We start from the raw sequence: 72089 nt of genomic DNA on the forward strand, positions 1-72089 counted from the left end.
ACAAGTTCATGTGTTAAAGGTCAACAATGAAAAATATCATGAGGTCATCTTAAAGCTATTGTTTGAATTGATTAAGGTTATGTACAAAGTGGATTGTCTGATTCTTAGTGCTGAATGATACAATAAAATACAAAGTGCTGGATGTCTATGTGGTGCCAAGAATAATCTTGATTTTGTGGAAAATGGTTATGTTTCATGGGCACAAACACACGGATTATGGAGGAATCTTTGCCTATGACTTCTATGATCAGTATTTCTTAAAGACAAGACCTATTCCCATATGTCATCACTATGGTGAACTTGGTCATATTCGACCTAGGTTCTGAAAACGTTCCTTAAAATGAAGAATGCCTTGAAGAATCAAGTTGATCGACTAGCCATTAAAGTTAATAGAGTTGCCTTACTTGTTTAGTAATCCAGTTCATGAAGTGCTCTCAGAATGCTTTAATCAATTGTCTGACTATTCTTAACATATCTTTCATAACCAAACTAAATATATGGCATCTTGACAATGGGTGTTCTAGTCATATGAACGTAGACAATGATGCTTTCTTGTCTCTTACTCCCTTTAATGGTGGTGACATTATGTTTAATTGTAGGGACGAGTCTCAAATAGCTAAAAAGGGTGTTGCCAATTTTCCTGGTCTTCTTCAGCTTGAAAACATTGGTTATGTAGATGGTTTCAAGACTAGCCTCATTTGCATTAACCAATTATGTGGTGAAGTGGCTAATGATCTTTGCTTCTCAAAAGGGGGTTGCAGAATTGTATACAAATATAGGAAGTAAACTATGGAGTCTCACACAATTTGGGAAAGCAAATTGTGTTACATGTATGAGTCATACAACTTTGGAAAGCAAATTCTGGAGTTTCACAAATGAGTGTCTTACACCGGGATCTCCAAAGCTATTCGACTAATGAAACAGGACTTTGTTGATCAAACTCAAATGTTATTCCTTGGCTAGATGAAGTCTATTTTATTTGCTGGATACAATGACAAACAAAGGTATGTTCCTCTCTTAACTGTGAATGCAAAATTTATTATTATTAGAGTAATTGTGCCTTAATGTTATGGTTGTTTGAAATGCTAAATAACTTCAGAATCTTTCATTTCGTCATTCATGTTCATTTTGATCATATGTGGAAATTAAGTCTTGGAAGAACCATGTCCGACATTTAACAATCAAATATTTGGCCACACAACGTTATTTCATTGGAGATTTTATGGAAAGTAAAATTTCCTATTTTAATCTTAGTGACAACTAAAAAACAACCAGCTAACAGTTTCACAAATGCTTTCTACAATCGAAGGCATAAAATTCTTCGACGGTCTATTGGCCTCTGTGCTATTAATTGAATAGGTTGAACAACCATGCTTCCAAGTTTTTTCTAGCATGTTCCGTCTTTGTGATTGTGTCTGTCTTGTCTATCATCTCATCAGATAATATTGTTTTGCTCTTTGTATGCATCTTTTTGATTTTCATACATTGCTAGCAATTTGTGGATAAACCTTGTAGAATTGGTCACTATGATGTTAAAGGTTATCCCTTTTTGTTTCAGATAGCCTCTGAAAAATCATTTTTCTTACCTCACAAAAGCTTGAGTTGATTTGAGGGTTAAGTTCACTTCGATCTTTATTGAGTTGTAGTGATTTTACTTACTTATAATCTGGACCATGTGCAATTATTTTGATAAAAACTTGTATTTCACTTTAAGTCTGGTTGAATATGAGCCCGTTTAAGAGACTATTTCACTACACAGAAATAGAAAGACCCATCCCTTGGCACTTGATCAAATAGCTCCGGGAGGTTTACTTTCTCAATTCGACCTTGGAAGATAGATCTTGCCAAAACCTATCTCTCTTCTTATTTTGGTCCTCTCCCCAAATCAAAATAAAAAATTTCAAATGGGAAAATGTTGTATGAGAGAGGTGTCTTGGAAAAGAAATCATATATCATCAGAAATGGGGAAATCCTATCAAATTGCCCATCCATGCAATGCCATGAGGCTGTGCTTCTAGATTGGTGCCCTACTTAAAGTTCCACATCAAAGTTCAGTTCTCTTTCAAGGTTTGTGTCTTGCTGTTTGCGAGTCTTGTCCTTTGTTCATTTTATGTAGGAAGTGTTGTTTCTTAAGCTTAATAGATTATTAAAAGTTTGGTTAGTCTTTGAATTAACTTTGGGCCTAGTGGCATGGAGCTATGATATCAAGAAGGCTATCATATGTCCCTCTTCCTATACCTTCACACATCATTGTTGCATCATGAACAAGTGTTAATCTTAGTATTATTATCCATGTATGATCTTGAAGATTTGTCTTTTGAGAGTTGCATTGCATGTTTCTAATTCAAGTATTTTTTTTACTCTTTCTTGGAAGCATAGATGTTGAAGCTAATTCTTCATTCCCTTTGTGGTTTGTCTTGTTAGCTGTAGTTTATTAGTGCTAAGGTTATGATTGTCTTCTATGGTCTTTTTTTTTTTTTTTTTTTTTTTTTTTTGTTTTGCTTCTGTGTGGTGTCCCAATTGGTTGGATACTTTGATTTGAGCTCTTGCAGAAAACTATTTTTAAGTGGACAATTTTCTCTTCTATCGAGTCACTAGTTCTCGTTAGAAAAGTGAAGATAATGGAGGGTATTTCTGTCAATGATCTTTGGGTTTTAATCTCCTTATCTCAATTGTCATATCCCTTTAATGGTTCAGATCTCTTCACAGTATCATAAGCATTTACCTTCTCTAACATTTATAGGGTTTCACTTTCACCTCCGCTGCTAGCATGCACCCTTCTGAGCTGTTCACTTTTCACAATGACATAAAAGCCTACCACTGTCAAGCCTGTTAGAACCCCATTGTTCCTTTGTCCAAAGATCAAGCTCCAAGTCATATCTATTAGGACCCCACTGCCAAAAGTTTTGCATGTTATGCTTTCTCCCTCTAATGTGCCTTTTAGATATTTGATTTTTCGGTCCATATTTTCCGAAAGGGTCTTAAACTACTTTTTCTTATTCCCTTCAAAGCTTATGGTTTTGTTGTTGTTGTTTATTGGTGAAATGATTACAACTGCCCTCTCGTTGTCCATCTTTTCATGTGGTTGAATAAACATGTTTAGGTACATTGTTTCATGCATTTGCTCAAATCTAGTTGTAAATGGACATCTCTCTTTTCTGCTGAGTCATTATCCTTCGTCAGAAAAGTGAAATCTTTTAAGGTTATCTTTGTTAGTGCATGTTTCAAGCCGTGGTCTTGGTTTCTAAGGGAGTTTGTTTGTATGTAAAGCATCATTTTTAGGGGAGTTCATTTATATGACATGCATCCTTTGTGGCGGACTTGGTTCACTTACCTCTGCTTAATTATTGCTACACTGTGCTTGGGTGTACTCATATGATGTATTACTATTTGTTATCCGATGTGCTTTTGCTATTCATGCATTGTGTATTTGCTACAAATTTGGATATTTCTGATCTGATGCAACCACTTAGTCTGTAGACTTCTAGGTTTATGAGAGAGTTTGTGTCTAAGAGAGTACAAATTATGGGGGAGTTCAAATTTTTATAAGCAAACCTGGCCTATTTTGGCTTTGTTGTTTTTGAACCTCTCTTCTGTTGAACTTTGTTTGTGCTAATCTCAGGTTAGTTTAGGTTGGGTGACTATATCTCTGACGACGAGTTCTATTATGAGGAGTTCTAGCTTGGGAAGCGTAGTTTGTGAGTGTAGGCTTTTAGGAGAGCACATTTTATGGGGGAGTTCAATTTCTTTTGCTACATTATTAGACATTTGTGCTTAAATTGTTATTTGAAACTCCATGTTTTTTGTATATGTGGTTGTGCTACTCTTGGTGTTGTTGACAAATGGGTGATTTGAACTGATTGCATTGACATGCTCTGATGCTTTTAATATTTTGGTACCGAGAATTGTACCTTGTGCTTAAACTTCTTTATGATGTTATGTTTTTGTTGTTGGTTCTTATTGGCTTTTCATTTGTGGTTGGACATTTCTTTCATGAGCTCAATTGACATATCATTTATTTTGTTTAACTAAATTGGCACATCATTCATTTTAAATCCTTTGTCTTTGCCATGACAAAATGAGGGAGAAAAAATCGTGTTGCAATCAATTTACATTCCTTGCAATTACTTTAACCATGATAACTTTTCACTTATTCTTGTTAAGAGTACTTCTTTACAGGATTCGTCCTTTGTGTTCTCTGGAGTGTGGGGGAGTGAATTTAGTTATAAGTTTGGGTTATTTTGACAAGAAAAGTCAAAAGGGGGAGATTGTGAAGTTTAGATTTATTGTTTGGATGTCAAAGGTTATGAATCGTACTACACATGCTCTAGTTAGATTTAGGCTTTAAATGCTACTTTGGGATCATGTTGCTGGAAATACCATTGTTATATCCAATCAAAACTTTTCGCTACTTTCAAGCTAGCTGGGCACACACTTTAAGACAATCCATATAGGCTTTCTGACAGCTTTTTCTCGAAAATAGATTTTTAGCCCAAGATCTTTGCAGATTGATGTTGCACTTGACAAGTGGCTTTTATGGTCCCCTTTTTGTCTGAACATCAAGCCTTCTTTAAAAGCTAATATGGGGTTCATTTAGTTTTAGGGTTTTGAGATTGGAAAAGTTTTTGAAAGCTTTATTTTCATCTCCATCTCAGATCTCCTTAGGAGTATCAATCATATTTTATGGGTAATGTTTTTATTGAATATTTCTAAACCTATCTTTGAAATTGCTTACTCATTTGTTTTTGGCTAGGAGTTTTACATTTCAGAAAAGAGTTGATTTTAGCTTTGAGCTATCTCTTGTGTTATTCATTGAAACCCTAGCTACAAAACCATGCTCATGCAACAAACACCCAATCACTGCATATTAGGGTAGCATTGTCTTCATGGTTTTATTTTAATTTGGTGTCAAGTTCTTCAAGTTTCAAATCTTTAAACTGACCCCATTTTCGGATTCTGCTTAGTTTCTTATTTCAACTGTTTGAATGAAGAAGCTGACTAGTCATTGAATCTAGATTACACATTATCATCATTTCATATAAAGTGCATTTGTTAGTGTTGGTCTCGGTGCCACAAGGTGAAAAGTTCAGGAAGAGCTACCATCTTGTGAAGACTAGAGACAACATCTTTTCGATGCCACAAGGTAAAGAGCTCAAGAGGAGTTGCCACTTCGTGAAGACCAAAAGAGTTCATCTCGTGTAAGGCAAGGTTGCACAAAGGTAAAGCTGCTCTATAGATAGGAATCTTGGAATTGAGCTTGTTTAGTCTTTGTAAGAATCTTATTTACATTAGTGGATTGGATTCAATGGAGAGTCCCCAATTTTTTAACCCAGATGTGGGTTTTTTCCGACCAAAAACTTCTTACGTTCTTTGTCTCTTAAGCTTGTCCACATATCTTATTTACTTGCATACATTTCATGCATCCTATGATTTGTTATTTGATATGCGTTAAAAACTAAGTTTACAATGTATATGATGAGCAATGAACTGAACTGTTATTGACTAAGATAACTTATAGTGAACTAAGTTTGATTCGTAGATTTGTATTTGATTAACTAACGAATATGTATTTAGTTGACTGGTGAACTTGACTAGTCAATCCAGCATACTTTAATTTATAATTGCTTTATCAATGTTGTTTGCATAATTTAATGTGAAACTAATATGGGCAGACTCTGATTAGTTAAACGTATTGGTTAATTAGGTTTTGTTCTTGCAACTGCACTTTATATCACTGACTAACTTGTAACTAGTTGACTAGCTTATTTGACTAGTCTACTGTGCAAAGTTAATTTTTATTTGCTGGATATTCCGCCTAGTACCCAATTTTATTTATGACAAAAAAATTAAGAAAAGTTAAGATAATTAATACATATCAATCACTTATTGGGGTCACAAAGAAGTCGCATCCATTATGGAATAGAAGATTTGGTCTCTCTTTCAAAGGGTGTGTTGAAATTATGTCTTTCACATTTACAAAACAAATTTGAGACAAATCATGTTTAAAAAATTTTAAATAAAAAAAGGGATGGGAGAGTGTGCTAACAAATGATAGTATCTACACTAAGGGATGGGAGAGTGTGCTAAGTCTTCATATGAGTTTGCCATAATATGTGGTTCAACTTTGCCTTTGGAGAATTAGATTGAAGACCTCTCACTTACAAGTGAAGAGGAATACCACCAAAATGTAGTACTAAGTGGCCTAAAATTTGGACTATATTAAAATACTATCATTTTTGGGAAGTGTTATTGGCACTCCAAAAATCTCATTCTACACTCCTTTCAAGTGTATTTTTCTTTCTAAATATAGAAAGTTTGGAGTGTAAAATAAGAAATTTGGAATGCTAATAACAATATTTAACAAAATTTTAGTTTGTAATTAAACTCTTAGTTTTGTGTGTTAGTGGATTACACGTGGCATGAGTAAAAGTGAGAAGTTCCAAATAAGCAGGCAAGTGAAAAAGTTACTAGCACTCTCGTAATTGTATATCTATTTATTTTCTAGCAGCATGCCTATATCCATACCTAATGAATTCAATAGGAGTGCGCTTGAGCTTTGCCTTTGTACTTTTGAAGCTGCAATGTTTATTTTCGCGAACGTAAAAATGAAGAATTTGGAGATGGAAATACTTTGTTTCCTTACTTCTTTTTAATTAGCATGGAGGAAAAGTTTAAACTTAAGACATCTTGAAAGAAAAAAAAATCATTAAAGTAATTGATGGTAAATATTTCGAATAAGTTAAATATTGTCTGCTTTTATGATTAGCACCAAAACTCGTCTAAACACAAAGTTAAATCTAATACTAAGGAAACTCCACAAAAAAAATAGCAAAATTTTTCATGACCACCTTCCAAATGAGTGTAAATTTCAAGGCTTCTAAGTGGTAAAATACTTATTTTCTCAATACTCAAGAGTTAAATTTTTGTAGTTGTTAAAAATAAAAAAGAGTTAAATTTTGGTTTATGCGTATAATAACTCATAATTTGCATTCAAGATATTGAAATTCTATTTTCTTTTTTCACATTTATTATAACCTCATGTTTGATTTTCTTCTCGTAAAGTTGTAAAATTACTTTTAGAAAAAAGTACAATAAAAATTAGAGTAATGATAGCGAGATTAAATTTTAAAAATCAAATTTGCAAATCAAATAATATGGTTGTAGATGATTCAATTATTCATTAAGTGTTATTAACGTGCTTATTTTTATTGGTGACACATTAATAATGCTTTAAAAATTGGTCTCCAACATTACTCTTAAAATTTTAGTTTTTGTAGCATTATTCAGAAAGTTTATGTTCATATTTTATTTTGATTTTTTTATTAACACTTTACAAACTGTTAAATACACCCAACTCAATATTTAATAATAAATGACTCTTATAAAATGACTATTTCAACCCTAAAAATTAAAAAAAAAAGCAATAATTTATTTCCTACACCCCAAATCATAAAGAAAAAAAAAATCCTAAAACTACCCATAAGTTTATTTATTATTTAATATACACCTGCACAGTGCACTCACAATGTCTTGTCATTATTTTTTTCAATCAAATGTCAAATATTCTACAGCATAACAGATAAAGAAATATTATGAAATATTCAAATCTTCTTTGTGATACTGTAGTAGTGTTTTTTTTTTCCTTTCGCTATTTTTTTTTTAAGCATGCTTTCTGTTTATTTCTTAGGCTAGGTGGGGGTGCAATTTCATTCAAGCATGACTGCAGAACCGAATTTTTAACCTACGAACAGCAGGGTATAAATGATCTCTGGTAAAAAATGATCTCCATGTCTAAATTGGTTGTAGCCATTGAACTTCTCGGATTTAACATTCATAGCTCAATCAGTATTTAAAAAAGGCAAGTGAATACCATCATTCCCAACCAAGATGCCAACAGTCCCCTGCGTTAACAGGAGTCACCGAGAGGAGGTAGTTCAACATGTTAAATGGACTGTTGGACAAACACCAAACGAAAGATCATTCCACGGAGAATAATGAAAACCACAAAAGCAAGAATATAAGCTTATATCATTTTTTTTATATTATTTTTTTAAGATAACAGATGCATCGTCTAACAGAATATTAATATAATAAAATTTGAAGAATGTGAGGTGTATGTGAAAATGTAAGATGTATAAGGGTAATATAGGGAAGTACATGAGGTGTGTTAAAATAATTTTTAGTTGAAAAATAAATGTGACGTGTATTAAGTATATGATGATTTTTTTCAATAAAATGTGGAATGTTAATATAATAATTTTTTTTTTTTAATACAACAATATATATTACAAAAAAGGAAGGGAGAAGTTCAGCTAACTTAACTCCCACAATGCTAGAATTCACTATTTATGGAATTCAAATTTAAAATTTATTATTTAAAAATAAAGGTAAATACCAATAGACCGTAAAACGCGGCAAATTTGGATTCACATTGAAAACTGAAAAAAAGGAAACAATGTGCCTACTTGTCATAAAGTTATGGAGGACTGGGAGTGATAAGGTCTATTATTTTATCATACACCCGACCCGAGGGGAAAACTCAAAACTTTCCTACGCATTCTACAGCGGTCTCCTCGTTTGCATTTCATCACACCTTCTTCAAAATCTCCAGCTCTTCTTCTTCGTCTTCTTCTTTTTCTTCTTCCTCCTCCTCTCGCTTGCGATCACACCGAGACCGACCCACCACCCTCTCTCCATCCTCCCTCCTCCCTCCGCCGCTCTTTCTCTCTCTAAGCAGCCTCGTGATTCGGGCTCTGACACCAGCTTCGCTCTTTCGAAACCCTAAACGAGTCCTAATTTGAACCCAACCCTAACGCACTGGTTCGGCGCCTCCCAACGTCTTCTCCTCCAGCTTGGAAGCAGCCTCGGAGTAATTATAGGCTTGATTAAGCTTATTAAGGTAAGGATCGTATTTCCTAATTTCGCATCGCAAATAGCTTTTTCGTTGTTGTGTTTTACATTGTGTTTGGGTGCCGAGAAAACGGAGGAAAATGGAAGAAAATGAGAGAAAATGTCTTGCATTACGACTTTATTATGTTTTGTTACAGTAAATTTTGGGTTTTTGCTCGATGAAAATTCTAAGATTAGAGCTTGTTGTATTGCCTGCCATGTTCTTACTATCTCTACACTCAATGATATAGCTAATGAATCAAATTATTGATGCGTTGCGTTGCTTCAAATCTATTCTTTTGTTGTGCCAAAAATTTGAAAACATAGAAAGACACATACTTCTATTTGCGCTCCGGATAAGTAATTGCATTTGTTTCTGCATTGCCCCCTTCTCCCCGAAAACCCTTTCCAATCTTACTTCTTGCGTCTAATTTGCATCGTTTTTTTACTCTTTCCCCCCTCATGGAAACTTAAATATGAAATGGCTTTGTTCTGTCTATATTTTCAGTTTTCTCTTCAAGTTCATTTGCATTTGTATGCATGATTTATCAAGATATTGATTTGTTTATTTTTTTTCAAAAATTCCTGTTTAGTGTTACGAAGTGTTTGTGTTGTTGGAACATAGTTTTGCCCGGAAAGTTAGAGATTGTTGCCAGTAGTTTGCAGATAGCGTTTTGTTTATAAAAATGTGCTCAAGTTGATACTTTTCTGAGATATATTTGTACTGGTGATTTGTTCAATTTAATGCTGCATACTTGGTGTGCATTAGTTTAAAGAAAAATATATGCGTGTGTGCTTTAGTTTATTTGGTTGTTGATTTTATGCTGCGTTCCTGTGACTCTGTGCATGTGCATGCACATCTCTGTACTTTTGTGGTCTCTTGTGCGTTTGAGTTATAACATAGATTTTCGTTTCATTTTCCACGAAGAGCAATGCACATGGGATCATTTTTAGTTGCTGTACTTTGATAGAGTTTACCTGAATTCCGGAGCCATTGGGATCATGTTTGTCTGTAATCTGTTTTTGTTTCCATTATAAGATATCCAAATTTCCATTGTTATATTTGTGCACTAATCTTCATTAGCATCCTTGCTTCTTGCTTACTGTATTTTGATATCCATTAGTATAATAATACGACTTAACCGGCTTTTGAGCTTTTTTAATAGGTCAGAGGCTGCTACTGAGGATGAATACACAACAAGCTTTCCATCCTAAATCTTCTGCTAACGGTTTTGGCCGTCGAAGAGGTGCAAGGGAAGGGGTTCCTAGGGTCGAGAATAAGTCAAAGTCTGGAACAGCAAACCACAGCAGATTAACAAGTACTGGTGAAATTTGTAGATATAAATTCTCCTTCATATTATGTTAACTTGCCTATTAACTTTATATGGTCTGAAACAGGCAGAAAATCTGGAAACTCTGAGAGTCCTTCACGTGATCGATTAGTATACATGACCACATGTCTTATTGGGCATAATGTGGAAGTGCAGGTGGAAAATGGATCTGTATACTCTGGAATATTTTATACAACAAACGCTGACAGGGACTTTGGTATGCTCGTTTGATTTTGGTTTTTATATATGGTTTTTGTTTGTCTTCCTTTTTGTATTGATTGCGGTTGTCTTATGAGACTGTCATTTACATTAACATCTGTTTTGGATCGTTTGGAGATCATGAATTTGACACTTGTGCTCTAAATTGGTGTGTTTTTTATATGCAATTAAGTGCATTCATCAACGTTCACTTCTGGTCACGTTGAGCAATTATTTTTAAAATGACGTTATTATTTTTATTTTTATTTTTGTGTGTGTCAGTTTTTTGGTTTTCTTAAAGAGACAGCCTTTTACACTAGCATAAGTATTGATTTGGTGAGAGGTCATGTCTTCTTCATCAGTGTTATAATTAGACTTTGTATAACGTCAATAGTGTTGCCAATTGCCATTTATTTTTCCCAGCTCCATGCAGTTTTATATGTGGTTATTTGCATTTTCCAACATTATTTTACTTGTCACTTTCAGGAATCATCTTGAAAATGGCACGAATGATAAAGGATGGTTCTGTATGTGGACAAAAGTCTATGACAGAGTCAGTTAGCAAGGCTCCTTCAAAAACTTTAATTATACCTGCCAAGGAACTTGTCCAAGTTATTGCAAAGGTTCTGCTTCATTTCTTACTACTATTTGCTGACCCAAGTAAAATTATTCTTAATAGCATTCAGAATCTCAGATTACCATCATTTGTTCTGCTGAGTTTTCAAGGATTGGATTTTTCCTTTTCTTTTTGGTGGTTTTGGGAGAAAAGGTTGGGGGGGGGGGGGGGGGTGGCAGGTATATGATGGCCAACTTTTTCTTCATAATTTGATTTGCTTGCTCTGGCATGTAGTTGTAGTCTATGAAAGTAAACAAGTAGAAAGATATTGTGGTAGAGTAAGCAGCTATTTATATATTTTGTTATGCTGGTATCTCTTGATCTAATTGTATAATAAATGATAACAGGATGTCTCAATAACGAGGGATGGATTGTTAAATGAGGTTCAGCATGAAAAACATCAGGACCTTATGATAGATTCCTTCATATCACAATCCCACCGTGGTGAGATGGACAGAGAGCTGGAACCGTGGGTACCTGATGAAGATGATCCATGTGTCCTGAATTGGAAAATATATTTGATGGACAATGGAATAGGTTGTTATAGTAATTTTCTTTCCCCAAATCTCTTGGTAATTGTTCTACTGGTCAGATAGCCTCTACTTGAATATGTGCCATCTGGAACTATTATTTACACTAGGGACCTGAATTTTATTTTTTAAACATTACTATTTCAGGTTTCGTGTCAAACTGTCTTGGTCTGCTTAACCATCTAAGACGATAATTCTATGAATCCTATCTGGCTTATTCTTGTTAAGTTTTCTTGTCAAGGTGCTTTGAGTAACATTGTGGTCTTATGAGTTGTCATTTCTTTGGAGCTATTACTAGTGAATGAACCTTAAAAAGTTCTCAACTTAATTTATAGGCAGGTGCACTTGTTGAGTGATTAAAATTTCTGTGGTTGATTCCAGTCATTGGAGATAAGAACCTAAGTGAGGTATAGCATTATTTGCAATCTAGGCCTTTCATTATACATGTTCTGAAGTGATGCATGTTCTCTGCCTGCATGATGTTGAAATTCTTTGACAGGGTGGGTCCTTAAGCGGGCATATCCCGCTGCTTTTATATGTTACCAAAATTCTTCATACGAGGTAGTTTCCTGAAAAAAGTGGACGATGTAGGAGAAAGGTGGACAAAGATTCCAATCAATTCACTAGTTAGAGTTAGCTATATGGTTCTATAGATGCCTTAATGGTATCAAACTATAGCTTGAGGTGATGCAAGTTAGACATGGACTTGGGGAATGTACTGGCCTTAAGAGTAATATGGTATTAGGGGATTTTTTTTAGCCAAATTTCAGTGGTTGCCTTGTGGCTTATTGGTTGTTTCTGAACTTTAATTGACCTGTGCTCAACTCTCAGAGAATTCCTGTTAATTGTTACAAAAATGCAAAAGATGTTTGTACGTGTATAGAAATATTATGATTGCTCAATATTTTCCTCATATTCTTTTCATTTCAGGAACTGGGATCAGTTTGAAACAAATGAAACATTATTTGGGGTAAAAAGCACATTTGATGCGGACCTTTACACCACTAAACTTGAGAAAGGCCCTCAAACAAGAGAGTTGGAAAGGGAAGCTTTAAGAATAGCAAGGGAAATTGAGGGTGAGGATACACCTGATCTACATATGGCAGAGGTGAGGCTTTGTTGTCTAATTTTGTGCTTCTAAAAATTCATTTGATGTTGAGGTCCCTTATGTTTTGCATATTGATTTGTTGTTACAGGAAAGAGGCATTCACCTTCGTGGGGATATTGATGAGGAGACAAGATTCTCCTCTGTTTATCGGGGGGAAGTAGTTGATGATAGTGGATATCAAGAAGATGAGGATATTTTGTTGGATACACTTAATACTGAAACCTTTGGAGATTCTACTGGTTCTTTAAGGAAGAGTTCAATTGACTGGACCACTGGGAAAAGAAACGATGGGGCGCCATCAAGCTCTTCATTTGTTGTAGTTCTCTCACTTATCTTATGTATAATATAGCCAGCATAGTTAGCCCAGGGGGGGATTAGTTTCTGACCTATTTACGGATTGTTATGTTGAACTTGCTGTGCCATCAAATAGGAATTTTACACATGTGCCGTAAATAAAGTGTTTTGTTACTGAAGTAGGGCATCAACTCATTTTCTCTCTCATTCGATTTTTCTTTACTTCCAATTGTGATGAGAAAGTAGGTATATTTTTATTATTACCTGCTCATAAATGGAGACCAAATGTTTTTCCCCACTAGTTCTTCTTTGGTTATTGTAAAATCTGGCTGAACAAAATCATTGTTTTGAGGCATTCTTAGTTCCATTTGTTAGCAACTGAGAATCTAGTTTGACAAGCATGAGAAAGCTCTCCCTGATTATTATCCCATTTACTTTTAAGACATTAGTTTGGTCCAAAGTTTAAGACAACTTTGGGGATTGTGAATTGATTTTCTCCTGTGCTTATATGTGAATGTTTTTAACATGCTTTGATAACAAGTTCCTGATTAAATGTTGATGATATATGTGTATTACTTTTTATGCAGGATTACACACAATGTTCTGAGTCAAATGGTGCCCCAGATTTAGGTTGCTCTGGATCTTATGACCATGCTAGACAGCTGGCATCAGAAACACCTTTCAAGAGCTTCCCCTGTACAGCTGGTGAAAGAAGGTCGTTATTTCTTTTCCAACTTTAATAATATATATTGCAAGTAAGACACGTTTTAGGGTAGTGCTATCCACACACCCATTTTTACTTCTCACATACCCTCAATTTCCGCCCATCGGTTCGAATAAATTGAAGAAAATCAAGGGCCAGAAACTGACAAAGGTGTGTGTGAGGTAAAAATGGGTGTGTGAATAGCACTATCCAAGTTTTAATGTGATTACACAACTTTTTTTACTAAACAATCTTCTATATTATTCAGTGAAACTAGAGAGGTAGACAGTGCCGGTGAGTCTGTAGTAAAGCCGAAGGTGAGTGAGACTTCTGTATTTGTGATGTTCACAATCTTGTGTAATTATTTGTGATTCACTGACACTGGCTTCTAAAGTTATTGCTTCTGTTTTATGTTCTTGTCAATGTAGCTAGCTGAAGACAATCAAACGTCAGAACCAGATGGTGAGTTCCAATTTTTTTTTCCTGCTTACTTTCACCCAAAATTATGCGTTTCTTGGTTCCTTGGACTTAATATGGTGGTTACTATTAGATGTGGTTTAGTATTTACGGTGAAGCTTGTCCTATCTTGTTCCCTCACTCCCATATGAATGAGAAGCTTGTTTTAGTGCCATTTTTAGTTTTAGTTTAGTTTATATTTGTCATTACGGTAGTTGTGAAGTTATCTTGTTGATTATGGAATGTAGATTCACAGCCATCATTGATTGGGAAGGAAGATGCGTTTGATAAAGGGGGATTATCCTCCAGTGCCACCTCTTATGCTTCTGCTCAGACTTCATCAAAAGGTCATGAGAAGACGGCTTCTAGTGACCTAGTAACTGGCAAATCACATGTTCAAACACAGACAGTAAATTCACATGGACGACCTGGTAGTTCTGCATCTTCCAATTCGGAATTCCCAGCTGCTGTCTCTTCTTCTGGTGGACCTGGTTTATCACCGAGCTCATCTATGGGTTCGTTGTCCTCTGAGAAGTCAACATTGAATCCCCATGCGAAGGTGTGATTGATATACCTTTATGTTTCTGTGATCACACATTTAACACAAACTCAGACATAAATGCAATCTTATTGATCTTATGCCTGAAGTTCCGACAATTATCATTATTACAGATAAGCTTTCTTGCTAAGTTAGGCACTTTTATCTAGCGTATAGCTCTGATGCATCCAGCTCTTCTTTTTTCTTTCTCCTCAATTTAAATTTTTTTTATCAGGAATTCAAATTCAATCCGCATGCAAAGAGTTTTGTTCCATCTCAAGCGCCTGTTAGGCCTCTATCCCCTGTGTCTGATGGCTCCTTCTATTATCCAACTAACGCACCTGCTGTACCACATATGCCGGGCATGCCTGTTGGCATTGGAGTAAGTACTTCAACACATTCATTGACCTTTTCTCACCCTGATTTTTGTAGGTTCTCTCATTGACGTTGGCCCAAAAGTGGCAACTGTCAATTTAACTGTTTATTTTTCATCTTTCCAGAAAGAAATGTTTGTTGTGATGCTGGTGTAGACTGAAATCTTAGTTATCATGATTGAAGACACTGTTGTTCACGTAAACCTTTATATGAAATGCAAATACCATCTACTATCAGCTCAAAAATTAGACTGCATTTTCTAATCTAATGAATCAAGTTATTAAAAGTTATAGTTAGATTCCAATGTTATTGTTTTTCCTTATCCAAACCTGTACTCTTTTGAAAAGAAAAACGTAAATAGATTGATTACATTAATTTTTTGTTACATTGGAGGGAAATGAACTCTGGACCTATCTTAATCCTAACCCATTACCCCACCCTCCCTCATCACTTGGGTTAACATAATGATTAGCTATGACTATCGGTTAAAATTTACTTTTCTATGGTACCAGATTATATATAAGTTTCCCTTTCGTTTTTAAAATTATGATTTAGGGTTTGAACCTAAGAAAAGGATAAGAATAAAGTCAAGGGAATTGCAGTACACGTTATTGATTTTTCACTTAGGATTCACCTTGATGTTTTATTTTTACTTTTTAATAAATGATTTCATCTTCTATTTTATTAACGGCCTTTATATTTGCAGGGTGGGCCCTCTTTCGGACACCAACCTGTTATGTTTAATCCACAGACAATGCAAGCGCCCCAAGCCTTTTTTCATCCAAATGGGCCTCACCCTCAGGTGTGATTCTTTTAATTCCTTTGTTGAGGTCATGTGAGAGAGCATGATGCTAATTCATGACATTAATTACGTATCTTCGTCTAATTGCAGTATGGGCAACAGATGCTTCTTGGCCATCCTAGGCAAGTCTTATACATGCCAAACTACCAACCTGTAAGCAATTTCATGTTGTCCTGAAATTATGTATCGCGATTGATCGAGAACTTCCTTTTTTAATTATAATTCAGTCACTCCTATTACACACACACACACACATATATATGAACAAAAGAAAAGAAGTTATAATTTTAGTTATATGTGCGGAAGTTAGTCCTATAACTTTTCTTTCGAGTCCACTGGAGGCATATTTGGTCGTCGAGAGTATCATTTATTCCTTTTTGCGACAGAACAGTTTTTAACCAGTTGTTTTGGATTCATCTTTACAGGAAATGCCTTACAAAGGACGAGATTATTAACCAGTTGTTGGAAGAAGGCATTCTGGTTGTTCTGGTCCGAGGCTCTACAGAATAACTCCTTGGAGACTTCTTGGAACTATTTTTTGAAGGAGCACAACCCTCTAGTCCAAAAAAGGTCCTCTATAGTTGAATCTTTTGTGTGTCAGGGAAAGTTTAATCGTTCCTGGATTTACCGTCATGAACCTAAGCATTAATGGGTACAATTTGAATTTGGATTTTCTCAAACTTGATACATTACATCCATGTTGTCACTTTTTAATTTATGGAAACATTTATATTTGTTGGAGCTTAATTTCTGTGATAAGCACTCTTTGGTTCCTTCATTTGCCAAACTTGTGATGTTACTGCATGCCACGTCCATAATATATTATGCATCAAATAATTGGCATGGATGATTAGATTTTTTTCTTCTTTCTTTTTTTTTTTTTTTTTTGGTTTTTTGTAAACGATAGATTTTGTTATAGATTTTGTTTGGGATTGGGACAATATTTGCAAGTGGTTGATTTGTGTTTGATTCCTTGATGTGGGTGGAAAAATGATAACTCTTTCATTTCTGGATGTTCTTTGTCTAATCATCCTGCTTCTTTTTAAACTTGTGCGTGGAAATCGGCATACTAGGAATGTTAGTCTAGTCTGAAACTGATTTTCACACCCTTTTTAGTCTCTCACTTTTGTTTATGTTTAAATTAAACAAAAAATGACGGACATGATTAAACATAGCTGTGGGTTTATCATTTTCTTAACCAATTTTATGACATGAAAATTGAGGGAAGAGTCGGAGTACGAACCCAACCTTTAATAGATGTGGGTGTGCGTCTCTTTGCACCCTTAGTTTGAATACCCTGGTAGATTAAAGTCAAACATAAAATTGACTTTTTAGTTAAAATGGTCTCTGAGATTTGCGTAACTCTTCATTTTGGTCATTGAGATTTAAAATCGATAGAATTAGTTCTTAAATTTGTCCACAATCAATTATTTTGGTCATTTTGTGAAAAATCTTCAAAGAATAAAGATAAAATGACAAAAATACCCTCAATTTTGGTCAAATTATTTTGGCCTATTGCTTATTAAATTGAGGGTAATTTTGTCATTTTGATCCTTATTTAACATAATTTTTCACTTAAGGACCAAAATGATTAATGGTGGACAATTTCAGGATCACTTTTATGGATTTCAAATTTCAGGGACCAAAGTGAGGAGTTATACTAATCTCAGGGACCATTTTAGCTAAAAACCCCACAAATTTATGTTGTCGATTCCTAACTTTTTAGTTCATTGTTTTCCACATCCAAACACAATGTAAAGATTTGTCTTTACAAGTGGAGAGGAAAATAACATAATACCATTTGCAGTGATTGAAACTAGCTGTTTTTAACAACTTGAACTAAAGGCTACGGTGATGGATGTACATTGGAACCAAGGTGGTCCTAAGACCACTTGGAGTCTAGGAGATATACAAGTGAAGGTCTTTCAAGGACTCTTTGAATGTTTGGTATGGGTCCTTTTTGTGCCCATCAAGTATGATGTAAAGCCTGCTAGACATATCTTGGTAGGTCAAGTTGAGAGCATTCGACAAATTTTCTCAATAGCACTTGAAAGATTGTTTCGGCATATGTCGATATCTGTTGACGTATTTGAAACATAGTTTAGCTGCTAATAGCACCAAGTATTCGACGAAATGCCTCAATGAATAAACTTCGACCCTTAACGCTAGGACTCTCGAATGTTCGAATACCACTGGAAAGGTGGGCAAACGGTCTCCACTAGCAAGGAAGGTGTTTCTTCCTTTCTACTAGCACTCCTATTCCTACTCCAATTTCAATTAGTTTAGTTGTAAACAGTTTCAATGGAAATTTGGATTTCGACTCCTTAACAAAACTTCATCTTAGTTCAACTTCTTGACGCTCGCTTATGAAGTAAACAACCATTATAGTATGTTTATATCATTTTAATATCTGATACCTAGATGAATGGTTCACACAATATTAAATATTAAATTATTTATTTTGAGATGAAGGCTCGCTACAATAGCTACTTCGAGCCTCGCCCAAGCGTTGCACTATTGCTTGGGTCTGGCGCACCTCACATCCTAAAAAATAAAATTTTGCCAACATAGTCTTGGGCATTTAAGATTATAAAACTAAATAAAAAATGAAAAAAATACTTGGAGGATACATGATCAATTTTAAAAAGTACCCTTTCTTTTCCTAATACATATGCCTTATAGGTTATGTGAACACCTCCAACGAACTCTGTTAGCCCATCCCCCTATTCCTAGCTTCCAACAAAGTTTATCCCACCATGTTTCTTGCTTTCTGGTGCTGTCTTTTCTTTGTGATGTTTTTCCTATGGTTCTACAACTTGCAGGGTTTAGTTTGTCTGTATTAATCTTCATGTTTGTAAGATGTGAGTTTCATGGCTGATCAATTATATTGTGGTTTTGATGATTTTATAAGGATTAAGTATGAATAATTACCCAATCTTTTAGGCTGATTCTAAATTAGTTTCAAATTTCAACATTTTAAAACATTTCTAATAATTACCTCTAACATTTTGAAAATTAGACATCTGTTAAGTCAACTTAAGTGATAACTCCACCAACATTAAGGGATGACGTTACTAGCATTAAATGATGAAGTGGACAAATACTAAAGTTGGTTTTCACTAATAGCCGTCTTCGGAGTTCTAATCCTCCAAATCGACATTATAGGCAAGTTAAATCGTAAATTTGCTTAGCTAAAATGGATCAATTGGTGTTAAAAAAAAACGAGGGTTGATTTGGAGATTTAAGGCTCCATATACAACTTGAGAGTTAAAACAAGCTTTACTATTTGTCCAAGCTATCCATTAAAGCTAGTGAACATAATAGGTGTCATTTTTCAAAAATTTAAGTAGTTATTTGAAATGTTTTAAAAGGTTAGAGCTAATTTAGAATTGTCTTTAAAGGGTGAATAGTTAACAAGACTTAGCTAAATTTTTAATTATGAAATTGTGATTTTTTAGTGTGCGTGTGACCTTTTTATTACATTTAACATGCATGTCCCGTCCTATATAGGTCATAATCGTTCCTTAATAATTTTTTATTACCTAAAAAAAAGGTTTTTTGTCTACTAAAACCTAAGAAAGTGAACAAAAATAAGTGATATATTTGGCTGACATTGATGGGAGCATATTTGTGCAACTTATTTAGCTTGTTTTCTTGCATTTACATAGTTAGTTTCCATTTATTATAGTGTGTTTAAGCTATTTTCGTATGTTTGTAGGTCTTAATGGCAAAAGAGGCAAGAAAGTGCATTTTGGAGCTATTTGGAGCAGTTTTGGGCTTGGAATGGATAGCTTGCATATGGAGCAAGGTGGATGGATGAATTTGAAGTTAAAAGAGGCTAGGAACATGCTACAAATTTGGAGAAAAAAGTTTAAGACAAAGAAGATAAGGAAAGAGCAAGAAACATGGAACATTATCCAAACAACCTTATCTTATCCAAACCTTATCTTATCTTATCCTAACCTAATCTTGTTCCACCTTAATTCCAGCTGTAAAGAGGACTCATTTTCACATTAAATCACCTAAATATCTGATCCTAGAAGCCTTATTTTCGTGCCTTAAGTTTATGCCACATATCTTATCCCTTGTCCTTCTAGAACCCTGTCACAATACCCGATTCTAGAAGACCTAAGGATCTGCCGCACCCTCTCCTTATTCTCCGTGGTTTCTGCCATGTAACTAATCCTTTTTCTAATACAAATCTGCCATGAAACCCTAGCCCTATATATGTATCCTCTCAAGACAAGGAGTCCCTTGACGAAAAATTACATTGTATCGATCATTCCAGATCTGCCAACAGATGGTGAGAACTTTACTTAAATCACTTAACTCATTCCTATCTGAGTAAGATAGGCTATCTAACAACTCGTTAAAACTAATTCCCGCATTTGAACTAATATTTGAGGCTTGGAAAAAGATTCCAAACTAAACATGCATGGTTACACAAAAGAAATAAGTGAGTTTGATCCTCAACAGCAGTTCTGCAGATATATATAGGGATATCCTTATTGAATTTGTTCATCTGCTTCCTAGTATTAAGCCTACATGATTAGCAGCCAAACAAACATCTTGACTTCAGAAGTAATAGCTAGCTTCCACATTTTATTCAGGACCTTTTGTTTGACGTAGTTGCGTAGATTGTCGTTTTGAATCCACATTGCATTCTTAACAGAAAAATCACCATTATGAGATAGACCTCAAACCATTTTATCATCCGTGCTACTATGGGGAATAGTTACATTGTAGGTTTTCTTAACAACCTTATCACCGAGGACCTGCCTAAGCTTGTTTTGATCCCAACACTTGTTATCAATAAAATCACTTACTTTAGATTCCAGTCAATAAACTTTCTCTGGTTTTCAAGGATAAGATGGTAGAGGGGATAAAAACCCAATGATGCGTCCAAAACTTAATATCTCTACCATTACCCACCACCCACCTAGTACCCTTAAGATAACATCTCTACCATGAAGGATCCCTTTCCAGGCCATAGAGTGATTTTGTTTAACAGAACTGCTCAAAAATCTGCTCTCCTTTGATACTTTCTACTTACCAATTGTACCCACCAGTTATTTGGCTGCGATAAAACTTTCCACCTTAATTTAGCCAAGCAAGCCCGGTTGAAATGATTGAGTCTTCTAATCCTTAAGCCCCCAACATTCTTTGGGGTACAAATTTTATTCCTAGCCATGGGGTATAACTTTTTCTCTTTACCCCAAAAGAAGTCTCTGCACTCTTTGTTCAAATTGTTCAAAACCCTTTCAAGGCACTTGAAACAGGACATGATATGATTAGGCATACCTGTAAGATTAGAATTAATCAAAGTCAGCCAACCAGCCTTAGAGAGACTGTTAGCCTTCCATCCCGCCAGTTTTTGTTTACCTCTTTTGATAAGCTCCGCTGCATTCATCGGGTCTTTCCAAAACACAATGTCGTGGATACAAAGATATTTTTCAATAGTTGTTTTATGTTGAATTTGAAAAATATTAACTATATCATTTCTAATATGGGCAGAGCTATTAGAAGAGAAATATAAGGAAGACTTATGGAAGTTAATTTGTTGCCCAGCAACTTTGGAAAATTTATAAAGCATATTAAGAATACTTCTAGCTCCCCTAGTTGTGGCCCTTGCAAACAGAAGACAATCGTCCGCAAAAACAAGGTTAGAAACTTTAAAACCTCTAGGGGAAGATTACCAACGTGGTTTGAAGAATTCTCAGCCATCATGTTGAGATGTCTAATTAACGACTCTATACACAAAATAAAAATATAAGGATAGAAATAACCAGGAGCTTCACCATTGATAATGATAGAGAAAGACACATACGTAATACATTGCAGAATAAGACTAATCCAACTATGATTGAAACCAAATTTAGTCAAAACATATCTTACGTAGTCCCAATTCAAAAATCATTGGCCTTGTCAAGTTCTAGCTTTACTCCCATGGCACCAACTCTACCTTTTTTTCTTGTTGAACCTTGCAAACATTTCATGAGCAATTAAATGTTATCTTGGATGGAGCGGCCTGGTGCAAAAGCCCCTTGGTTCTTGGATATACACTTATCTAAGAGAGGTTTAAGCCTATTAATGATTATCTTAGTAATTATCTTATAAATTACATTACACAAACTTATAGGCCTAAAATTGCTCACCACCTCTAGGCCTTCTACCTTTGGAATTAAAGTAATATTAGTATGATTAAACTAACTAACCAAAGCATGATAAATGAAGATTTCCTTAACCAAACTAATAACCAAATCCTTTACAATATACTAGTAGTCGTGGAAGAATCCAGCACTAAGACCATTAGAGCTAGGAGCACTTAGATCCCTAATACTTTTAGTAGCTAACCAAATCTCTTTGTCAGTTATAGGGTTCAAATGAGCAGCATTATGGACCAATGATATCCCCAATGTTTTGAAGATCACTCAAGGTTAAAATCTTGAACAAAAATTTGTTCCATTCCTTCATTAGCAGCCCACCAATTACCTTCCACATCCCTAATCTTGGAGATCTAATTTCTTTTCTTACGTATTGTGGCAGTCGTTTGGAAAAATCTAGTGTTTCTATCACCCATCTTTAGCCAATTAATCTTTGCCTTTTGAGCCCAAATCACCTGTTCAGTTCTTAGAACGTTACTCAGCTATTTTCTTAAGCATTTCGCAGCATTCAATACTGTAGAGTCATCTTGATGTTCGTTACACCGGGTAAAGGAACACAAGTAGCATTTAAAGAAATTAAGTTGCCTTTATTCAGGAAACTAATAAACTTATTTATATCCCTAGAGACATTGGAGGATCCCCCAAACTTTTCAGACAAACTTGCAATGTTGTTAAAGTCTCCAATAAGACACCAAGGTTGAGAAATAGGGTTAAGAGTCAGAAGTAGATCCCAAAGTGAGTGCTGCAAATACTTCTGAGAGAAGACATAAACAAAAGTGCAGTAGTACTCATAATTTAAGGGTTGTTTAGATATAGACCCTTACAACTCTTATTTTCTAGACAAAAACCCACCTAGTTATAAACATGTAAACAAAACCCAAATTTAAAAATGACTACCAAGTATAGAAGTAATTGACCTATTATTACAAAATATTTACAATTTGTACCACAATATTCAAAATAAAATCAATAAATGTTATTACTCACCTTAATTACAATAAAAAATACAATTATTGCACATATTATTACCCCTAACACACACACATATATACTTCAAATGTATATATTACTACCATAAGCTTAATATATATATATATATGTACACATATATAGTTTACCTATATGAACGTATAGTATTAGTATTATATATATATATATATACACACACACACACGCGCACACACACATATACATGCATAGTACTACATATATGATCAAACATATTAAACTAATTAATCTACCTATATTTAAATTTATGATGAGCAAATAACATATATTTTGTAGGTAATTTATTTTTCATGTATTATACATATATTTGGCACATTTTATTGTTATAAGATATATGTACAAATAATAGGTAAATTAATCTTGAATAAAATACAATTGCTTTATTTTGCAAGTAAATTAATTTTGAATCAAATAACATTTCTTCATTATGTAGGTATGTTATTTTGTATGTATCATCATATATATTGAGCACATTTTATTATTATATGTACAAGTAATAGATAAACTAGTATTGAATAAAATAATAACATTTTTTTTTTATGTAGGTATATTATTCTGCATATATTTCGGTTTGCTTTTATTATGTAGGTAAATTATTTTGCATGAATTTTTATGTATATCATGCACGTTTTTTGTTGTTGTTATATATATGTGTGTGTGTGTGAAATAATTTACCTACATTTATATGTAAAATATAATTTTTATTGACTTAACTAAGCATGTATTACTACATTTATTAGGCATGTTTTATTGTTATTATATATTATGCAATGAATTTATTATTTTTTTAGTTTTTTAAAATCATTAATTCTCCCTTACAATTTGTATGGAATTAATTGTGTAAATCAAACATTCAAATAGGGGTGTTTTGGGCATTGAAATTTTTTAAATGTGTAAAGTCAAATATAATTAATGAATTTGTTGATGTGGAATCTAATCAATGGGTTTTATTCCAGTAAAAAACTTATGTCGGGTTTTATGTGGAGAAAAATAAGTTTCATGGACTCAAGTCATATTTTCAGTAATTTGAATAGCAATCTTTCACAAGGCATGCACATGTCTAGAAGAAGTATTAACAATACTTAAAGGCACATACCACCTGACCTACCATCAGGATCACAACCATACACTTGATCAAAATACTTGACATAAACATTCCTAGGGACCTTGTCAAAAGAAGTCTTTGTTTCCAAAACACAAAAAAGGTCCACCATCATTAAACCACACACATAATTAAAATTACTACTAAACTATTATTTCCTACTCCTCTGCAATTCCATGACCCAATATTCATCAATCTAGTTCTTTAAGATAACTAGTCTCAACCTCATTCGCAAACCCCTTTCGGATTCTCTTTCTTGGACTCGTTATACCCATCTTGGACCTCGGGGAAGCCTACTGGCTTCAGCAGCCATAGACACAGAGACCACATCCATATTCATCTCCCTCTTATCCCCCGAAGCTCTATCACTCACCCCAGAACCTACATCCTCCTGCACACAATTCACCTTACTGTCAGATTTCCTCCAATCCTGGACCGAATCAACTCTCGGGACCCATTTATACTTGGCGACTTTTCCAACATATTTTTCAGCAACTCTTGGTAACTCAGAAACAACATCCTTTTAGGATTTCCCTCCCTCAACTTGACCAGAACCGTAGCGCCTCTCAGCTTTCTTTTTTTATTTCGGGACCACCGTGGTCCAACCATCCTCCTTGTATGGTTCAACAGCCATTCTTTGCCCGACATCATTCGTCTCAGTAAAATCCTCCTCAGGTAGCAAAGCAACAAGGAAACAAAGCATTATCATGTAATGCATCTTTTATGTCAGTATCGACATTTGTGTACTTTGGGAAAATCACAAGTTTATCCTCGAAAAATCTCTTAATGAGGAAGCATCCATCATCCACTTCATACTTCGAACAAACATGGCCATCAGACCTAATACGGCCTCAATTAAAACAAATTTCGAATAGCTTCTCATAGCTTACCAGAATAGGGCGATTATCATCATCATTGATAATTAAAACTCTTTTAAGAGGGACCCTCAAATCCACCTCCACAAGAACCTTGACAAAAACTTCATTAAAATTGAGAGTAACATCGTCAACTTTAAGGACATTACCTAGCGCTTGAGATATGACCTTGATGATCCTATCTTCTTTATACTAGAAGGGGACACAAACTTCTTTGTTGTTGTTGCATGCTCATCACTATCTTAGCTCACCCCATAATTAGACCTATCTTTAGGTGGAGCTTACCCAATCGAGCTTTTACTACAAGTGATTTTGTTTTATGTTTTATTTAGAAATAATATTATTCATTTTAAGTTATTGTTGCGACTTAGTACTACGGTCTAGGTGGTATTCCTCTTCACTAGTAAGTGAGATGTTTTAAATTCGATTCTCTCCAAAGACAAATCTGAACTACATTATTGTGGATAGGCATTCAAGAAAAAAAAAAGTTATCGTTAATTTGTTTTTTAAAAGTATTGGAATTGCAATTTAAGTTTGTATTTGACGCTATGATTTCATTTGGCATTGTCGTAGATTATTATCATTTTAGTATAACAAATTATTATTATCATTTTCTATGAAAAAGAATTGTAAAATAAAACATGGTAAATCTTGCAAAATACCATAGTGTCGAGTTGAGTTCAACTCAGGTGAGTTGGTTGATTGGGGAGAGGAGGGTAGTGGTATCTGTAGGATTTTTGGGATGTAGGTTATCTCATGTTGGTCTCTGAGTAGGTCTATTCAGAAAATAAAACTTCAATCATAAAATTTCTTTAAGCCTAAATGAGCATTTCATATAGAGGTATACAAGTCATTTAGTATTAAATTTTTAAAGAGATGTCAATAAAACTACTATTTTCTGTTGTGGCCGATAATTAAATGAGGGAAAGAGAGAGGGTGAAGTCTAGACTTTTATGTTTGGCTTTCCTTGTCAATAGTGTAATATGTACCACACATGCTCAAATTAGTGTTAGGACATACTTTACAAAAAGGGCTTCTATTGTTGGACATAGTCACTCAAAGGTTTAGTTTGTCACTTCGAAGGTTTGTTCATGCATATGCATTTCACGTTTAACTTACTGTTGCATTTCACCTAGTGACCTTGTCTCGTCAGAATTGCTTGTTGTTTTCCAGCAAGTTGGGCACGTAAATTAAGGCAGCCCACATGGGCTGACTAACACCTTTTATACGGGATTCAACTTTTCACCATTGATATGCTTAGATTGCTTTTACATTTGACAAGTGTCTCTTTGTACCTTGTTTGCAATAATCAAAGGTTTTGTTTTTAATAGGGGTTAGAGGATTTCATTTCCTATTTGGAGAGAAAGTTTATAATTTTTAGAGGGTTTGTGTTCTTTATTAAAAACCCTATCCACAAAATCATGTTCATGAACTAAACACCCAATTATTGAATAATAGGCTTGCATTATTCTTCATGGTTTTGCATTAAATTCGTGGTCAAGTTTTTAAGTTTCAAACTTGCTTATTGACCAATTTTTGGATTCTCGTCAGTTTCTTCTTTCAACTGTTTGGCTGAAGAAATTGAATAGTCATTGAATCCAAATTGCACACTATCATCATTATCATATGCATTTGTTGGTGTTGGTCTCAGTGCCACAAGGTGAAAAGCTCAGGAAGAGTTGACATCTTGTGAAGACTAAAGACGACTCCATTTCAATGCCACAAGGTGAAGAACTCAAGAAGAGCTGCCATTTCATGAAGACCAAATGAATCCTCAATTCATGCATAGTAAGGTTGCACAAAGGTAAAGCTACTCCGTAGATTAGATCTATAAATTGAGTTTTATGTGGATCTTTGTAATAACCTTATTTGCATTAGCATATTGGACTCAGTGGAGAGTCCTTGGTTTTTTAACCCAGAGGTGGGTTTTTTCGACCATAAAACTTATTGCATTCTTTGTTTATTAAACTTGTTCACATATCTTATTTACTAGTATATTTTCATCCTATGAATTGTTAATTTATTTGTGTTTGTGATTAAGTTTACACTACATATTATGAGTTATCAACTGAATTGTTATTGAGTAGGATTGCTTGTAGTGAACTAAGTTTGTTTCGTAGATTTGCGTTTGGTTAACTAACGAATCTATACTTAGTTGACTGATAAGCTTGACTAGTCAATTCAGCGTACTTTAATTCATAATTGCTTTTTACTGCTGTTTCCATAATGAACTGATATGTAAATGTGGTCAAGTTTAGGATTTGGTGTTGTGAAACGGATCTGGGCAGACTCTGACTAGTTGGACGTAATAGTCAACCAGGATCTATTCTTGCAACTGCACTTTCTATCACTAACTAACTTGTAACTAATTGACCAACTCATTTGGCTAGTCTACTATGCAAAGTTAAATTTTTATTTGCAAGATATTCCGCATGGTACCAATTTTAGAGGGGTGTGGCATGGAGAGAAAGAGAGATGGAGAAAAGAGCTGGAGGAATTCTGTGTTTTATTCACCAATCCTTGTTCTTTTATTTATAGTAAACCAAGGAGGATTTCTTACCTTGCAAGTAATACAACTCTAAGAGAAAGGACCTTCTAGTATCCTAAATGCAACCTACTAATGATTTACACAATCACACATGTACTTAAACTTTATCCATAACACTCCCCCTTGAGGTTGTAAATACGCCAGTAGATGGCGCATCAAATCTTCATGCAAATGTAGAAGCAGTTGATGAAGTCATCTCGTCTAGTTGGCACAAGTAGCAAATACGAGTCTCAAAACAAATGAAAGAATGAATAGGTGATAAGACTCACAAAACTTCGCTATGGTAAAATTCAAGATAGGATAAGAACCCATAGTCTAAGGAGAAAAGTAAGAAGTTGCATTACGTAAAAACTAAACATCTTCAGGACAAAAGCAGACTGCTCACAAACGTATGACAAACTCAGGATGGGTGCCTCTTTAAAACCTAGTTAGGTAGCAAAAACTAAGTGGGAAAAATGCTTTTAATCGTAGGGAAAAAGAGTACATTAAGGTCTAGTGAGTATACTTTTTGATACTTTCCCTGAGTTTGACAAAACTTCTAAATGAGAAATACAAGCATTTCTAATGAGAAAGTTATGCATACCAATTCCTCAGACAAGCTTCTAGACTTCAGCCATGACATCGTGTAGAGGTCGGCAAGGTTGTCTTCGGATAGGATTGCTTGACTTCAATCATTTGATGCTCATGCTAATATAATGTAGACACAATATGCTTGGCGTTGATTTGTAGGATGTATGATGATCAAATCTTTGTTAGGACTCAATGATGAATGAAAATCACAGGTACTTTGAATATGCTCAACAAGAGCTCTCAACCATATCTCTCACGTGTGGCGTAATGAGGTACAGTGAGTCTTGGAACGATTCGGAGATTTCACAACTAATGTCTATTTGGTTGACATCCAAGATATTGCAGTGCTCCTTAATTGTAAAGATATAACCATTTGGGAGCGTACCTTGTGCAAGTCAAATAGATAGTCTGAGTCGCATATCCCACAAGGTAGGCATCCTTTCGAGAACCAAGGGTTGTGATTCATTCTAAGATGCATAAGGATAGAGTATGCCCAAATCTATGGTAAGAGAAAAACGTCTTTAACACCTAATTTGGTGGTGGCTTTATGCCAAATGATTATCAATACTTGAGATGTCTGATCTAGTGCATTTAGCTAAGTACAATAAACGCAAATTGCACTCAGATAGAGAACTATTAGCTCCATAACCTTCTTGAATGTCTCATTTGCATCTAGCGTACATACAATCAAGGATATACTCAATAGTAACACCTTTTGGGTGTAGTTGGACTAGTGGACAAGAATACCATCAGAATTTATGCTCAAAACTTCAAGTTGAGTTGTAATCCTTTTTGGAAGTGTTATTAGCACTCCAAGAATCTCATTCTACACTCCTCACAAGTGTATTTTTCTTTCCTATTATGGAAAGTTTGGAGTGTAGAATGAGATTTTTGGAGTACTAATAATAATTCCCTCCTTTTTTCTATCAATAAAATTATTATTGTTCTCTTTCAAAAAAATAAAAAAAACTAATTAGCGGATAGATTTGACTTCTACTACAAATAATTGACTTTTTAATAAATATCATTAAATGGTGGATCAAATTTTAATCAATATCTTAGACCTAAATGATGTAAAACAAAACATATGTTATGCACATGTGCATGCAATTTTACCTTTGCAATTAAACTATTGGCCACTCCAAAATAGTCATCATGCATTTCTTAATTTTTTTAGTTTATTTCACAAAATAGATTGAACACTGGATAAATAAAGAGAGTAAAAAAGAAGAGTAAGAAGTATATCAAAGTGCATGATGACAATTTTAGTGTCAGGAACATCTCTTATATTTATTGAATTACACTTCATGTACAAGATGGAAATAGTTTGGTTTTTCTTTATCTCATTCTCTGATCAAGATGAGACAAGTTCATTCTCCTGTCAAGCATAGAATGACAACTACGGTTAGACGTGCAATGTTGGGGGTTTGTGTCACATCCCAATCTTGGCTCCGCCGTAGCATGATATTGTCCGCTTTGGGCCCTAGCCATGCCCTCATGGTTTTGTTTCTGGGAACTCATACACTAAAACTTCCTAATGGGTCACTCATCCTGGGAATGCTCTCGCCTGAACTCGTTTAACTTTGGAGTTCCAATGGAATATGAAGTCAATGAATTCTCAAAAGGCCTCGTGCTATATGAAGGTGGGCATGTACATATAAGGCACATCACCCCTTCTCCGTTGGTCGATGTGGGATGTTACAATCCACCCCCCTTAGGGGCTAGACGTCCTCGTCAGGACACTCGCACCACACGACAGAGTGGCTCTGATACCATTATGTCACATCCCAGTCTCAACTTTACCGTAGCACGACATTGTCCGTTTTGGGCCCTAGCCACGCCCTCACGGTTTTGTTTCGAGGAACTCACACACGAAAACTTCCTAGTGGGTCACCAATCCTAGGAATGCTCTCGCCCAAACTCGTTCAACTTCGAAGTTCCAATGGAATCTAAAGCTAGTGAGTTCCCAAAAGGTCTTATGCTATATGGGGGTGGGCATGTACATATAAGGCACATCACCCCCTTTTCGTTGGTTGATGTGGGATGTTACAGTTTGGCTCCATTCGGTTCAGGTTTTAGTCTTGTTTGCTTCCTAATGAACAAAAATCGAACCTAAAAAAACCGACAAAAAATCAAACTGAACTGAATTTACTGTTTGATTCGGTTCAGTTTGATTTTTTGTCGGTTTTTTCCGGTTCGATTTTTGTTCATTAGGATTACAAGCAAACAAGATTGAAACGCACCGTTTTGAAGCAGAGGTATTATAACTTCAGTTTGGTTTCGGTTTCCAAACCTCAAAAAAACCGAAACCGAGCCAACAAATTTGATTTGGTTCGATTTGATTGCTTCACTTCAATATTTTTTTTGCCTCGGTTTGGTTTTCGGTCCAGCTTTTTCGATTTTCGATTTTCGACATTTCAATCCACCCTAGCGCAATGCATGACATACAACCACCTAGTGTAGAGAAACTCCAGTACTCCAATATAATTAGAGATGAAAAACGCTCCAGATTTTCCATTATACCATGAATTGTTTTCCCCGTAACGCATAGGATCTGTTGACCGACCAATTGGTATGCTTTTGCTGACGTGTACGCACCAGATTCGACCTCTCCTGCTCTTCCCCCTCCCTCTCTGCACCTTCTTCCACCCTCTCTCGCTTCCGCTCTCTGAAACTTCAAGTTCCCGAATTTCAGAAACCTAAAAAATCCGCCATGAATTAGCTTCTTCGTTGTCAAGACGATCAAAAACCCAGATACCCAATTATTCTGAAAAGCAAACGAATTCGAGAACATGGCGGAAAACGGCCCATCGTCGTCCCCAAACCCCCTCCAACCCAGCATTGACCCAGCAGCAGCAGTAGCATCACCCTCAAACGTTATGATCACCCAAAACCCAGCAAACTCTTCCGCAAACCCAGCAATCCCATCCTCTTCAACTCTCTCCCAGTCTCCACAAATCGCATCCCCACCTCTCCCTTCCCTGTCCAACGTCTCGCTTCCTCAAACCCAGCACATTTCGCCCCCCGTCGGATTGGATTACGCGCAGAAATCGACCCAGCAGCAGCAACAGCTGCAACAGCAATCTCAATCATTGGTGCAACAATCCCAGAACGTGAATGTGAATTCCATGCCGAATTACCAGCTCCAGCAGAGTATGCAGAGTATGCAGAGGACGCCGTCGATGTCCCGAATGAACCAGCTTCAGCAGATGAGCCAGAACCCGCAGCAGCAACAGCAGCATTTCGGTATGATGAGGCACCAAGGGGGTTTGTATGGGCAGTTGAATTTTGGTGGCTCTGGTGCTATCCAACAGCAGAATCAGCAGCAGCAACAGCAAAACCAGGCACAGCAGACTCAGCAACTTGGCGGTGGGAACTTGTCGCGATCAGCCTTGATCGGGCAGAGTGGCCACCTGCCCATGTTGTCTGGCCCTGCTGCTATTGCAGCTGCGCAATTGAATCTGCAGCCGCAGTTGTTGGCCTCGGTATGAGTTTAATTGCCCTCATGAAATTTGCTGTTATCTTTTGATTGTGGAAGGTGAAATGTGGCGTAGTTAGTGTGCATTTTGTGGAGTTTAAACAAGTTGTGTTTAGTAGCATCATAAGTTTCTTAATAGTGCTTTTCTGTGAATGTTATATCGGCATAGCTGGTTGCTTCAATGTGGGCAAAACCATCCGACATAGTTATGCTATGTACTTCCTAGAACCAATGTTAATCATATACTATATTACATAGTAAAGTACACCTTGATTAGTATTATAAATCAAATGCAAACAATCTTAATTTAATATGGTACATCAGTTCCCTTTTGAATTTCTCATTGAATATTAGTACATCAGTGAAAGCTGTTGGATCGATAGACGTGCTGCTTTGGTTTCTGTATTATTGCATAATATATTACGCACTGTCAAGTTAGCACACCAGTGAACTCAATACTTTCTTGAAAATGGAAATGTTTCATGTTTAACAAAATCAGCAAACTTTCTGCAGCCGAGACAAAAAGGCAGCCTGGTCCAAGGTTCCCAATTTCATCACAGTAATTCTCCTGGGCAATCTTTACAAGGAACACAGGCAATGGGGGTGATGGGATCCATCAATTTGAGCTCGCAACTAAGAGCTAATGGGGCCATTGCTTCTTTTGCTCAACAGAGAATAAATCAGGGGCAGGGCCAACTTAGGCAACAGTTGGCCCAACAAAGTTCGCTCACCTCTGCACAGGTATAATTGCTTACTTTCCTCTTGCCCGATCTACTAACTTAGGCATCTTCTACTTTATTCTGCCAACTGCTATGTTTGTCTGGTTTTGAGTTTCTTATATGTGTATGCAAATTGTTATAGAATGGTGCGTATGTGAATTACTCATTCTAGCTGATCATGCTATGTTGTATAATGAGTTTTTCTACAGCTTGAATTTCTCATATTCTATTAAACTTATATGTTGGCTTTGGACCCTGCAATAAGGGGCCATGCACTGAGGCCGACTTTCTTTTGGCTCTACATTTGTAGTCTGACCTGTTTCAAGTAATAAATGAAGGTCTTTATTCTTCGGGTTGGGAGGGATATTCAAACTGTGGAATTCCACTTTCTGGTTCTAAGAAAGTTTTGGTTTTAAGAAAGTGACACGGCCGTTATCCTGACCTTCATGTTTTCTAGTGAATTTTCCTCCAGTATCGTTCAAAGACAGAACCAACAGGCCAAACAATTTTATTATGCTTTATAATCGTTTTACCTTCTCCTTGGTTTGATTTAGATTTAAGCGTTATTTAAGATCTGCATGTAACAAATGAATTAGGATAACTATGATCTCTTTCCTGCTTTTCATGCCCAACTAAAAACAAGTTGCCAAAACCTCTGTTTGATCTTTGCATCTGGGATATCACTTTTGACTAAAGTTTCACGGTGGTTTTCCGCTAGCTTCTTTCACTTTGAGTATATTTTATAAAAGTAGTTATAAAATAGTTATATTTTATAAAGTAGTTATATTGAATCAATTACGTCAACTTATCATTTTGGTACTTGGAGGACCAATGAGAATGAATCACTTTATTTCATGCTACATGAATTTTAATTACAAAGACGCCTTTCAAACCATCAATTGCTGTTTTGGTATCCTACAAGAGTCCTACATTGCTCTGCCCAGAAAATATGTTTTTTGTTTTCTATGTTGGTTGTTCTTGTTCATTTATTTGTAGCATCTAACATTAGCCATACCAGGTTTTGTTGAATGGAATCGATCATTCTTTTCAAAACGTACTCTTATTTTCTGTAATGACCCACTTCCGCTTGATGGGTATTTTTGTAGAGTTGTAGGCATTTTAATATTGGTGGTACAGTGTTGGCATTTTGCACAGCAGGAAGGATAGAGATGTATTTATACAGTTTAACAATCTTTGGCAATGCTGTTACTCTATAGCATGTCTTGGATGAATTTATCAATTTATGGTGGGGACATTTAATCTGACTTTACAAAGTACAGGTTCAGAGCTTGCCAAGAACATCTTCACTTGCTTTTATGAACCCTCAGTTATCTGGTGTGTCTCAGAATGGACAGCCAGCAATGATGCAGAATTCTTTATCACAACAGTGGTTGAAGCAAATGCCAGCAATTCCTGGCCCTGGTTCACCTTCACCTTCATCTTCGTTGCGTCTTCAACAACATAGGCAGCAGGTTCTCTATCAGCAGCAACTGGCTTCTAATCAGTTGCAAAAGTCTATGCCCTTTATCCCTCAACAGTTAAACCAGCTTGTACAGCAGCAGCAACAAATGGGACATCCACAGCTGCAGCAGCAGCCGCATCAACAGCAACAGCAACTTCAGCAGCAACCACTACAACAACAATCGCAGCAGCAACAGCTGAGTTCCCCAAGGATGGCTGTACCCGCAGGCCAGAAATCTCTTAGTTTAACAGGATCACACCCTGATGCTACTGCATCTGGTACTACCACACCTGGAGGGAGTTCAAGCCAAGGAACAGAAGCAACTAACCAACTTCTCGGGAAGAGAAAGATACAAGATTTAGTCTCACAGGTATTCCTTAGTTAATCTGCTATTTCTTTTTTTGGTTTGTGGGTTGGGAGGGTGGTGGTTGTGCTCTATTAAATTTGTCATTGTGAAATCTTTTTTCCCTGCCCAGGTTGATTCACAAGGCAGGCTGGATCCTGAAGTTGAAGATCTTCTCTTGGAGATTGCTGATGACTTCATTGATTCTGTAAGGCTTGACATGCTAACTTTTATACTATATGTAATATGTATATATAATGATGATCAATTGAAGATCCAACTTAAGGATTTGCATATCTGTAGATCAACTTTGGACAACTGATATACATATCAATTGGTCACATTTAATTTAACAGTTGATGTACAAGTCCTCTTGTTAGATCGGGTTCATATAAATATACACACGTGGACATGCCTCAAAATAGGCCTAAATTAGTTTTGTACTGCTGATATATACTTCACTCTTATAAAACTCTGCGTGCCAAGTTTTCTCTGGCATGTCGGACCAGATAAAAAGAAGCTTCATATGGCACTCGTGGACATTAAGTGCTTATCCTATGCCTATTTGCAGGTGACAACATATGCATGCAATTTGGCAAAGCATAGAAAATCTTCAACTTTAGAGTCCAAGGATGTGTTGCTACATCTAGGTTTGTTTTGTAACACAACTCATCTCCATATTTCTTGTGAGTAATGCTTACACTTAACACCTACTGGTCACCTAATTTGATACTTAGAGAAAGATCTAACATGAGTTGACATAGGATGCAAATGAGAGTTTTCTGAATATGCAGACTAAATAATCAGCAAATTTAAATCTGTGTTTGTTCTCTCTACTTAATCTGGTTCCTGTATGTCACAGACCAATGTACCCAACTAATTGTCTACAAAAGTAAAATATAAAAATAAATTAAGGTTTCTGGTTGGTTCTTTGTTCTTTGTGTCTTCGGTTTCTGGTTGGCCCTGCTGCGCTTTTTTGTGCTCATCTTTCCTTATTTTTTTTCTTGATTAATAATTTATCAGGTTGTGTTTTCCAAGTTACCATCAAAATTTTCTTGATTATTAGAAGGGATTAAAAAAAAAAAAAAAAAAAAAAACAAATAACACTCATTTATGGATGGATATCTTTTTTGGTGTGTTTATGGGGTTTGGAATTCATTGAGGTCATTGTTTGGCTCATGCGATGAATATGAGATTTGTGGGAGATATACATAACAATAGTATGGAAGCTATAGTAGCATCTAAGTTTATATTATATTAATAATTCATATCACAAGAATCTTGACTCACTTGAACCTTTATATGAATCATAGTTGGTGCAATTGTAGCATTGCGGAATTTAATGCGTTGGACTCATTTGCAGAGAAAAATTGGCATCTGACAATTCCCGGGTTTTCAAGTGAGGAGAGGAAGTGCCAAAACAAATCTGTAAGTATCTTCAACATCTTAGGATGAACATTGTGGTGCATCTAACATCTTTGAGTACATCTACTTCAAAGGGACAAATTTAAAGTTGGATAAGTACATTTTATTTATTTATTTATTTATTTTTTATTTTTTTTTTAAGTTGAATATGTTTGGTTAGATTCGCAATCAACTGTTGAAGATACAAAAGTAGAATGTATGATGGTTCCATATTATTATTAACCAACTTTTCAACTCGAGATTTATTGTAATACCTTACTTTTTAAATATGCAGTTGTCAAGTGATCTCCATAAGAAGCGTTTGGATGTGGTAAGTTTGAAATTTCTGTGTATATGTTTTTCCTTTTAGTATTTTTATTCTTGTCGAACAACTGAAAGTTGGTCTACAACTAACGACTTGGTCAGATACGGACGCTGATGGAATCGTCGAACCTGGAAACAAATCCCAATACTCCTAAAGAGATGATCAGGGGGTTTGGCAATCCAGTTGGTACCAACCACTTGATTAGACCATCTCTTGGTGCAGAACAGTTGGTTTCACAATCAACTGGTTCTCAAACGCTGCAGCAAATGACTCGGTTTTAATAGATATCAGCTATCAGCGATTATTATGTCCGTGCTGAATTTAGTTGTTACATACGTTGGTAAGCATCCTCATTCGCTAATATAAATTTGTCCCGTCATCCTTCCAGGCTTACTGAAACTACAATAGAAATACGGAAGCTGATATTCTTTACCCTGAATTAAGTATGCTTGAGAGTCATCCAAGCATACCAGACTGTTACATATTTGTTTATTTCGTTGACATCGCTTGTAAATCTGGGTTCTACTTGTTTATCAACTTAATATTTTGGAACTGCTTTTTGTACGACAGGTTTGGTTAGTGAAAGCAGGAGCGTGTCCGGGTCGATAGAAGCACAAATCTGTAGTTGCTTGCTAAGAAATGACAATTAGATGACTGTAGTTGAACTTGACGAATTATCGATTTATAGGCGCATAAGTCGTGAGGCCAACTCGCAGCATACCAGAGTTGGGTTGGGATTTGTTTTTCTTTTCTTTAAATTTTTTCGCTTGGATTTTATTTGTATGGTAATAATTGAACAACTAGTTCGCTTTGTGTACTAATTTATTTGATTTCTTGGGTGAACTTGTACACTAATCTGCTTACCTCCAAGTGTTTATTCCTTCCATGGTGATGACATTATTTTAGTTTACAAACGCTATAATTCAAAACGTTCATTGTATTTATCAATCATCTTCACAATAATTCATTTAATTTATGAATCAATCAAAATGATGCCATATTATGCTGACACATGAATGGTTACGTGATTTTTATAGGGGCTTTTAGATCCAGGTCCAAAAACGTAGAGTGTTTTTAGGAGTGAGTCCAGTTATCTAATTATATGTTTTTATTTCTTTTATACTCATTTTATATTTTCTAAAAATATTAAAAATCAATTAAAATCTTCTAATATTATGCATTTTCCAACTCCAAAAGAATATATTTAATATCTTATAACAAAAAAACTAATATACTAAAATAAATTTATCTGCAAAACATTCTACCCTAACTCAAGTAACAAATATATGAATGTATATAATATACATATACGTGAGATAAGAAACCTAATTAAAGGGTAGAAAAAACAGAAACCTAATTAAAGGGTAGAAAAAACATAACATACCTACAAGTAAGACACATTAATCTGTGACAGGTTGATTATAAAAAAAAAATCTGTGTAGATAAATATAATTAACCTGTGATATAGGTCGATTATAAAAATTAAAAATAAAATTTATAAATGGGGTTTAAAGTAGGAGGAAGAACGAGAAATAACAAAAAGATAAATAAAAAGAAATAAGCAAAGAGATAATTGGGAAGAAATTTGATTTTTATAATAAATCTTATCATTGAACAGATAACTATTGATAATTAAATAATTAAATATAACAAATTGAACTTATTTTAATAAACTGGGTTATTCCTACTATTGGTTCAAAAAATTGAACTTATATCAAGTTTCTCCATTTTTAAATTGATCAAATTTTTCCATATTATTTAAATCATAAGACTCACTTCGTCTCAAAATTTGGTTTCTAAATCCACTCTATTTCTTTCTAACCCTCGGCCCATAATACATTATTCGGCCCGACATTTGTTTTGTTTCATTTACAGTTGAGATTCAAACCCAACAGTCCACATCAATTTATTTAATGTTTTTTTTATATTTATAAATTTATTGAATTCAACAGATGAGATATAATACAATCAAATCTAACGTTAAAAAAAATGATCTGGCTATCTAGAATTAAATTCAAAGGTTAAAATAATTTAAATAAATTATTTAACTCAAAATTCACCAAACAACTCTATAAACACATATGTATTTGTTCAGATATTCACACAAAATTCAATTTTCTCCTACAATTCTTCCAACTTTTGTTTCTACCATCCAATTTCCAAAAATTTCAAGATAACAAAAGATCATATTAGAAGTCGTAATTGGTCAAATGAGGAAGATGTTACTTTGTGCTTAGCATAGATTTCTATTAGCGAAGATGGTGCTGTTGACACAAATCAAAATAAAAAGGTTTTATGAGCTAAAATCGTTGATAAGTTCAATGGAAACTCCACCACCAATTGAAGAAAAGTTGGTAGTGTTTACGATCGGTGAAAGTTATAAAAAAAGCCTGCATTTTATGGAAGAAAAGTTTGAAAAGAGTCGTAGTTGACTTAACTAGTGAAAGAAGCGCTATAAAAATAGTGAGTATATCCGTTGATCGTCTATTGTCAAGAAGGAATGATGACTTTTCGTAAGGAGCTAAAGAGCAAAAAAAAAAAAAAAAAAAAAAAAAGAGGTTGTCCTCCCGTGGCCGTTGTCAACGGATAGTCTATTGTCAAGAAGGAATGATGACTTTTCATAAGGAGTTAAAGAGTGAAAAAAAAAAAACCTAAAAAAAAAAAAAATCAAAAAAAAAAAAGAAAGGTTGTCCTCCCGTGGCCCTAGACTATTTTGATTTGAGCTTTTGAGATGTGACCCAAAAGCAAAAGCAAAAGCCGAAAAAAAAGAAAAGAAAACAGGATATTAAATCGAATTTGAATGGTGGGTGTCAGCAGTTCATGTCTAAAGCTAACAGTCAAACCCCTACGTTTAGTTAGAGTGGTGTCTTCCGCACGTGATGGAGTACAAGTTGTACAACTAAGTAATTACCCTTTTTAGTAAATTTCCTAAAAATAAAGAATAGTCCCCACTTGAAGGTCAAGTTGAACGGGTTCTATATATGCCTTCACTGTTTTTTAGTATCAAGTTGAACGGATTCTATATGTCTTCACTGATTTTTAGTATGTTAAATTACATGCCATTACTTCACTGTTTTTTAGTTACGAGGATATTACTTGTTACCGTATCCTTAGTATATTACTTTGGTAAATCTTAAAAAAAAAAAAAAACTTCAAGATTTATGATCGCACAAATCTTATTTCGAGTGAGAAAAAATTTGGTGTCATTCTCGGTGTGTAGCTAAACTTATGTGAAATGAATACCCACTTTTTCTCTCTATCTCACCATAGACGTGCAAGACTATCAAGCCCCATATCCTTGGTGTGTTGGTCTTAATTACTTCTTTTAGGAAATGAATTAGTAGGTGGTCATAATTACTTCTTTAAGGCTATTTTGGGGTTTGGGGTTTATCACCTTAGTGTGATTGTTTTTTTTTTTTTTTTCACCAAAAATGAACTAGCTGGTAGTTTTATCACGACAGTCTATATTTCCGGTGTGATTGGTTTAAATTTAGTATTTAAGGAAATGAAGAACATGGTGTTTTTTTTTTTGGCTTAAAATGGGAGGATTGGGCTTTAGCACTTGCCAAGGATAACAAGATATAGTTAATATCATAGAGAATACGACCATGAATTAGATATGGTTTAATTTTAACTACAAGTAGCCTTATAGCATATGCATTTTGTATTACACAAGTATCCTTGCATGGCTATTAATAGTAAATTAAAATTTAATGATCACCTAATGCATGTAAAAAAATGTGTTAATCTGTTATTGTCGTGCATGTAAATTGTCAAAGTAAAGGCATCATTCAAACTAAAAACTAGAGGTCTCGGGTTCGAAACTCGTTGTTGGTGTGAAAACTAGACTAGTGGTTAGGGAGAGGCTGAAATGCCTTTATGAGTCTTCCTGACCTCCAAAAGAGGTGGATAACCGTGACTTGCCACCAGTTATCCTTATTAAAAATTGTCAAAGTAGACTTGGTAGTTGGTCTTAGAACCAAACCTTACAAATGGAGGCTTACAACAGAATGTCCAGGTTAACTGTACTAATAATATAAAGTTTTATGTTCTCAAATATAATAAAATTTAAAAAATGGTATAATATTGTGCCTATAGGTATAAGGAAATTTTATTTGAACCCATTTAACCTCTTTCTACTTAACTTATTCTCTACACCAATATTATTTTTAATTAAAGAACTAATATCTCTTTAAACTCAAATTTAATACCTAAATTACTCTTTCAAATCCAATTCAAAATGTAAAATTATCTTTACACCCATTTAAAAAATAAATTCTCAAATTGAATTGTTTTGTTTTCAAAGAGACCCAAAAATCAAAAAACATTATGGGTCCTTTGTCCCTCCTCCCACCGTGATCTCTTCAACTAACTGGTCCCAATTCCAGTCCATTTCCAAGTTCTTCAATTGTTTTCGTGGCAAGTGTCAATATATCTAACAAAGCCTTGAGTTTTAAAGAACGATACTCTTTGTATATAAACTAGTGACTAGTAAGGCTGTTGTTATTAGCATTGGAGAAAAAATAGTTGTTTAAAACTACACATTCATCTTCACAAGTTACAACTTTTGTAATTTATACTCGTATTTTTCTAATCAAAACCTTGAGTTTTCTATATACTTGAATCTTCTAAGGGTTAAAGTATTGGTGAGCATATTCAAGTACAGTAGCTATTATTTTGGGCCATAAACCAAATTTTTTTGTCTGCAATCTAATTGATGTGAGATCTCCTTTGAACAAAGATTAAAAAACTTATATTCGTAGAAAGGGTTTTGTATATATCCCAGAAATTTGGTGTGTGCAACAATTTTTTAATACTTTCACCTCAATGGTGCAAAAAGTTTAAACCATGAGCAATTTGGGATTGATGAAAAAGAAATTGAAAATCAATACCCATCTTCTAACACTACAAAAAAATTGAAACCAAGAACAAAAAATTTCCATAAGTCGAGTCATATCTTAGTTGGAGGATTGATCAAAACTTTATCATCATCTATCCAAAAAAAAAAAAAAAAAACTTGTTTTTTCTCCATAAGAGCTTATAGAGTTTTAGCCGAAATGAACGTATGATAAATAAAGAGTGATGGTAAGGTTTAATTATAAGATGTGGGTTTATTGATAAATTTAAGTTTTATTATTAATTTCATATTGTACTTGATGGTAATTATGCAATAGGGTAAAAAAGACATTAAATATTTAAAATTTAAATTGGGTGTAAAAAAAGGTTATATGGTTTAAATAAAATTTCTCATACGCGTAACACTCGACATGAAAGACCGAGTTCTCAAATATAATAAAAATAGAAAATGTGTAATAAAAATGAGGTCATGACATTTCATATTGATAGTTTTTCTTGACCAGTCACCAAACTTGCCACTAGGGTTCTTTCGTTTTCTTTTAATGCTATACTTATAATATAGTTGTACCATTAATTGTATCACTTCTTTAAAAAAGGTAGGACATGTCAGCACATGTTGATTCCATGAAGATGAAGTCCTGCAGTTTGGCCTGTAATCCCATTGCAAGCATTTCCGATGTTGATTTTAGTTAATCTTGATGGTCATCTTAGTAAATTCGCATATCATATATTATATGTATAAAAATGATTTTCACTCTCTTATATTATATGTATAAAAATGATTGTAAAAAATGAACAACAGCATGAGGATAAAAGGGAGTGTGGAAACACACCATCGACTATAATATTCACATTCGTGCATATTTTGTGACAGTGACAGTCCGTCCTGAATTATTTGTACTGTAGATGCGAAAAGACTAAAATACTCTTGGACGTAATTGGTGTTATGGGGTGTTGTTTTGTTGTTTTTGGTGGTTGACTCTACAGGACACACACACACACACACACCCATACCACTCCCGTGACTCTCTCTCTCTTCTTTCTCGGACTTCATCCCATTTCCTTTGCAATTGTACGAACGAACTTCAAAACCAATCTTCCATGCACGGATCAACGTCTAGAAGGTAAGAATCGAACTCCTTGCAAGCTCTTGAGTTCATCCATAACATTTGTGAGACTTGAAACCTTCAAAAACCTCGAGAATCCTAACCCCAATTTTCATGCACTGTTCATGCACATGTGATCGTAAAGTTTTTAAGATCACAAGGAGCTTTAGGAGGTCCTCACGAAGCTCGGGGAAGAAAGTTGGAAGGAATTGGACGTCGGGATCGTGAGTTGCAGGTTTGGCAGAAATATCATGGGTTTTTCCGGCGAGATTCCATGGTTTTAGGGCTTCAAAGTGGTAAGGTTTTGTTCTACTCATTGTAAGCTTCAATTTGGTACCAATTTCATGGAATTTGGTTGAGAAATGAAGAAGATATGAAGTTTTGAAAAATTTTCTAGTTTCCGGCAACGCAGACGGCGGCGGCCGACGAGACTCACCGGAGAAGACAAGGGAATATTCCATTAAGTTAACGGAATATTCTTAACGGCGTCACTTTTGTTTTAACGGAATATGCCTGCTTTTGGACAGAATATTCTTTAACACCGTTAGGGATTCTGTCCATGTGCCAGGCACGTGCCTGCGCGTGGCCGGCGCGTAAGGGCATGTGAGACGTCAGAAAATTATTTTAAAAATATGGGGATGTTCGTGAGGTTGAGTAGATTACGTTGGTATATTCACACCCCCCATTTGAGCATTGTATGAGAAGTTATTACCTAGTTTTGGTTATGTGCTTTAAATTGACATTTTTATAGTTGTTTCGCATATAGGTGAGACCTATCCTGAGGACGAGCGCAGTCACTCGAGGCAAGGGGGTTACGACCCTTCCACATACCAGTGAGTGGGCTTTTGGTTTTCTGTATATACGTATATATTTGTGGTTTTTCCCAGAAAATGATATGAAATGTTTATATGTTTTAAATGCCATGCATAGCGTTTATCTATTTATTTATGCTTTAGTAGTTGCATATATGTATGTTTGGTGCTACGGACACATAGGTAAGTGCCATGTAAGTTATAGTTTATAGTTGTGGCGTAGTAGTTATGTGATATGCACAGAGAGCTCATAACCAGCACCCCCGATATTAGTGTTCCCGCCCAGAGTAGGGCACAGTCCTTCACGTGATGTTCACCTCCCGCACTACACAATTATCTTGGATCCAAGTTAGGTGCACAATCCTGTCGTACAGACCACTATATTTAATAATGAAATGATTTTGAAAAGCTTTGTTTTTTCCCACTCACACTTTCTGTTTTGCGCCCCTTCAGGTTCTAGTTTGGGTTGCTCTTTGGTGGCTTACGAGGAATCCACGGCATATCTGACAGATTATCACCAGTGTAAGACCACTTCTGGGTGTGTTTAGTTAGTGTTTGTTCCTCTGGACTGCATTAGGCTTTCTATGCTCTGAATATTGTTTTTCACCCTTACACTTGCACTTGTATGTTAACTACTCTGTTTTGTATTTTGATTTTTATTTATTCATACTTTTATTATTATCTTTTGCTTCTGCACTATGTACATGGCTACGTCACCTTCACGTGACGGCCAACACGCCTTGATTTCGGTCGGGGTGTGTCAGTGACACTATACATTTCAATGATATAAAATAATAGAAACTTTATTTTAGTTCTTAAGAAATCACTTTTAGACTAATACCTTTTGTAAGATGAAAAAATAAGTTGAGTCCCTTGACCCAATGTCCAAGTCACCATACATTTAATCCCAGTTTCCATTTCCTTAATATATTCCGATACACTTTGTGTTCTTCCTTTGGTACATTAATTGATTTAATATATATTGATGTATCCATTTCGTTACAGATATTTAGGTTCATTAATCCAATATAATGTATTTTTGTACAAATATTTTGGTACATGTAATATTTAGATACATTACTTTATTATAATATGTTTTGGTACAAATATTTAGATACATCAAATCGTTTTAACTTATTTTTAGTACACATGTATTTGCATATCTTTCTTGTGTCACTACTTTTTTGTATGTTTTCTCATTTAGGTACATTTAGAAAGATATAACTGGAGGAAGTCAAACAAAATAAATGAATTTAAATGTGTATATTAATAATTTTAAATATTTAATAAGAAGACATTGAAAAAAAAATTATTTAATTCTAAAATAAAAATAGAATATGAATTTGAATTTGAATTATAGTATGCACATCAAAGGAAAATTTGTAATCTAACACTATGTTTTAATTAAACTTCAATCTATTCAGAGGATTAAAGTTCAAAGCTCCCTAAAAATCGTGTCTGTTAAAATCAAATGTAAACTTTTATATATGCAATATGCATGCAGGTAGATATTTTTTCACATTTAATACAAGAACACATTTGTTAATAGGAAAAATTAGATTAAATACCAATTTCAATAAAGATTTTAAGGAAAAAATACCAATTTAAAATAAAATAAAATAAAAAAACTACCAATCCCTTCCCATTCTATTTGAAAAGTCACAGATAATGGGCAGACACACTTATACGCACAAGACCATTTATAGTTGTGTCCCCATTGTACATGACCCACATACCACCAGCGCCAATGTAAAAAATTATCATTGGCCAACATAATTGTGGCCAAATTTTTTTTCGATCACCGCAAAGTTTCAATTCACTGTTCAACAGTGATTAAAAAAACAATATGTGCAATGTTTTTATCTTCAATTATGTTTGTTGTGTGAGTTTATTGTTTTTTTGACATTATACACATTAAAACTAGAGAAACTTATGATAAAATTCATTACTTAACATGTTTTTGTAAGGTCAATGTTAGATGGTGACATTGTGACCGGATTGATCAGTCGATAGGCGTAAAATTTGAACAACCAGTTATAGAAAAAAGTTGGCATGTCGAAAATATGGTAGGATTGAGTGGCACTCATGTAATTATTTTGAGTTATAGTGGTATTTATAGAATTATCTTGGTTGACCTTTTTTGGTACCTAAACTAAAAACATGATATTTTAGCTAAAATTTTCTTAGAATTAATTAGTACTTGAACTAAAAGATTCCCTTTTTAATAGTAGAAGTTCATACTATGTACACTGTCACATCCCAGTCTCGACTCCACCGTAACACGATATTGTCCACTTTGGGCCCCAGCCATGCCCTCATGATTTTGTTTCTGGGAACTCAGACAAGCAACTTCCCAGTGGATCACCCATCCTAGGATTGCTCTCGCCCGAACTCGCTTAACTTTGGATTCCAATGGAATCCGAAGTGACACACCTTGACTTGGAATGTCCACTAGGACTCTGAATTAAGCTGTGCTGGCCAACACTTAGAAGGTGAGGAAGCCATAAAGTGTGATAATGTATAAACTATAAATAAATTTAAACCTAGAACTGCTTAAATACGCGAGTGCACAGTGAGCGGATATGGACCCATACACATGTGATACAGAGCATAATTAGAGTATAGTGAGGTAAGATAACGATTATACCATCATAAGAAGCCACCTGTACTGGGAAGTGCCACAAATCCTCGTTGATACGGAAACTTTACTACTAGAACCTGGAAGGTTGCAAAGATAGAAAATGTGAGTGGGCGAAAACAAAGCTTCTCAAAAACCATTCACTTATCAAAGGTAATAACCCCTCGCTGTAACACCTGTATAATTTCCTAGAAAATCGTACTACATATAAGGATGAAATCAATTGTATACAATCAGTAAATCTAGGAGACTAGACCTGGCATTCGTGTCGTGTTTCTCGTGTTCGTGTCGTTTTCGTGTCATACCCGATAGCTTAACGGGTCGTGTCATGTAATATCGGTTAAAGTAAACAGGTAATATGACCCGACCCAAAATCAACCCGTTAATATTATCAGGTAATATGACCCGACCCGTCACCCGTTAAGAAAATTATATTTTAAATCAATAAAAATGAAAAGAAAAACATAATTTGACCCAAAAAAATGTAAAACATAATACTAAATTAGTATATACATACTAAATTTCGGAGTTGACCCCTTAATGAATGTTGTAAAGTTTTTCATTATGTGTGATTACATTTTTCACACTTATTATTATTAATTTTTCACTCAAATAAATAACATTGTTCATGAGATTTTTAAAAATCTACACTTATTTATACTTTCATCAAGTATAACATAAGATTTTATGGTATCCACTAGTGTAAATATTTTAAATTGAAGATCGAATTCATTCATTGTATTCATATAGGGTCAATGAGTGTAGCTATAAAAAATCATCAAAATCGGAGTTACAATAACCATTAAATTGTAATTTTTCGTTTATAACTGTCGAAAAGTTTTGTCTCATTACTTGATCTCTGAATGTTTGTTTTTTTTTGCAATTTTTGGCATATGCGATCTTGAAGCATATATAAATAAGTTTGATGCTTGGATCGTTGAAATTAGTTTCGTAGGATGTGTATCCCATCAAAACAATAAATTCACTAACACTTAAGAGTTTATTTATACTTTCATCAAGTATAACATAAGATTTTGTAGTATCCACTAGTGTAAATATTTTAAATTGAAGATCGAATTCATTCATTGTATTCATTTAGGGTCAAGGAGTGTAGCTGTAAAAAATCATCAAAATCGGAGTTACAATAACCGTTAAATCGTGATTTTTCGTTTATAACCATCAAAAAGTTTTGTCTCATTACTTGATCTATGAATATTTGTTTTTTGCAATTTTTGGCATATGCGATCTCGAAGCATATATAAACAAGTTTGACGGTTGGATCGTTGAAATTAGTTTTGTAGGATGCATATTACATCAAAACGATAGATTCACTAACACTTAAGAGTTTATTTATACTTTCATCAAGTATAACATAAGATTCTGTGGTATCCACTAGTGTAAATATTTTAAATTAAAGATCGAATTTATTCATTGTATTTGTTTAGGGTCAAGGAGTGTAACTGTAAAAAATCATCAAAATCGGAGTTAAAATAACCGTTAAATCATGGTTTTTCATATATAACCGTCGAAAAGTTTTGTCTTATTACTTGATCTCTGAATGTTTTTTTTTTTTTTGCAATTTTTGGCGTATGCGATCTTAAAGCATATATAAACAAGTTTGATGGTTGGATCGTTGAAATTAGTTTCGTAGGATGCGTATCTCATCAGAACAATAGATTCACTAACACTTAAAAGTTTATTTATACTTTCATCAAGTATAACATAAGATTTTGTGGTATCCACTAGTGTAAATATTTTAAATTGAAGATCGAATTCATTCATTGTATTTATTTAGGGTCAAGGAGTGGAGCTGTAAAAAGTCATCAAAATCGGAGTTATAATAACCGTTAAATCGTGATTTTTCGTTTATAACCGTCGAAAAGTTTTCTCTCATTACTTGATCTCTGAATGTTTGTTTTTTTCAATTTTTGGCGTATGCGATCTCGAAGCATATATAAACAAGTTTGATGGTTGGATCGTTGAAATTAGTTTCGTAGGATGTGTATCACATCAAAACGATAGATTCACTAACACTTAAAAGTTTATTTATACTTTCATCAAGTATAACATAAGATTTTATGGTATCCACTAGTGTAAATATTTTAAATTGAAGATCGAATTCATTCATTGTATTTGTTTAGGTTCAAGGAGTATAGCTATAAAAAAATCATCAAAATTGGAGTTAAAATAACCGTTAAATTGTGATTTTTTGTTTATAACCGTCGAAAAGTTTTGTCTTATTAATTGATCTCTGAATGTTTGTTTTTTGCAATTTTTGGCGTATGTGATCTTGAAGCATATATAAACAAGTTTGACGGTTGGATCGTTGAAATTAGTTTCTAAGATACGTATCCCATCAAAACAATAGATTCACTAACACTTAAGAGTTTATTTATACTTTCATAAAGTATAACATAAGATTTTGTGGTATCCACTAGTGTAAATATTTTAAATTGAAGATCAAATTCATTCATTGTATTTATATAAGGTCAAGGAGTGTACCTGTAAAATATCATTAAAATCGGAGTTATAATAACCGTTAAATCGTGATTTTTCGTTTATAACCGTCGAAAAGTTTTGTCTCGTTACTTGATCTCTGAATGTTTTTTTTTGCAATTTTTGGTGTATATGATCTCGAATCATGTATAAACAAATTTGACGGTTGGATCATTGAAATTAGTTTCATAGGATGCGTATCCCATCAAAACGATACATTAACTAACACTTAAGAGTTTATTTATACTTTCATTACGTATAACTTAAGATTTGTGGTATACACTAGTGTAAATATTTTAAATTGAAGATCGAATTCATATAAGGTCAAGGAGTGGAGCTGTAAAAAGTCATCAAAATCGGAGTTAAAATAACCGTTAAATCGTGATTTTTCATTTATAACCGTTGAAAAGTTTTGTCTCATTACTTCATCTCTGAATGTTTGTTTTTTGCAATTTTTGGAGTATGCGATCTTGAAGCATGTATAAACAAGTTTGATGGTTGAATTGTTGAAATTAGTTTTGTAGGATACTTATCCCGTCAAAACGATAAATTCACTAACACTTAAGAGTTTATTCATACTTTCATCATTTTGATGGGATACGCATTGATGTTATACTTAATGAAAGTATAAATAAACTTTAAGCGTTAGTGAATCTTATCGTTTTGATGACTTGGAATAAATATATTAATTATTTATATATTTTAAGTGTTAATTAGACTATGTTTCAATTAGTATGTGATGATATTTAATAATAAAATTACATTTATGTTTTTTTTATTACGTATTTTATTTTTATTCAAGTTAAAATGTTAGAAGAGATAAAAAAAAAAAAAAAGCTGGTTAATTTTTTCTTTGGGTTAAACATTAGGTGGAAAATGGATGGATATAGGTTGCAAAATTTCCCAAACATTAGGTGGGAAATGGATGAAACTCTTGAAATATTAGACGGGAAATTAATTATTATAATTTTTTTTTATGTTTTTTGGTATTTTTAAATTACTTGATATTTTTATTTTTAATGTGTTTTATGATTTTTAATCTCAATCTTTGCCTATAATATATTATAAAAATAAATAAAAAAATAAAACTTAAATTTTAAAATTTATATAAAATAATAATAGAATAATAATTAATAAACAATATATACATATTCATTATATCTATTGCATTTTATAGTAAGTTTTTTTTTAGTAGTTTAAAAAATTAAAATCATCAAAATAGCATTTTTCTTATCGTGTCGAAACAGGTTACCCGCGTGTCACTTTCGTGTAAACCTGTTAAGGACCCGTTATTAACGGGTTATTATCGTGTGACCCGATAATGACCCGATTAGTTATCGTGTTGACCCGAAACCCGTTATTTTCGTGTCGTTTACGTGCCGTGTTAACGGGTCGTGTAATAAATTGCCAGGTCTACCAGGAGTATACCACGATACAACATCTCATCAGCAATATAAATAATCAGGTGTTATCCATGCTAGCACGTAAGTCAGAGTCACCTAACGTGACCTGTATGACTCACCCATAGCTCATCAAATATCTCTGCACATGAGTCGGAACCACCTTTAGTGGACTGTACGATAGGACTGGATGTAAATAAGTTTGCTCAAGTACTATGATCACGTGAAGACTGTGCAAATAATCGCGGTCACGTATGAGTCGAAACACCTAATGTCGTCTGTAGGCCTGTGCACCTATCTTGGATTCAAGGTGAGTGTAAGGTGTAGGAGGTGAACATCACGTGAAGGATTATGCCCTGGCCATAGGCAGGAGCACTAACATCGGGGTGCAGGTTTATGAGCTCTAAATGCATTTAATATGGCATGTACGAGTCACAAGCAACCTGTACGACCATGTCGGAGTTGCCTATCATTGCAACCTGTACGATAAGGTTGGAGTTGCTTAAAACATAAATATAGTCGTGCCATAACTTAATCATTTCAAATAAAATGTAATCATAACCATGCCTCTCACATTTCACAACATGTACTTACCTAAACTTACCTGTACGTCCTGCGTTCACCTTCGTACTTTAAAGCATTCACAATAATTATGTGCAGTAATATACCTATGGATATGCCATGATGCAATCCAAAACTTAACCATATCATACTTCTTTCAAATATATAAATATGTACATATAATGTGGCATAAAATGCACAATCTATAACGCCTTACTCCCGAACTATTTATTTTCGGGAATAATTATCGATAATATGCCCAAGTAAACACTATCTTAACTAACTATCAATACTTATGATTCCTTACTTCAAATTCTCTATTTCTCACACACGGTTTTATGACCACATTTAACCAACAAATCATAAGTTAAAAAACTCAAATTTTCCCCCATTCCTTCGCATTGCTTAATTTCCAAAACAAGGCTTTTGTCTCAAATATTGTATGGCTGCATCTAATATCTCGTTAGACTGTCTACGTACCCTAAACAGGGATCAAGCCACTTGTAGTTCATAATTCTAGAATTCAAACCAAATCCGAATATATTTATTTAATCCAACAAATACTACAATTGTACTACTATTCAAACCACCGCAGTTAGGTCTCAAAAGTATCATTAGAATGATAACGTTCACATAAAAACACAATGACAGCTCCCTGGCCGTGCGCTGTCGCACTAGCCGCTGGGGGTGGTGGTCGGCCTCCTCGGCTTGCCAGAAAACTGAACTATTTCTAAAAATTCCCAAAAATTACAAAAATAAAGATATCAAAGAGTAGAGTAAACTTTATACCTGCGGACAAGGGCAATTTGGCCGGAAAACACCTCAATTGGCCATGAACCGTCGAAAATCCTAGAAATAGGTTCTCTTGATTCATTCTCAATTCGACTTTGACGCTCCATTCAATGATTGGGCATTGTTCTAGGCCTCAAAGGGAGTTTATTGGTGGTGGCAATTGGAAGAAATCTTTTCACAATTGATGGATTCTGGGCAAGGTCTCCCGCAGCACCCATCACTATTTTTGTACCAAAATACTATCAAATTCTCTCTCATTTTTGGTGGAACAAGAAGAGAAAGGGCTAAGGGGATGACTGGGAGCAGTTTATAGGTCCAATTCATTAGAAAGTTGGACAAGAAACGGCGAGGAGCCGCCGGTTTGAGGAAACGAGTTGCACGAGTCAAGGAAGACCCATTTGGGTTCCCTCATTTTCTTCTTCTCTCCTTTCCCTCATGCTCTCCTTCCCATTAGTCCTCCTTTCTCTACCCTCTTTCCCCAATTGGTCTCCCCCTTTTCTTCCATTTTCTCCACTCCTTCGCTACCATCAGGTAGCCATTTTTTTTTATTTTTATTTTTCTGCCACACACACACCCCCATATATCATTAAAAAAAACCTTTAGTAATAATAATAAAATATAGTGGAAAATAATTAAAATAGTATTTCATTCCAAATACTTTCGTGTTCGTAACTCAATGAAACTTCAACTGTAACTCCAAATTCACTGCTACCTATGCCTAACGTCCGTAAGGTCGAGCTCTATCCAAATATGTCAAGAAATATGGCAAAATATACAAGAATCACATACGTATTCGAAAATCATGCTTTGCCCCTAGGATATTCCCTTAATTTCACGTAATAAAATTATAAAAATCATACTTTGAGGGATGGGCTGTCACATGAAGCCAGTGAGTTCCCAAAATGCCTCGTGCTATATGGAGGTGGGCTTGTACATATAAGGCACATCACCCCCTCTCCGTTGGTTGATGTGGGATGTTACAATATACCAGAATGGTATCAGAGCCACTCTGCCATGTGGTGCGAGTGTGCCGATGAGGACTTCAGGCCCCTAAGGAGGCTGGATTGTAACATCCCACATCGACCAAAGGAGAGGGGGTGATGTGCCTTATATGTACATGCCCACCTCTATATAGCACGAGGTCTTTTGGGAACTCACTAGCTTCGGATTTCATCGAAACTCCGAAGTTAAGCGAGTTCAGGCAAGTGCAATCCTAGGATGGGTGACTCACTGGGAAGTTCTTGTCTGAGTTCCCAGAAACAAAACCGTGAGGGCGTGGCTAGGGCCCAAAGTGGACAATACCATGATACGGCATAGTCGAGACTGGGATGCGACATACACAATTTTAACATATGAATAAAAATGTCACTTAGTTAATTATTTTAAATCATTGTTAAATTTTATTTAATGGTTGAATTTTTCACCATAATTTTTAAATGAGAATTTTTTTTGAAATGTCATATGAACTTATACACTTTTTCAATTTGTCATATGAACTAAAATTTACGCAGTTTGTCATACCAACTTCTCGAAATCATTAATTTGCCATCTCACCTTAACTCCATTAAGTTTTCCATCTAAAATAAGTCATGTTCCTTGACATGACTTGTGTTTAGAGTTATTTCGGACAACATCTCGTTCCCCTTCTAATAAGATGCCTTCGATGAAAATAATTCTAAGGTTTCTCAAAAATATGGAAAGGGGGTTGATTTAGTATATAATCATTTGAGTTTTGCTGTTCGGAAAAGGGGAACAACTTGCACCCACTTCTTTATGTTTTGAAGTGCAGATGACTAAAAAATATAGAGTCGCAAGGTAACCCCCCTCCAAATCTATGTACATTTGGACGACATTCTTTATGTTGAAATGTCTGAAATAATCCTAAACACAAGTCGTGTGCAAAGCATGTGATTTCTTTTGGATGAAAAAATTAATGGAGTTAGAGTGAGATGACAATTAATGACTTCAAAAAGTTGGAATATAACAAATCCCTTTAAATGTTAGTTTATATAACAAATTGAAAAAAGTGTACAAGTTTCTATGACATTTCAAATTTTCCCTTTTTAAAATTTTGCATTTTCCTATATGGTAGTTGACTAAGTATAACGGTGTTTTTTTTTTTTTTTTTTTTTTTTAATTTTTTATAAATAATTACTATTATTAAGAGATGAGGGAGGATTCAAAACTATTACAATAAATAGGGAGGAGATCTTTGAACCTAAGACTGATAGATAAAATGCAATAGCCAATCCACTAAAATATTGGACTACATGCGTGTAACCGTGATTCATAGCCAATGACATATATAATTAACATTTCATAACTCATAATTTTACCGGCTAACTTTTAATCTAATAATATTTCTAGTTTCCATATCCCTTGTTGCAAGATTACTTGCTTCCTTTTTGCTATAACCTTGTGTTATTCTTCCATCAAAAGTCATCTAACGAGCTGATAGGAGCATATTCATGCAACTTTGTTATCTTATTTCCTTGCATTTATTTTGGTAATTTCAGTTATTTTCGTATTATTGTAGGTCATGTTGGTAAGGATGACAATAAATTGCCAAATGAAGCAATTTGGAGCAGTTTTGGACTTGGATTGGATAGCATATGTGGATAGCATATGGGCTGGATGTTTTTGGTGTTTAAATGGTTTAGATATGTGCTAAAATTTGTAGAAATTAAAGTTGAGATTTGGAAGACAAGGAATTACACAAGAAGAGGAATCCTAGTTGGAGAGGAACATTATCTTATTTTATCTTATCTTATCCTATCTTATCTAATCTAATCTTATCTTATCTTATCTCCAGCTTTAAGGAGGAATTCTAATCGCATTTCAACACTTTCTACCTGATTCTTAGAGTCCTAAAATAATTCAAAACGCCAAAACCTTTTCCTCATTGGATTCAGCCATTCCCTCCCTATATATATATGAAATTCCTGCACGTTTTAGAGTGTGCCATGCCTACTGTGGATGCAAATTTCTTTCTCCTTGATCTTGGACAAAATTGCATCTACAAAACAAATAACACCTTAAGTCAAGGCCAAGAGCCTCATGCGCCCACGATAAACGTTGGGGGGGGGGGGGAGAGGGCTTTGGCTGAAGAACCTCCGATGCCAAAGTTAGAATTTAGAGAGAACAGTGTTTGAGAGTTTTTGGGAGTTTTGGAAGAGTGTGGAACTAGCTTTTTAGAGAAACAGGGGTAGATATATAGGGCATGGCCGGTCCCCTTTGGAGAAAAAGGTGGCCGACCTTTGGGATGCTTTTTGTGTTTATTTTGTGGTTTAATGTGTGAGTTATTTGGCAATTAATGGATTAATTAGGTAATTAATCCATTAATTAGCCAATTAACACATTTTTGGAATGGAGTTTTATTTAATTATGTGGAATATTTTGTAAGTTATGGAATGATAGCTAATTGACTAGCTAAAAGAGGGAAAAAAAGGTAAAAAAATATGGAATGAAATAGGTTTTGGGAGTTACCTTGTAGAAGGGATTTGATGAGACGAATTTTGAATTGTTACCTATTTTGGGCACTTTTGACTTGGTTGAGGGATGATTGTTCGCTGCTTGCATGTAGGAATGCCGGTATGCCTCAAGGGTATTTTTGTCCTCTTTTATCCAAAAATCCACGTGTCGCCTTGTGATTATTTTTGGCTCCACAAATGCCCTTACACCTGTTAGGCTGCTCGCAAAAAAGGGCAACAAGTGTAGAGATTTTCTTGCTTTAGGAAACTTTGGACTGTTTCCTATTTTGATGTAGATTCCCTCTTTAATAGGAAATTAGATCCTTCTAGGAAAGGGAAATAAATTTCTCTCATAGCCTATTTAAGTCCACCTTAAGTGGGTTATTAAATCAACTGTGAAGAGTGATTTATTCTACCCTACAAGAAAGAGAGAGCTTAGAGGATATTTGTTCTCCCTCCTCTAGCAATCTTCTACATCTTGCCCGTGCAAAAGATAATCTTTCGTTGCTTTCTTCGTTTTCTATGTGTCGCACTGATGCAAGAAAAATTCAATTTTCTTATTGGAATAGAAGTAGTCTTTATATCTAGTAATCTATATGGGGTAGTCCTATCTGCTCGATCTTGTCATTGAAAGATGACTTGCTCATGTTTATCATGTCTTATTGGAGCACCTTGTCAATAGCTTTGTTACGTGGGAAATTGTACAATCGCTCGGTCAGGAGCCTTTCTACTTCTTCCTGAATTTTCTTTTGTTGGGAGTTCAGAGCTCTCGGCTGCCCTAGTCTTGACCTGCAAGTCTAGGTTTCTCTTTTACATGCTCGGCTCATCTACCCTGCGGTAGCAGTGCATATGGTGGATTCCTAGTAGGCGAGGGATTTCGTAGGCTGCTGGTTGAACTTGAGCTGGATTGAGTGATTACTTCTCTCTGTCCGTCATGTTGCCTACCCTGATGTGATATGAAAGATGCTACTTACGGGCCTAGTTGCGAATAAACACTTCGCTTGGAAGACTGCTCATGTTGATTATCGGAATGTGGCCCCAATCGTGAGTGTATGCTCGTCCGGGGGCCTAGTCGAAAGTGCACGCTCCTCCACGTGCTAAGACGAGAGTATACACTATCTTAAGGGCCCAATCGGGAGTGTATTCTGCCCAATGCTCGGTTCGTGGCAGGTCGAGTGGCTGCTTGTTGGGACGCTGCTGGAGAGGTTCTTCGTCTGCCCTTGTTCTTCTTCGGGACACGTTGTTTGGAACACGTTGCATCTTCGTGTGCTGCAAGAGCTGGTTCACCAAGGTTGTCTGCTGTGCTAGGGCGCTCGTCAACTCTATGACTTGTCGAGACAAGTGTTGTTCGCCATTTGGTTTAGAAGAGCTTGGAAGAAATGTTTCTCTTTGAACAGTGGAAGTTTGGTAGACTCCAGGAGTGAGATTTGAGCTGGGAAATGTCAAATCCGCAGAAAAATATGGTGAAAATGATCATCGGTCCAGAAATTTGGAGCCAGGACCGTAGAACTAGTCTTGGACCGATTTGGGCTGCTTGGAAGGCCACGGGAGCAGATTGGGCTATTGGGACAGGCTGGGCCCCTAGAGCAGGCTGCTTGGTGGAAGTAGGTTTGACCACGGGAACAGACTAGGCCACGAGAGCAGACTGCTCAACGGAAGCAGGCTGGGCCACTAGAGCAGGCTGCTTGGTGGGAGCAGGTTGGCCCACGGGAGTGGGCTGCTCGGTGTGTGGCATACATGGGTGTAAGGCTAGGGCTCGACTTGGCAACGTGTTAGGCTTGGAGTGACATGGCTTGGGTCATGGCCTTGGTGCCTTGAGCTTTGGATGGCACGGCTTAGGCTTGCTTTAGTGGCACGGCTTGGGCCGTGGTAGTGGTGCCATGGACCTCGCCGTGGATGGCCACCATGGTGGAACCTTGTGGTGGTGGTGCCACTCCCCCTAGGATCACATTTAGTCTCATGGATCGCCGCGGTCCCATTTCTTGAATATTGGAATGTTCACTCATTGAGTTTTCTAAATTTCTAGCCATTGTATTTCTCTTTTTCGTTTTATCAAAAATCTTTGCACATAAAAAATTCTAATAATAAGAACGTACGAAAAATACAAATGGACTAGAAAATAGAGATAAAACCTTTTTATGCGAGAGTCTTCTACGAGTGTGAATTTCAACTCTCAATGAAAGCACCAATTTGTGGATGCAAATTTCTTCCTCCTTGATCTTGGACAAAATTTCACCTACAAAACAAATAACATCTTAGGTCAAGGCCAAGAGCCTCACGTGCCCACGATGAATTAGGGGGGGAGGGCTTTGGCGAAAAAACCTTCAATGCCAAAATTAGAATTTAGAAAGAAAAGTGTTTGAGAGTTTTTGGGAGTTTTGTAAGAGTGTGGAACTAGCATTTTAGAGAAAAATGGGTAGTATTTATAGGGCATGGCCAGTCCCCTTTGGAGAAAAGGTGGCCGGCCTTTGGGAGGCTTTTTGTGTGTATTTTGTGGTTTAATGTGTGAGTTATTTGGCAATTAATGGATTAATTAGGTAATTAATCCATTAATTAGCCAATTAACACATTTTTGGAATGGAAGTTATGTAATTTATGTGGAATATTTTGTAAGTTATGGAATGATAGCTAATTGACTAGCTAAAAGAGGGAAAATAGGTAAAAAAATATGGAATGAAATAGGTTTTGGAAGTTACCTTGTAGAAGGGATTTGATGAGATGGATTTTGAATTGTTACCTATTTTGGGCACTTTTGACTTGGTTGAGGGTTGATTGTCCGATGATCGCACGTAGGAATCCCAGTATGCCTCAAGGGTATTTTTGTCCTCTTCTATCCAAAAATCCACATGTCGCCTTGTGATTATGTTTGGCTCCACACCCATCATTCAACCATTGAAGTTGTTGGAATTTTCAGAGTTCATTCTATCTTTGTTTTAAGTTCAATGTTTATTTTAGATTGCATTTCAATTATGATCATATGTTTTATATAAATTCATTACATCTAGTTAGTGTTTCATAAAACATGAATGCAATTTACTTATTTGCTTTATAGAAAACTTATTCTTATATGTTTATTAAGGGTGCACACTTAGTTTGCATGTAGGGATTTGATGCTAGAATATAAGGGAATTTCACCTAATCGTTATGAACTTATATTTGCAAGTAGTAAAAGTAAGTCGCTAGTCACGATTGAGTTAAGTAAATTCTTGGCAGGAGTATCATGCTTTTCATAGTTACGAATGCTTTGTCAATGCTTATGATTTTCACAAAACTTAATGATCTTTGAGATGTATCTCTATCATGCTTTTCATAGTTAGGGAACTTGAGAAGAATAATTTGGTTGTGTCGCTAAGTCCAATTCAATGAACTTAGGAAAATTTGAGAGTTAATTAGTGCTATTCATAATTAATTTGGGGCATTGTCATCCATGGTTTATAGTAAGAATAATTGGAAATCAATTTGTATGCATATGTTTCATGTGTGGAGAAGAATCCTTTAGCTATCATTTGATCCATATTTCATTTGCAACTTAATTTATTTGCTACACTTCACTTTCGTTTTAATTAAATTCGTCCAAGTCCCCCTAGTCATTGTTTTGTTTTTAGTTTAACTTAGTTTTCAGTTTTATAAGTTTAATTTGTGTTAATTAGCATCCCTTATAATCCTCGGAATAGAACGATCCCTACTTACTCATATTATGATTGCATAATTTATAGGGTTTAATTTATGTGTTAGTTTCTTCCACATCACGAGCACTAACAGAGGTGATAAATTCGAATTCCCTCATCTGCTGATCAAGGAAGGTTGACTACTCCCACGTCAGTTACCTTAACACTGTCATCTTTGCCTGTTAAGCTCTGCCAAAGAATGAACCCCCCAATGCTAAAACACTCTAGGGTCCGACATTCAAATCACATGCTTATGCAGACCTAGACACAATACGATGTAATGACCCAACAATACACCACTTTACGACCCATATAGGGTGTTGAGGGGGAGCGAAAGGTGATGCGAGATTTATACGCACACAAATTAAACCCTCTTTTTGTCAATTGTAGTAAGTACGTAAGTAGGGATCGTTCTGGACCGGAGATTAGGAGGGATTGTTAACCACTTGGATTTGACTTCAAAAACGTAAAAACAAGTTTAAAACACTACTAAACTCGAAGAATGCAAAGCTAAAAGTAAGAAAGATTAAGACTAAAACTTAAACAAAATAAAGGGGGATTGGATTTGGACGAAAATTGAAATAACGAAACAAGTTAATAAACTAGACAGAATGTAAATATGAAATTGATGAAATAGAATGAATGGATGCTAGCCAAGGGGTTCATCTCCACACATGTTATACTTGCATACAAAACGATTTCTAATTGCTTTTCAATAAACCATGAATTCTCAACGCCCCGGGTTAATTAGGTCCGCTTAAATTAACCGTCAAGTTTTCCTTAAGTTAATGAATTGGATGATTGCATACGACAACCCAAAACATTCCTCACAAGTTCCCTACATGAATTGCATAATAGAGATACAAGCAAGAATCATTAAGCATCATGAAAACTATAAGTGTTGACGAGGCATTCGTTACTATGATTGCATGAAACTTATGCCAAGAATTTGTTTAACGCGATTGTTTATAAGCAACCTCCACTACTTGTGAATATAAGTTCATAACTATTACGTGAAACTCACTTATATTCTAGCGTCATATTCATGCATGAAAATTAAGCGTGAACTCTCAATAAACATACATAAATAGGTTATCAATCAAATAGTTAAACAAATTGAATTCACAACTTATGAAACGTAATTAGAAGTACTCAAATCATATTGCAAGCATAAACATATATTTCGAATCACCCCTTAGCTAAGGGGGGTTTAGTTCCTCATACGTACAAAACAAAGAGAATTGAAATTAAACATTGAAATCAAAGAAACGCCTAAACATTCCAACAACTCAATCTTGAATTGTATGAACGTTTAGGCCCTCTTATCTTTCTCTTTATTGTGGCACAAGGACTAAGGGATGTTGTTGGTGTGTTGAATGGATTGGGGGATTATGGAAATGGATGAGGATTGGTGTTTGGATTTTAAGGGAATAGGGACTCACGGCTAGGAAGAAATATGGATGTGTTTGAGGGGTGTTGTGTTGTGAATGAGATGATATTTGAATGAATGAATGCAAGGGTATTTATAGGAGTAGTGAAGGTGTATATGACTGTTTATTTAAGCATGCATGTGGCTTGAATGTTGTGGAAAAACAGCTAGGAAAGCATGTGAAAATCTGGAAAGCATAAGGATCCCACGGCATGGCTTGTTGTTGATGCTGGAATTGCATGTGTGTGCATGTGTTTGGGAAGTTTTTGATGATTTTCTAGCTGCAATGATGAAGAGTTTAATAAATAATGCATGTAGGTGGCTGAAATGATGAAGAATGAGTGGTGGAAATGAAAGGGAAAGCTGGAAAGACATGTGAAGATGCTGGAATTTCAATGTGAGGTGCACGGCAATGTGTTTTCAGGATGGTTCTTTGTGGTTGTGATGCATGTGAATGCATGTGAATGATAGCTAATGCATGTGAATGATAGCTAGGGTATGTGATGATGAGTGTATGTGGAATAAAGAATGAATGAAGGCATGTGAATTAGGTGGAATGCAGGAATGATGAAGGGGATACACGGCACAAGGTTTTCAGGATGCATGTGTGTATGAATGGTGGTGAAAATGCATGTGATGAAGAGTGAATAAAGAAATGCATGTAGGGTTAGCTAGGTTGGCTTTGTTTGGGTGCATGTGTTGGCTCAATTATATTGTTGGGAAGGCATGTGGATTAGGTGGAATGTAGGTGAGTTATAATGATGAATGCATGTGTTTGCAAGGAGGGAAGGTGCAGAAAATGGAAAGAATTGCACGGCAATGTGTTTTGGGTGCATGTGTGTGAATGTTTGGCTTAATGATTAAGGGGGAAAGCTTGGAAAGCATGTGGCTAGGTTGGTTGAATGATGATGGAAATGCATGAGTGACAACTAGATATGTTGATGAATGCATGTGTTTGGTGGGAACAAAGGGGGAAGCACGGCTTTGATGGTGTTTTGTAAAGGGGAACATGGTGTGTGTAATTGCATGTGTGTGAATGTGGGTTAAAGTGATGCACGGCTAGGAAATGTGAGTGAATGATGTGCATGTGTGTGAATGCATGTGGAATTAAGAAGAGTATGGAAGTGAATAAATCATAATAGGGCTAGTTTAAAGGGCTAGGGTTTAAGTACATAGAATGGGCCTAAAATATGTTGGTTTGCATGGCATAGAATGCTTGATTGGGCTAGAGGTTTTCCATGGCTCAAAGGATTTGTTTGATTGGGCTAGGCCCTTTGTTTTATGTCCCCAAAGAGCATACAAGGCTTCAATTTCGTCCATCCTCTTTGCTCCATGATTAAGCTATCCAATCCATGCCCAAAAGTGCCCCAAATAACCTCAAAATGCACTTTCTTGCTCCCTAAGCCCTTAGAACCTGAAAACACACAAAAGAAGCATAAAGGACTAAAATAACTAGAGAAACATAACGTAAATGCACGAGAACAAGCCATTTAAGTCGCATGAATATGCTCCTATCAAAAGGTGCACTTGCACATGACCCCAAATTTGAAGGGGCCCTCAAAATTTTTGTCACCTAATATTTTTATGTAATAGTGTTATATATTTAAAAATTATTTTTGTTATGTAATAACTGTTGTAAACTTCTAGTTTAAGTGTGATTGTGTAAATCCTAGATTAGATTTGATTCTAGTTATTTTTTCCTATATGAACTTGTATTCCTCGGGGATGAAGGATTTCTTCTCTCCCTTATTACTTTAAATAAAGGCACTGCTTAGGGGGAATAACACACATTCCTCTACACAACCTACAAACACATGTCTCTTTATTCTCTATCAGTGCCACCGACCTTCTTCCATGTCAGTTAAATATAGGCCACAACACGCTATCAGCACGCTCTTACCGTTGCGCCTAGGAATCTGACGTGGAAGCTTTCTGCATCAAACTAGGTCATCCATATCATCACGCAATTAGGTTCTTCCAAATAAACGGTTTTTATCTTGATGTTTTTGCAATCCTGATAGCATGAACATTCACCATAATGCATAACCCAACTTTACGTTTTTCGAATTTTAAATTCTACATAAATTGTGTATGCATTATCCATAATTGTTGAATTATGTGAATTTTATATTTTCCATGAATTGCATCCTATATCTGCTCATGCATTATTATTTGTCAATATGCATTGAATTATAATATGGAAATTGGAAAAAAAAAAAAAAAAATTCTAGGGTTCTTCGAACCCATAACTCGAGCTGACCTATAGAGCCTGAAGCTCCAATCCGTGAATGAACCAAAATGACGTCGTCCCTGGAATTGCCTTAAAACCCAAACCCCCTCTCCCTCACTCGCCATCACAAGTCATGGCTTCATCATCATTTTTCTGGGTAACCACGACCTGAAGTCATGTTCTTGGGTTAATCTTATTATCTTTGACGATGATTGAACGGAATTCCAAAAGAATTCCTTTGATTTTTTTTTTTTTCGAATTTTTTTCCTTCTAAATCCCTCATTGAGAAACCTTTTCTCTATCACTTGGATTTGTTCCCCATCAAACTCACGGACTTGCCCCAAGGTTGTCAACCCATAACGTAACTGCCTGCAGTGGTGGCATCAGTTTTCTTCTTGGGCAAAATAACCCAGCACATGCTGGGGTGTTCTGGACACCAAAACCTGAAGCCTAAAATTGGGTTGGCCTTCTTGGCTTGCAGAGGAAAAAAAACGTTTTTTTTTTCCTTAAATGAGCTCGCATGATGCAAATCAAATCCTTGGTTTGGCCTAACAAATGACACCAGCCTAAAGGCTATGGTGTCCATGCGCTTGCGTCACACTGGATTCTAGCACGAAGCTAGAACATCGGTGCACTGCACCATGCATCTACAGCTCGTTTTTTGTGATGCGGGCCTACTTGCATTCTAGGCTGGACCCCATTCTAGCACAGCTTCGAGCTTGAATTGCATTGTTTCAATTTACTCAGCCCACCTGTGGGCTTTGGCCCATTATTTTGGGCCCTGAGTTTAAATGCCTATTTTTTTTAGGCCCTATGGGTTTTATAATTTTTCACCCACACATTAAATTTGGCCCAAAGTTCAAATAATTAATTCAAATTATAATCATAGACTTGTAGCTTTATTTGCATATTTTCTTGTTGCATATTTCTGTATATATATTTGTGTTTGTATGGAGGAACTTATGAACCTGAAGTTCATAATTATTTCGAAACCTGAAGTTTCTAGAAACATGCCTTGTTTAAAAACCTAAAGTTTTCCTTAAAAACATTACCCATGAAAACCCAAAGTTTTTTCATGCAAATTTAAACCAATATATGTATATTAGAACTTGAATGTTCTACTCCCATGTGAATGGTTTGATTTTTTCTCCATTACACTAACCACATCTTGTCCATCTATTTTGTGATAAGAACATGTTGAATTTGAACAAACTCGACTTCACCACTTTAGAGGTCTCTGGAAGGAACTACCTCAAGTGGGTCCAAGATGTAAAGCTCCACCTCAGTGCAAAGAATTTTCGTCCCGCCATTGAAGATGAGACGGAAACCCTGGTTTGTGAAGCTGAAAAAGACACTTCCATGACCTTCATTCGAAGACATATTCATGACGCACTGCAAGCTGAGTACCTTGCTGAGGAGGATCCACGAGCCCTATGGGTTGTTTTAGCTGATCGCTTTGATCACCAAAATGACATCTTCTTGCCTGAAGCAAGACATAACTGGCAGCATTTTGTGTTTCCAAGACTTTAAGTATGTGAATGAATATAAGTTTGAAGTTTATCAAATCTGATCACTTCTCAAGTTCTGTAACGAGACTTTTATAGAACAGGATCTCCTGGAGAAGACCTATTTGACCTTCTCTGCTATTAATATTGTCCTGCAGCTACAATATAGAGCTTAGAAGTTCACAAAGTTTTCGGATTTGATATCTATTTTACATCTTGATATACAACAGAATCAGCTGTTGATGAAGAGTCATCAAGCTCAACCTACTAGGGAGACTGTTGTGCTTAAAACACACTATAGCACAAATAAACATCCAAAACACCATAATAGGCATGGTAGGGTGGCCAAAAGCCACTTGTCAAGGTCAACAGAGCCAAGGCCCATCTAAGGAAGGAAACAAAGCCTATAAGCGCCCTAACCTTGCACCCAAGGTCCCAAACTTCAAGAATAAGGGCAAAGAACCTGAAACCATGGATGCAGATATGTGCTATTGTTGTGGTTCAAAGGACCATTGGTCCCATGTTTGCCGAGCTCCTTAGAAGGTTGTAGTTGAATATCATTCTCGTCGTAAGAAGTTTGAATCAAATTTTATGCAAGTGGGTGAACCGAAGAGTACTAAGATGGAGGTTTCTAACTTTCAAGAGGCCATTACCCCTAGGAAAGATTAGGATCTTAGACATAAACTATTTTTCTAGTTCAAATTTAGATATTGGGGCTGAATTCCATCTAATAGCCGAACCCCCTTTGTTTTTTGGTTTAATTTTGAACATATTTCATTTATGTTTGGAATATTTGTTGGTGATTTGTTTTTGGATATTAAGTTTTTAATTAATTATTGTCCTTGAATACTTAAAATGATTTTGAATGGATATTTGTTTTTTCATTCTAGGTATGACTAGTGGGGAAGTTAGTTGTCTGGCAGATAGTGCAACCACGCACATCGTTTTGTGTGAATGCATCTATTTCACTAACTTCATACCTAAAAATGCACCTTTGACAACCCTCTTAGGCCCATCCAACCTGATTAAAGGGAACGGTAACGCACGTATAATGTTGTCCAATTGACACACACTGATTGAAGTCGAGACGTGCTGGCTGTCACGTGAGGGTGACGTAGCCAAGTGCGCAATAGAAGGGATGATAATAATAAGAAAATGTGACTAAGTAAAAAAAAAAAAAAACTAAGCTTACTTAAACTAGAGATAATATGTAAGTGCGTGAAAGTGATCAAGTATAAGATACACACATATTAGAGCATAGGTAAACGAAAGTGTAGTCGAACTAACTAAGTATTAATTGTACAAACAGGGAGAAGATCCTTACAGTTGTTTAGTAGATTGTTAGAACCATCGAGAAGTCCTCGTGACCCATCAAGATGTATAGCTACCTAGGACCTAGAAGGGCGCTAAATAGAAAGGTGAGTGGCCAAAAACAAAACGTTTGAAAACACGTTTATCTTTTCTGAACATAATAACCCCTCACTGTAAAACTCGTATAGTTTTAGAAAATAATACTACATATATACATACGAATACTCATGCACAAGGCTAGTAAAAACTGAAGTATGCCATGCCATAAAGTTTCTGCACTAAAAGATGTAAGCTAGGTAAAATCAATATAAAATAATATGTCAGTCGAAGTCACCTAATATGACCTGCATGATTGCACCTATAGCTCATCAATATATGCTAGACACGAGTCTAAACCACCTATTGTGGTCTGTATGACAAGGCTGGGTGTAAATATGTACGCTCAAGTGCTACTATCAAGTAAAGGTTGGGTGAATAATTGCAGGACACCTACAAGTTGGAACCACCTATTGTGGTTTGTACGACAGGGCTGGCACCAAACTTGGATCCAAGGTAAGCGTGCAGTGCGGGAGGTGAACATCATGTGAAGGACTGTGCCCTGGCCTTGGGCAGGAGCACTAACACTAGGGTGCAGCAATGATGAGCTCTAAATGCATTTATGCATAACAATGTGCCATGCAACCGTACCATCACAATATATTCACCTGAAGCTTACTTAAGCCTCCGGGGCATCAAACGATATAATTCACGATTTATAATAATGCAATACTTAAAATGCAACTCATTTTCGACATGGCATTTAAAGCATAAATCATTTTAAAAATGTTCTGGAAACCACAATATATATAAAGCAAATTCCTACTCACTGATAAGTAGCAGGATCGTAGCTGATGCATTACGAATGTGACACACAAATTAAACCCTATTTGTGACAATTGTAGTAATGATGTAAGTAGGGATTGTTCTAACAGGGGATTAACTAGGGGTGCTAATCTAATATAAATTGACTTAAAAACATAAAAACTAAACTTAAAGACTCTAACTAGACTACTATGACTCAAAACAAATTTGAAACACTCAAAACTGCCTAAAACAATCAAATTGACTCAAACAGAAACTAAAACTTGATTTGGACGAATTTGAAAGTGCTTGTGACTCAAAATACTTAAAAACACAAAATAAGACAGATTATAATGACTAAGACTTAACAAAATATGGGGGGATTGTGTTTGAGCGAAATTAGATTTAATGGACAGATTGTAAAGAAAAACAGATTGTAAGACAATTTGTGATGAACCAATGGATGATGGAATAGCTAAGGGGTTCTTCTTTACACATGAAATATATGCAACGTAAATCAATTTCCAGTTATCAATTCAATAAGTTATGAACCTCGGCACTCCAAGTTAATTAGGTCCGCTTAAATTAACCATCAGATTTCCCTAGAATCATTGAATTGGATGAATATGCATCGCAACCAAATTATTCCTAACAAGTTCTCTATATGAACAACATGATAAAGACACAAGTTAGAATCATTACATTATTTGGAAATCATAAGCATCGACAAGGCATTTGTAACTATGAAAAGCATGATACTCTTGCCAGGAATCTACTTAACACGATCGTGACTAGCGACCTTCACTACTTGCGAATATAAATTCATAACGATTAGGTGAAACAAATTTATACCCTAGCACCAGATTTAAGCATGCAAATTAAGCATGCACTCTCAATCAACATACAAGAATAAGTTCTAAATCAAACGGTTAAGCAAATTGTATTCACGACTTATGCAACGATAACTGGAAGTAATCAACTTATTTCACATGTATAATCATGGTTTCGAATACACCCTTAGCCAAAACAAATTTAGCCAATCATATTCAAAGCAAAAAAAAGATTACATGAATTAGACATTGAAATATAAGATAGAATACACCCAAAATTGTTCAACAACTCAGATTGAAGAGCCAAAAAAATGAGTGAATCTATCTCCTTTCCCTTGCTTGCGGCAGATTGGGTGATGATGGCTTCTAGGTTGTTTTGATGATGTAGAATGGATTTGGGGTGTTTAGAGGCACGGCAAGGGATGTAGGTTGAGTGTGGATAAGTGTTTGATGGTTGAAAGGTGGTGGAGGACTCGGCAATGATGGTGGAAGAAGGTGGAATGGCTGGTTGTGTTTCTGGGTTGCAGAATGGTGTTTTGGGATGGATGGATGTGTGTGGGAGTGAATGGACGAGTTTTGGTGGTCAATCCTCCTCTAGGTTTGGCTAAGAGCTGATTATAAGTGTTCTGGGAAGTTAATAACATACCTAATTGAGTTATGATTCAGATTTCCTAGTCTAAATAGAAAAGGTAAGTGAATAAAGTCCAAATAAGGTCAGAAAAGGGGAATGCACAAATTTAAAACAAGTAAGGAATGTCCTTGCCTTGCAAGGAGTCAGAAATTAAACCTCTTGCACAACAAGGAAAGGGAATTTAAGGTAAGGTACAAAATTGGTGCAAAAGAAGGAAGGAAAAGTCCATTCCTTGCAAGAAATCAGAAATTAGGACTTTAGGGAAAGTTTTAGAACTAGGAAAGTGAATTAAACTAGGAAATAGGAAATTGAAATCAGGAAACACAAGGGAGGGGTGTGGCACATAGTTTAGGGAAAGGTAAGACACAAAGCAAGAGGTATTAGAATAAGGGAAAGGTCCTAACACAGATGGAAAATAGGGAAGTTTACACAAAGAAAGGGAAACAACCTTCCTTGCACGGCAAGGAAGGGAAAGTTGCAAAGAACCTTTGTTTGTTCGTTGCTCGGGAGCCATCTTAGTTGCTAAAACTTAGAGCATTCTTGATTTAGGAAAGGTCAACCAAAATAGGAAACTTTGGCTTAACTTTCCTACTTCAAGTAGGAATCCTTGTGTGATTAGGAATCCTCGTCCAACTCTTCAATTTCGTCCATTCCTTTTGTTCTAAGCTTAAGCTATCCAATTTGTGCCCAAAAGTGCTCCAAAAGGCTCCAAAATGCATCCTTTCGCCAAATACGTCTTATGAACCTGAAAACACATAAAAGAAGCTTAAAGAACTAAAATAACTAAGAACTAATAACATAAATGCAAAAAAAACAAGCAAACTAAGTCGCATAAATATGCTCCTATCAAATTCCCCCACACTTAGCTTTTGCTAGTCCTCGAGCAAAACAGAAAAACAAAACAAAACCTAAACCTTCCAACAATGGTCTCAGGGATTCTTAATGCCTATGATATGTTCAAGATCATTACTCACATAGATTTTAGTCATCCTTACGCTTAGGCACATACGTAATCATAATCACTACTTACTAGTTCTCATTTAATCAATTTAAAACAACATTTGAATGTAGTAACATGCCTTAGAGAATTCACTTAATTCCTTACAAGATACTCTTATTTTCACACAGAATTTCTGATTACACACCCTACACTAAGTATATGTGAGAAGATTCATGTAAATATGAAACTAAACACACACATATGTTTATAACACGGAAAGCACTTTTCTGGAATGTATATGAATATGATCTCATGAAAGGAATGCTACTAATTAGATGTGAGAACCAGGGACACCATATGCTTACATCAATTCCAAACTCCACATTATTGAAAACATAATGATCAAGATTGAAGCATAAGGGTTGTAACGGGTTAAGGGTGATTGGCTAACAATGAAAGGTAAGGATAACAAATGTTCTTTAAGCAATAGCAAGCAAAATAATGAAATTTGACACTTAGAATCACTTATGATTGCAGAAACTCACTTAGACACACAAGGGGAAAATTCACACAACTCTTAGGGCCATATTCAACGTTTTGGACCCTTTCTTCAACTACCACAAACATGTGAGCTTATTTTCACTTATTTCATACTCTTTTTCTTTCTTTTCACAACTTTTTCTTTTCTTTTTCTTTTTCCACGAATTTTTTTTCGTTTTATTTTCACTCATGCCTTATTTTTTTTCGTGGCATATCAATACACACACACACACACAAATTGTCACATCCCGGCCCGGGGCGGGACCACTCCCCGGGCCCGCTCCACCACCGTAGCACGATATTGTCCGCTTTGGGCCCCGACCACACCCTCACGGTTTTGTTTCTGGAAACTCACACGAGAACTTCCCGATGGGTCACCCATCCTAGGAGTGCTCTTACGCGCTACTCGCTTAACTTCGGAGTTCCAATGGAACCCGAAGCCAGTGAGCTCCCAAAAGGCCTCGTGCTAGGTAGGGATGAGAATATACATATAAGGATCACTCCCCTGGGCGATGTGGGATGTCACACAAATTCCCCCACACTTGTTGTTTTGCATAATCGAAAGGGTTCCCTCTAAGTCATGCTTACTGTGCTTCAAGAACAAAGGTATGGGTGGTCCTAATCTAGGCTAGGTAGGGATGATATGGGTAAACAAAGAACAACGGCTAACAATGGCTCAATGGGGGTTATGACTTACAATATATAGTGCATGGGTTGGCTGTTTGGTTGATGGCTTCACTACACACTTCATCTTGATATATATTATGTAATCAATATCATGCTTTGAATGGAATGGATGCAAGTTCTAGCATTTGGAACTACGTGATGAAACGCCTTCTAATTAGCAACCAAGCAAGAATAATGAGATCATGCAACGAGTTTGAAAACAAGAATCACAGATTAATACTCTCCAAAGAATGTTTAAAGCTCAAGTCTCTCAGGGTTGTAATGTTATTCTAAGTTCCTTCCTTCAAGCATATTACAAAAACTTATTTTTTTTTCTTTGGGATTAAACATGAATTCATAAACAACAACTATAACCAAGTATAAACCAAGAATATATCAAACTTCCATCCATGTTTATAACTCTCTTTCACAGCCATACATATAAAAATCAAATCCTCATCATTTTGTTGGAAGGTATCCTAAGACACAAGCACACAAAAATAAACACAAAACTGACTCAAACTGACTCTTTTTAGTTGTTTCAAACTGTTTTTCGGATTTTTTTTCAAAGTAACACATAAAAAGACTTCAAAACATGTTAAAAATACTTAAAACAATGGGAAACAAGTTTAGACATTTTTGGTGGTAATACATTACGAATTTCATGCAAAAATAGCTCAAAATAGAATGTTACCCCCCCCCCCCCCCACACACTTAAACTAAACATTGTCCTTAATGTTTTAGACTAAACTAACAGCAAAGGAACACACAAATAAACACATCACACATAACATAAAGTAAGCACCAAAGGAAAAGTTTTAGGGACGCAAATCTGAGTTTGGAGTGATTCCTAAGTTCTTCCTTCATTGGAACCCACGACATAGTGGGTGGTCTCCTCCACATCATGTTCTACAAAGCTCTCGTAGTAAGGCTTCAATCGATGCCCATTCACCTTGAACTCTTGACCTTTTTTGAAACTACGAACTTGGACTGCACCATGAGGAAAAACATTAGTAATAACAAAGGGTCCAATCCAATGTGAACGTAACTTACCCAGAAATAGACGAAGACGAGAATTAAACAACAACACTTTCTGTCCAACAGAGAAGGACTTGGTGTGAATCATCTTGTCATGAAAAGCCTTTTTCTTTTCCTTGTAAATATGAGCATTCTCGTAAGCTTCATTCCATATCTCCTCAAGTTCATTCAATTCAAGCTTACGATGAATTCCCGCCTCATCTACATCCATGTTGAACTTCCTCACGGCCCAATGAGCCTTGTGCTCCAACTTCACAGGTAAGTGACATGGTTTACCATAAACAAGCCGAAAGAGGGACATTCCTACAGGTGTTTTGTAGGCGGTCCTATAAGCCCACAATGCATCCTCTAACCTCAAGCTCCAATCTTTTCTTGTTGGCCCAACCATCTTCTCAAGAATCTGTTTTATCTCCCGATTCGACACCTCGGCTTGCCCGCTTGTTTGAGGATGATAGGGTGTCGAAACCCTATGTGTAACGTTGTACTTCTTAAGCAGTGCCTCAATTGTGCGATTACAAAAATGTGAACCTCCATCACTTATAAGGACTCTAGGCATTCCAAACCTAGCAAAAATGTTAGACTTTACAAAATCTGCAACCACTTTGGAATCGTTAGTACGGGTGGCATTTGCTTCCACCCATTTGGAAACATAATCCACCGCCAACAAGATATAGAGAAAACCATGTGATGAAGGAAAATGACCCATAAAATCAATTCCCCACACATCAAATATTTCAACAGAAAGTATAGGGTTTTGTGGCATTTGATACTTAACACTTATATTACCCATTCGTTGACAACGATCACATGTAAGGCAAAATGTCCTAGCATCCCTAAAAATGGTTGGTCAATAAAACCCACATTCTAAGACTTTAAGGGTAGTGCATTGGGTGCCAAAATGTCCCCCACATGCATATGAATGACAGAATGTTAAAATAGATTGAAACTCAGATTCATTCACACAACATCGTACAATCTGATCGGGACAAAATTTCCAGAGGTATGCTCCTGTCAGTAGCCCCCCAATCTCACTTGTCCACCCTCGTTTTCGGTGTACATTTCACCTGTATGCTAAATAACTAAGTTTACGTTAATTTTAACACACATGCACAAACCGTAGGAATAACTTCTCATACGTTGCTCAAATGGGGTGTTTAAATATAGCAAGATGATCTACTCGACGACACGAACACCCCCATATTTTTAGAAAAGTTTTGGGCTTTAAACGCGTAGACTAAGGCACGGCCACACGCGCCGGCCACGCGCAGACATGTGCTGATGGAACCCCTAACGGTGTTAGGGAATATTTTGTTAAATTAGTAGAATATCCCATTCAAATTACCTGACATCGTTAGAATATTTTGTTAAAGTTAACGGAATATTCTCATTCTTCTCTGGTGACTCATCGGAGTCCTCAAGCTGCCGTCTAGTTTGCCGGTTTTTGGAAAATTTTCAAAGTTCAATATTTTCTTCAATTCTTAAGCAAAATCCATGAAATTTATATGGATTTGAAGATCTTGAAGAGTAGAACACATCCATACCTATTGGAGGTCCTAAAACCAACGGAAAATGGTCGAAATTTCCTTCGATACCTTCAGCCAACTCTGCAACTTCAAGAATCCGTATGTTCCGATGTCCAAACCACTCCCATTTCACTCTAAGATATTAAAGGAGTTGTTTAGAGTATATCCCAAGCCTTAAAATCGTGCAAATCATCCACAATCACGACATCCTAAAACCCCACAGTGTCTGAGCTTCTTGGTTCTTATGTTTCCGACATTGTTCGATGAACCAAATATGTGAATGAGTTCGTGAGGTTGTGAGGAAGATGATGGTAGTGTCCAAGGACTCAATTCGTGATGTTTTAGTATGGTTTGAGTGTAGTGGTCTCACAGTTGTACAGATGGAAAAAAGAATCGAGAAAAAGAAGAGGGTAAGGGATACGTGTGTGTGTGGGGTCATGGATTGGCCAGAACGCAAAGAAGTAAGGCCTTGATTAGGCTGCCATGAGGAAAAAAAAAAATAAACAAAGAAAGAAAGAGAGTTTTAGGGTTCGATTAGCCCAAGGAAATAACAATTCAACCTAAAATTTGATTGGGCTAGACATGGCAGGAACTAATTGTTTGGTGAATAAAATATAGTCAATCCAACAATATATTTCTACCCTAACTCGTTCTTTAATCGTCGTAACATTTTCATTAGGAATCCGACTCGACCTTAACTCGCTTCGATGTGCTTGTGACGTTGAGTACGATTTAATTATGATAGCGAGGAAGATTATTTAAAATTGCATATGTACATCCACGTCACTAAGCCACCGATGGCATAATAGTCATCTCACATATTCAGGGAGAAAATTGTAATGACAATTGGGACGGGCTGTCATAGTCTACCCTCTTAAGAAAATCTCATCCCTGAAATTTCTACACAATAACACATATCAATAACCATAAAATAGATGTGGATGCAGGTCTCGCATATGCTCTACAGT

At 35.6% G+C, this 72089-nt stretch overlaps 2 protein-coding genes across 2 annotated transcripts; both read left to right on the top strand.

The window, feature by feature from the left end:
* Positions 1-8519: 8519 nt before the first annotated feature.
* On the top strand, positions 8520-16587 carry LOC103932001 (polyadenylate-binding protein-interacting protein 3). Its single transcript, XM_009341535.3, is given in 16 exon segments — positions 8520-8899; positions 10056-10208; positions 10288-10437; positions 10905-11041; positions 11382-11526; positions 11529-11571; positions 12495-12672; positions 12761-12988; positions 13554-13681; positions 13938-13986; positions 14098-14131; positions 14374-14684; positions 14899-15045; positions 15745-15840; positions 15931-15993; positions 16266-16587. Coding segments are annotated over 15 exon segments (1872 nt in total). The 5' UTR covers positions 8520-8899; positions 10056-10075; the 3' UTR covers positions 16296-16587.
* Positions 16588-30848: 14261 nt separating this feature from the next.
* LOC103931992 (transcription initiation factor TFIID subunit 12b) lies at positions 30849-36693 on the top strand. Its single transcript, XM_009341525.3, has 9 exons — positions 30849-31592; positions 32099-32326; positions 33585-34136; positions 34243-34317; positions 34681-34759; positions 35473-35537; positions 35809-35844; positions 35940-36178; positions 36409-36693. The coding sequence occupies exons 1-8, from the start codon at positions 30900-30902 to the stop codon at positions 36117-36119; spliced, it is 1908 nt and encodes a 635-aa protein (XP_009339800.2). The 5' UTR covers positions 30849-30899; the 3' UTR covers positions 36120-36178; positions 36409-36693.
* Positions 36694-72089: the final 35396 nt, after the last annotated feature.

Source organism: the organism of the source record quoted next, unplaced genomic scaffold, assembly GCF_019419815.1.
Source record: "Pyrus x bretschneideri cultivar Hongxiangsu unplaced genomic scaffold, Pyrus_bretschneideri_v1 Contig37, whole genome shotgun sequence".
Lineage (NCBI taxonomy): Eukaryota > Viridiplantae > Streptophyta > Magnoliopsida > Rosales > Rosaceae > Pyrus > Pyrus x bretschneideri.

Bases quoted from the DNA above. Each gene is read 5' to 3' on its own strand.
- LOC103931992 (XM_009341525.3), top strand. From the start codon at position 30,900: ATGGCGGAAAACGGCCCATCGTCGTCCCCAAACCCCCTCCAACCCAGC. The intron at 31,593-32,098 runs GTATGAGTTTAA...AACTTTCTGCAG, and splicing joins AGCCGCAGTTGTTGGCCTCG to CCGAGACAAAAAGGCAGCCT. The intron at 34,318-34,680 runs GTAAGGCTTGAC...GCCTATTTGCAG, and splicing joins CTGATGACTTCATTGATTCT to GTGACAACATATGCATGCAA.